This window comes from Oryx dammah, unplaced genomic scaffold (genome assembly GCF_014754425.2).
Source record: "Oryx dammah isolate SB20612 unplaced genomic scaffold, SCBI_Odam_1.1 HiC_scaffold_7, whole genome shotgun sequence".
In the NCBI taxonomy this organism is placed as follows: Eukaryota; Metazoa; Chordata; class Mammalia; order Artiodactyla; family Bovidae; genus Oryx; species Oryx dammah.
In genome coordinates this window covers 36,425,117-36,495,848 of record NW_024070191.1, presented here as the reverse complement: position 1 = coordinate 36,495,848, position 70,732 = coordinate 36,425,117, and the positions used below count along the sequence as shown (strand labels likewise).

At 46.7% G+C, this 70,732-nt stretch overlaps 2 protein-coding genes across 6 annotated transcripts in view; one reads left to right on the top strand and one right to left on the bottom strand.

Annotated features, from left to right (window-relative positions):
• Positions 1–21,878: 21,878 nt before the first annotated feature.
• Positions 21,879–52,874, top strand: INTS10 (integrator complex subunit 10). 3 transcript variants are annotated; one of them, XM_040243268.1, is made up of 18 exons: positions 21,879–22,091; positions 22,799–22,866; positions 25,439–25,542; positions 26,291–26,430; positions 28,344–28,425; positions 28,888–29,028; positions 29,603–29,774; positions 30,250–30,419; positions 31,179–31,312; positions 37,318–37,471; positions 38,762–38,844; positions 39,855–40,007; positions 41,330–41,438; positions 44,895–44,974; positions 46,475–46,637; positions 47,772–47,865; positions 50,510–50,587; positions 52,577–52,874. In XM_040243268.1, the coding sequence occupies exons 1-18, from the start codon at positions 21,963–21,965 to the stop codon at positions 52,731–52,733; spliced, it is 2,211 nt and encodes a 736-aa protein (XP_040099202.1). In that variant the 5' UTR covers positions 21,879–21,962; the 3' UTR covers positions 52,734–52,874. The 3 variants fall into 3 exon arrangements, with proteins under 3 accessions (XP_040099202.1, XP_040099203.1, XP_040099204.1); XM_040243269.1 differs by lacking the exon at positions 50,510–50,587 and having other exon boundaries at positions 21,883–22,091; XM_040243270.1 differs by lacking the exon at positions 22,799–22,866 and having other exon boundaries at positions 22,020–22,091.
• A 5,398-nt stretch (positions 52,875–58,272) lies between these two features.
• The window catches only part of HGSNAT (heparan-alpha-glucosaminide N-acetyltransferase), a 29,818-nt gene continuing 17,358 nt past the window's right edge, over positions 58,273–70,732 (bottom strand). For 2 of the 3 annotated variants that reach the window (XM_040243271.1, XM_040243273.1), the window contains 8 exons: positions 69,908–70,023; positions 64,472–64,593; positions 63,943–64,069; positions 62,876–62,962; positions 61,222–61,299; positions 60,238–60,308; positions 60,028–60,140; positions 58,273–59,367 (listed from right to left, as the gene is read on the bottom strand). In XM_040243271.1, the coding sequence (XP_040099205.1) occupies positions 59,186–59,367; positions 60,028–60,140; positions 60,238–60,308; positions 61,222–61,299; positions 62,876–62,962; positions 63,943–64,069; positions 64,472–64,593; positions 69,908–70,023 (896 nt within the window). In that variant the 3' untranslated portion in view covers positions 58,273–59,185. The remainder of the gene's footprint in view (positions 59,368–60,027; positions 60,141–60,237; positions 60,309–61,221; positions 61,300–62,875; positions 62,963–63,942; positions 64,070–64,471; positions 64,594–69,907; positions 70,024–70,732) is intronic. The other variant, XM_040243272.1, reaches the window with a different exon arrangement.

Sequence of the window (70,732 nt, the reverse complement as noted above, 5' to 3'; positions counted from 1 at the left end):
TCAATAGGACACAGAAAATACGGAAGAGGCAGCCCTGTGAAGTTAGAAAAACTTGACGGAATCACTTCTCCTTCAAAAAGTTCAGGAAAACTATTGCACAAGAAAATGAGCAGCTGACAATGATTAAGGTTAAATCCCATGTAAAATCTCAAAGCAAAATAAGGGACAGAATAACACCAATGAAAGCATTCCAGAAAGACTTTCCCACAAAACAAACCAAGACTCTTGCCTGTTGCTTCATAATAAATGAAAAATGTAAAAATTCTTTGGAAATCTAGGCAATTGAGCCGCCTACTAAATAACGAGGGTAAGAAAGTTACATTTTTGTCACGACACTTCTTTTTTATCATTGCACTTTTTGAAAGCAACACTTCATGCTAGAAGTAAATCTAAGATCCTCAAGGAAGGAAAATGTGAACCCAAAAATTTAAATCTGATAAACTTTCAAGCACAAAAAGTTAGAAAGATTATTCTCAAAACATACAAGAACTTGGGGAATGTTTTTCTCGTGAGTTTTTCCAGAAATATCTACTAGAAAATAAGCTTCAAATAAATACTTGAGAGTCTTAGACATAACTGAAGCAATTTGCACACGTATGCCTGAAACGTGGTGGGACGGGGGGAAGGTGGGAGGGACCTTCATGAGAGAGGGGACATATGTATGCCTGTGGCTAGTTCATGTTTATGTGTGGCAGAAACCAACACAATATTGTAAAGTAATTATCCTTCCATTAAAATAAATAAATTAATTAGAAAAATAAATAAAAATAATTAGTCATGAGCATTAAATGCATGGCTACTTTTAAACTAAGTCAGTTATGGAACAAGAATGATGCCCCTTTTCCCTAGGCAACATAATTCTCCTTTAAAAAAAGGGGGAAATGAGAGAGTCATTTCCTAGGCAGGTTGATAAGAAGTCTAGGGGTCCCCAAGAAGAGAGGGGTCTGGAATTCTCAAGGAGGAAGAAAGGACAAACTTTTTTTCTTCTCTACATTCCTTAGGATTATATAACAAGAATGTATTCTGCCTGAGGACAGTCTCTGGATTAAACCTTCTGGCTAATTCTGTTATTTTAAAATGTAAATTATGGGAGTAGGTCTGGTGAGGTCTTTACAACCTCCAGACATTCTTTGGATTCATTGGAGAGTATATAACTTCATTGCTAACACTAACAAGCGGGTACTCTTTCTGCCCCCTTCTGATGCCTATGTCAGAAACTTTCTCTATCTCCTTTATACTTTAATAAAACTTTATTACACACAAAAAAAATTAAAAATAAAATAAACTAAGTCTAAATGGGGGTAAAAATCCAAAGTTTAGTGTTTGAAGGCTATACTAACAAGGTAAAAATTGGGATACTCAATGCAGAAGAAAGAAAATATAGCCATATAGATGAGATCAAGTAAAAATTTTAATTTTGTAAATAGTTTCAAGTGGAACACAGTTTACAAACAGATAAATAGGTGTAATTCCTAGATCTGTCCATTGAAAAGGTTTATAAACAATAACCATCCCAGGGGCAGTGGGAATCCATCAAATGCAGATTGTGACCTCAAAGCACCATTTCCTACTAAATCACAACATGAGGCAAAACAAATAAAACCCCAAGGCCTCCTGAAGTAAGGGATGACGATATAGAAGATAAAGCTGGAACATCTTGACCCGCCAGGTAAAAAGGAAGCTGTCACAGCGTTAAAAAGATTGGACCTTGTTTCCAGTCCCAGGTGGTAACACAGGAGGCCCCTGAGCACACGCGCTCCTGTGTACAGCGGTTTCCTCCGAAAGAAATCAGGACGCTGAGTGAGCCAATGATATACACGGAGTGAATGAGGATGAACTCACATCCAAACGGGTTGGAGAGGGTAAGATGCAATCCCACCTTAGACCCTGTCTCCGGCATAGCAGCCTGCAATCAGGAGAAACCTCACAGCTCTCTTCATCTCTTAAAATTATGTATGCATTTATTTATTTATCGGGGTGGCCTTCTGAAGGGCCTTCTCAGCAGAAGCTTCTCCCTAGCTGTCCGTTCACACGTGGTAGGGTATTTACGTCAATCCTAACCTCCCAGTTCATCTTACCTTCCCCTTCCCGCTCAGCCGTGTGCACACGTCTCCACGTCTATGTCTCTTTCCCTGCCCTGCAAATAGGCTCATCTGCACCATCTTTCTAGATTCTGCAAAAATGCATTCATATATGAGATTTCTTTTCCTCTTTCTGACTTGCTTCACTCTGTATGACGGACTCCCAGTCCATCCACATCACTACAAAAGACCCAGTTTCGTTCCTCTCCATGGCTGAGTAATACTCCACTGTGTATACGGACCACATCTTCTTTATCCATTCATCTGTTGATGGATATTTAGGTGGCTTTCACGTCCTCGCTATTGCAAATAGTGCTGCAATGAACACTGGGGAATGTGTGTCTTTTTGAATTATGGATTTCTCAGGGTATATGCCCAGGAGCGGGATTGTTGGGTTACATGGTAGCTCTGTTTCTAGTTTTTTAAGGAACCCCCATACTGTTCTCCACAGTGGTTCACAACTCTCTTTAAAGAACCCATTTCAAAAGGGTTTGTGAGGGTTCCCAGCTTCCCCCCCAGGACTCAGAGCAGAGACAGCACACAGCAGTGCCCAGGCCACTCTGTCTGTTTTGAAAGCTGCAGCCTGTCTCAGGCCTCTAATTTAACACAAGAGAGGGGCTAGCTGCCGCCACCACCCCCAAGAGACCCGGGAGGCTGGCGGGTCTCACCTTTGTGCCTCCCTGTGCCCAGATCTACGTCATGAGCATCTTACTGGAAGAAGCCTGGGCACACGCCTGGTGCCCCAGCTGGTGTGCCGCCGCCCAGGGGGCACGCTCCTTCATTGTCTGTCTCTCTTCGCCAGCAGGACTTGTACGCTCAGATCCCACAGGACCGGGTGAGACAGAGAAAGAATCCTTACAAGAAGATCCCCTCAAGGCTCAGTGCAGAGATGCCGATCAGAAACGCCCAACCCCCAGGCTTTCTCTGAAAAAGGCCTGTATGCTTATCCTAAAAGCTGCGGTCTGAGAGTCAGACTTCTGATCCAGCACACATCTAGAGACCAAGGACGACACTCCGCGGAGACCGGGGAGCCCAGCAGGAACAGTTACCACACCATCTCTGCCCCATTGCTGGTCAGCAGTGCCCGTGACACAGCAGAGAAGAGCTGGTGCGCACACCTGGCACCCTGGGTTTTGCGGTGCCATCGAGAGGGCACCTTCCCTGATAGCCTGGCTCTGATGGCTAGGGAGGCTTGTGTCCCTGGGTTCAATGGGACTGCAGCAAAGAAACAGTCCTTCACTGGCTATGCTCTCAGAAGTCAGTGCAGAAGGAGCACAGAAAATTATTCCCCGTCTTTTTCCCGTAAGATGTCTATTTCCATACATTTACAGGCTGCTGCCTGAAGGTCTAGCGGGGGGGTGGGTTCCTTAAAAAATTTTTTTAATGTATTTATTTATTTATTTATTTTTGGCTATGCTGGGTCTTCATTGTTACGGGAGCTTTTCTCTCGTTGTGGTGTGGGGGGCTTCTCACTGGGATGGCTCCTCTCATTGGGGAACACAGGCTCTAGGTCCCGTGAGCTCCGTAGTTGTGACTTCCGGGCTCTAGAGCACGGGTTGTTCTGTAGTTGCAGTGCATGGGCTTAGCTGCTCCAAGGCACGTGGGATCTTCCCGACCCAGGGATCAAATCCACGTCTCCTGCATTGACGGGCAGATTCTTCACCACTGAGGCCCCACGGAGGCCTGATCCAGCTTTCGCGCAGCCTGAATCCAGACGTTGACTGAGATCCTTTCCTTTGGGACACTGACAGGTCTTGGCACACCCTCAGCCACTAAGAACAAAGTAGTCTGCTTAGACAACCACAAAGATTTGCAAGACAACCAAGAATGAGAACGGGGTTGAGGAATAAGTTTCATTTCCTACCGGAGGCCACTCCTCCAAAACTGGGAGCGTTGGCTGTTTCATCTAATGCGTAGAAACCAACAAAGGGAGTCAAGAGAAACTTTTTAGAAATAGAAAACTATGTTCCAAATGAAACAACAGGATGCAACCCCAGAAACAGGTCTTAATGAGACTAAAATAATGTATTTACCCCATGCTGCTGCTGCTGCTAAGTCACTTCAGTCGTGTCCGACTCTGTGCGACCCCAGAGACAGCAGCCCACCAGGCTCCCCTGTCCCTGGGATTCTCCAGGCAAGAACACTGGAGTGGGTTGCCATTTCCTTCTCCAATGCACGAAAGTGAAAAGTGAAAGTGAAGTTGCTCAGTCGTGTCCGACTCTTGGTGACCCCATGGACTGCAGCCTACCAGGCTCCTCCGTCCATGGGATTTTCCAGGCAAGAGTACTGGAGTGAGGTACCATTGCCTTCTCCGTTTACCCCAAAAGGAGTTCAAAATAATGGTCCTAAAGATGCTAACCAAGATCAAGAAAACAATTCATGAAGAAAGTGAGAATTTCAATAAAGAGAAAATAAAGTGAAAGTGAAAGTCGCTCAGTCGTGTCCAACTCTTTGTGCAACCCGTGGACTATATAGTCCTTGGAATTCTCCAGGCCAGAATACTGGAATGGGTAGCCGTTCCCCTTCTCCAAGGGACCTTCCCAACCCAGAGATGGAACCCAAGAAAACAGAGTACCAAACAGAAATCACAGAGTTGAAGAATACAATAGCTGAACTGAAAGATTCAACAGCAAACTAGGCATAGCAAAGAAAGGCTCAGCGAACTTGAAGACAGCGGTGGAAGTCAGTCAACAAAAAGAGCAAAGAGAAACAAGAATGGAAAAGTGTGAGGAGAGCTTAGGGAACCTATGGGACACGGTCAAGAGGACCAAGAATGGCACTACTGAGAAGAGAGAGAAAGAGGTAGAAAGCTATTCAAAGAAATAATGGCTAAGAACTTCCCTAACCTGGGGAAATAGATATCTAGATCCGGGAAACCTAGAGAGTTCTAAATAAGATGATTCCAAAGGGCCCCATTCTAAGACACAATATAATTTAATTGCCAAAAGTTAAAGACATAGAATTTTAAAAGTAGCAAGAGAAAAACAACTTGCCACATACAAGGAAAACTCTGTAGACTGCGACCAGATTTTTCAGAGGAACTGTGCAGGCTATAATGAAATAATATATTGAAATGCTAAAAGAGAAAAAAAAAAAAAAAACCTGCCACCAAGAGTACTCTGCTTGGAAAAGTTGTTTTTCAGAATTGAAGTAGAGATAAAGAGTTTTCCAAACAAGCAAAATCTGAGAGTTCATCACCACTAGATGTGTTCTTGCCTGGAGAATCCGAGGGATGGGGGAGCCTGGTGGGCTGCTGTCTATGGGGTCGCACAGAGTCGGACACGACTGAAGTGACTTAGCAGCAGCAGCAGCAGACCAACCTTACATGAGATGTTAAAGTGACTTCTTCAAGGTGAAGCAAAGGACACCAATTAGTCACAGGAAAACATATGAGAGCATACATTTTGCTGGTAAAAGTAAATATATATTAAGTGCAGAATACTCATATAATGGAATGTGTAAATCACTTTTTTTTTTTTGGGTCTACAAACTTTATTGGGAGTGGGAGGTAAATCACTTTTAAATTTAGTCTAAAGGTTAAAAGGCAAAATTAGCAAAAATAACTATAACTACACTGATTTTCCTGGTGACTCAGATGGTAAGGAATCTGTGAATCTGCCCACAATACAGGAGACTCGAGTTTAGTCCCTGGGTTGGGAAGATCCCTGGAGAAGGGAATGGCAACCCACTCCAATATTCTTGCCTGGACAATCCCATGGACAGAGGAGCCCAGTAGACTACAGTCCATGGGGTTGCAAAGAGCTGGACACGACTGAACGACTAACACACACTTTCACACACTGTGATTTGTAAATGGATGAGCAAGATAAAAAGATATAAACTTTGGCATCAAAAACATAAAATGTTTTAACAAAAAGAGTACAAATGTAGAGATTTCGTATACATCCAAAGTTAAGCCGTTATCAGTTTAAAATAGACTGTGATAAATAAGATGTTTTGTGTAAGCCTCATGCTAACCACAAAGCAAAACCTTAAGTAGATTTAAAAAAAAAATAAAGAGAATAAGTATACCACTACATAAAAATCACCAAACACAAAGAGAGCAAGAGAGGAAAAAAGAAACAAAGCATGACAAAGCACCAGAAAACAATTTTTAAATGGCAATAGAAAGTGCATACCTGCCAATATTTACTTTAAATTTAAATAGACCAAATTCTCCACAAAAGACACTGAGTGGCTAAATGGATAAACAAAATAAGACCCAACTATATGCTCTCACAAGAGACTCACTTCAGCTTTAAGCATACACAAAGACTGAAAGTATAGGGACAAAAAATAATATTCCATGCAAAAGGAAACCACTAAAAGCTGAATAGCTATACTTGTATCAGACAAAATAGATTTTAAACCAAAGACTGTATATAATAAGAGATACAGAAGGTTATTGGGTATTAATAAAGGGATCACGCCAACAAGATATTGTAATATTTATAAAACGTGTGCACCCAACCTAGGAATACAAATAAAGAGCAAATATTAACCATACTTTTGTTTTAAACATTTTTATTGTTCACTATAATGTAAGAAAGCTCCCTGATGGCTCAGGCAGTACAGAATCCACCTGTAATGCAGGAGACTCGGTTCAATCCCTAGGTGGAGAAGATCCCCTGGAAGAGAAAATAGCGACCCGCTCCTGTGTTCTTGCTTAGAGAATCCCCATCGACAGAGAAGCCTGGCAGGCTACAGTCCGTGCGGATGTTTACAGTCCATGACTGCAAACAGTCAGACATGACTGAGCATGCACGCATACACATAACAAACAGGTACATCTGACTTGTCACAAAATGAGTCTCTTGTAACCACCACCTGGGTCCAGAAATGTTCAGTTCAGTTCAGTCGCTCAGTCGTGTCCGACCCCTTGCGACCCCATGAATCGCAGCACGCCAGGCCTCCCTGTCCATCACCATCTCCCGGAGTTCACTCAGACTCACCTCCATCGAGTCCGTGATGCCATCCAGCCATCTCATCCTCTGTCATCCCCTTCTCCTCCTGCCCCCAATCCCTCCCAGCATCAGAGTCTTCCAATGAGTCAACTCTTCGCATGAGGTGGCCAAAGTACTGGAGTTTCAGCTTTAGCATCATTCCTTCCAAAGAAATCCCAGGGCTGATCTCCTTTAGAATGGACTGGTTGGATCTCCTTGCAGTCCAAGGGACCCTCAAGAGTCTTCTCCAACACCACAGTTCAAAAGCATCAATTCTTCAGTGCTCAGCTTTCTTCACAGTCCAACTCTCACATCCATACATGTCCACTGGAAAAACCATAACCTTGACTAGACGGACCTTTGTTGGCAAAGTAATGTCTCTGCTTTTCAATATGCTATCTAGGTTGGTCATAACTTTTCTTCCAAGGAGTAAGCGTCTTTTAATTTCATGGCTGCAATCACCATCTGCAGTGATTTTGGAGCCCAAAAAAATGAAGTCTGACACTGTTTCCACTGTTTCCCCATCTATTTCCCATGAAGTGATGGGACCAGATGCCATGATCTTCGTTTTCTGAATGTTGAGCTTTAAGCCCACTTTTTCACTCTCCTCTTTCACTTTCATCAAGAGGCTTTTTAGTTCCTCTTCACTTTCTGCCATAAGGGTGGTGTCATCTGCATATTTGAAGTTATTGATATTTCTCCTGGCAATCTCAATTCCAGCTTGTGCTTCTTCCAGCCCAATATTTCTCATGATGTACTCTGCATAGAAGTTAAATAAGCAGGGTGACAATATATAGCCTTGACATACTCCTTTTCCTATTTGGAACCAGTCTGTTGTTCCGTGTCCAGTTCTAACTGTTGCTTCCTGACCTGCATATAGGTTTCTCAAGAGGCAGGTTAGGTGGTCTGATATTCCCATCTCCTTGAGAATTTTCCACAGTTTATTGTGATCCACACAGTCAAAGGCTTTGGCACAGTCAATAAAGCAGAACTAGATGTTTTTCTGGAACTCTCTTGCTTTTTCCATGACCCAGCGGATGTTGGCAATCTGATCTCTGGTTCCTCTGCCTTCTCTAAAATCAGCTTGAATATCTGGAAGTTCACAGTTCATGAATTGCTGAAGCCCGGCTTAGAGAATTTTGAGCATTACTTTACTAGCGTGTGAGATGAGTGCAACTGTGCGATAGTCTGAGCATTCTTTGGCATTACCTTTCTTTGGGACTGGAATGAAAATTGATCTTTTCCAGTCCTGTGGCCACTGCTGAGTTTTCCAAATATGCTGGCATATTGAGTGCAGCACTTTCACAGCATCATCTTTCAGGATTTGAAATAGCTCAACTGGAATTCCATCACCTCCACTAGGTTTGTTCGTAGTGATGATTTCTTTTTTTTAATTTTACTTTACAATACTGTATTGGTTTTGCCATACATCAGCATGAATCCGCCATGGGTGTACATGAGTTCCCAATCCCGAACCCCCCTCCCACCTCCCTCCCCATGCCATCTCTCTGGGTCATCCCAGTGTACCAGCCCCAAGCATCCTGTATCCTGCATTGAACCTAGACTGGTGATTCGTTTCTTACATGATATTCTACATGTTTCAATGCCATTCTCCCAAATCATCCCACCCTCTCCCTCTCCCACAGAGTCCAAAAGTCTGTTCTATGCATCTGTGTCTCTTTTGCTATCTCGCATACAGGGTCATCATTACCATCTTTCTAAATTCCATATATATGTGTTAGTATACTGTATTGGTGTTTTTCTTTCTGGTTTACTTCCCTCTGTATAATCAGCTCTAGTTTCATCCATCTCATTAGAACTGATTCAAATGTATTCTTTTTCATAGCTGAGTAATCCTCCATTGTATATATGTACCACAGGTTTCTTATCCATTCATCTGCTGATGGGCATCTAGGTTGCTTCCATGTCCTGGCTATTGTAAATAGTGCTGCGATGAACATTGGGGTACACGTGTCTCTTTCAATTCTGGTTTCCTCGGTGTGTATGCCCAGCAGTGGGATTGCTGGGTCATAAGGCAGTTCTATTTCCAGTTTCTTAAGGAATCTCCACACTGTTTCCATAGTGGCTGTACTAGTTTGCATTCCCACCAACAGTCTAAGAGGGTTCTCTTTTCTCCACACCCTCTCCAGCATTTATTGCTTATAGACTTTTGGACTGGAGCCATTCTGACTGGTGTGAAATGGTACCTCATTATGGTCTTGATTTGCATTTTTCTGATAATGAGTGATGTTGAGCATCTTTTCACGTGTTTGTTAGCCATCCGTATGTCTTCTTTGGAGAAATGTCTATTTAGTTCTTTGGCCCATTTTTTGACTGGGTCATTTATTTTTCTGGAATTGAACTGCAGGAGTTGCTTGTATATTTTTGAGATTAGTTGTTTGTCAGTTTCTTCATTTGCTATTATTTTCTCCCATTCCGGAGGCTATCTTTTCACCTTGCTTATAGTTTCCTTTGTTGTGCAGAAGCTTTTAATTTTAATTAGATCCCATTTGTTTATTTTTGCTTTTATTTCCAGTATTCTGTGAGGTGGGTCACAGAGGATCCTGCTGTGATGTATGTCAGAGAGTGTTTTGCCTATGTTCTCCTCTAGGAGTTTTATAGTTTCTGGTCTTACGTTTAGATCTTTAATCTATTTTGAGTTTATTTTTGTGTATGGTGTTAGAAAGTGTTCTAGTTCATAGTGATGATTTCTAAGGCCCACTTGACTTCACATTCCAGGATGTCTGGCTCTAGGTGAGTGATCACACCATCGTGATTATCTTGTTCATGGAGATCTTTTTTGTACAGTTCTTCTGCATATTCTTGCCACCTCTTCTTAATATCTTCTGCTTCTGTTAGGTCCATACCATTTGTGTCCTTTATCGAGCCTGTCTTTGCATGAAATGTTCCCTTGGTATCTCTAATTTTCTTGAAGAGATCTCTAGTCCTTCCCATTCGGTTGTTTTCCTCTATTTCTTTGCATTGATCACTGAGGAAGGCTTTCTTATCTCTCCTTGCTATTCATTGGAGCTCTGCATTCAGATGCTTACAGCTTTCCTTTTCTCCTTTGCTTTCCGCTTCTCTTCTTTTCACAGCTATTTGTAAGCCCTCCCCAGACAGCCATTTTGCTTTTTGCATTTCTTTTCCATGGGGATGGTCTTGATCCCTGTCTCCTGTGCAATGTCACAAACCTCCGTCCATAGTTCTTTAGGCACTCTATCTATCAGATCTAGTCCCTTAAATGTATTTCTCACTTCCACTGTATAATCATAACCAGAAATGTTGAGTTGGCCTAAAATTTCTTTTGTGCTTTTCTGTAACATCTTGCAGAAAAATCTGAACAAACTTTTTAGCCAACCCAACATATAGAAAGGTTCAAGCATCCCAGAGTCCTCCCGCAACCTCCCAGCTTTCACCCCTCCCTTCTTCCTGAATGAACACGAGTGTAATTACTCCTTTATTTTCCTTTGTAGATTTACCGCTTGTATATATATCTATAAACATTTTGTTTTACTTTTATCTGTTTTCAAACTTTACGTAAATGGAATTGCACTTTACATCTGGCCTCTTCCACTTCCCACATTGCATGAAATATCCGTGTTTCATTGCTGTGTATCGGATGGAGAAAGCCTTTCTAAGTTTCTGCGTGAATAGACCATGACATTTTTATTCATTCTGCTCTTGAAGGACATTTGGGCCTATTTTGGATAATACTCCTATGAACATGCTTCTACAAGCCTTTTATTCCATAGGAGAACACATTCTGTTGAGCAAATATTTAGGAGTGGGATTGCTAAGTCAATGATACGTGAATCTTTGGTTTTAGTTCAGTTCAGCTCAGTTGTGTCTGACTCTGCGACCCCATGGGCTACAGTACGCCAGGCTTCCCTGTCCATCACCAACTCCTGGAGTTTACTCAAACTCATGTCCATTGAGTCGATGATGCCATCCAACCATCTCATCTTCTGTCATCCCCTTCTCCTCCCACCTTCAATCTTTCCCAGCATCAGGGTCTTTTCCAATGAGTCAGTTTTTCGCACCAGGTGGCCAAAGTATTAGAGTTTCAGCTTCAGCATCAGTCCTTCCAGTGAATATTCAGGACTGATTTCCTTTAAGATGGATTGATTGGATCTTTTTGCAGCCCAAAGGACTCACAAGAATCTTCTCCAATACCACAGTTCCAAAGCATCAATTCTTTGGAGCTGAGCTTTGTTTATAGTCCAGCTGTCACATCCGTATGTGACTACTGAAAAAACCATAGCTTTGACTAGACGGACCTTTAATGGCAAAGCAACATCTCTGCTTTTTAATATGCTGTCTAGGATGGTCATAGTTTTTCTTCCAAGGAGCAAGCATCTTTTAATTTCATGGCTTCAGTCACCATATGCAGTGATTTTAGAACCCCCCAGAATAAAGTCTGTCACTGTTTCCATTGTTTCCCCATCTATTTGCCATGAAATTTTAGTAGATAATGTCAGTTTTCCTAATTTCCTCCAACCAGTTGACACATCAGTGGAGCAAAAGTTTCCATTGTTTCACATACTTAATAACTCTGGATATCTCCAGTCTTTCTTCACTTTCATAGTTATATGGTTACAGAGTAGTATCACATGATTGTACTTTGCATTTTTCTTATTTCTCATGGGTTTATTGGCCATTCACACATAGTCTTGTATGATGGGTCTGTTCTAACCACTTGACCATTTTTTTCTATTGGATTATTTATCTTTTTCTTTAAAATAATAAAACACAAGTGGAAAAAGTTAATGACTGCATAGATCCTGGTAATATCAGTTATTTCTGAGTGTTGGAATTACAAGGGGTTTACGTTTTCTTCCTTGTGCTTTTCTGCCCTTTTATGATTTCCTATAACAATTACATATTATTTTCAGAACACTTAGTGTTTCACAATTCTAATGAATAAAAACAATGGCTTTTACAAAAGATATTATCTAGGGAATACATTTTGAAAGTTAACTGTTAAATTTATGGGATATTTGGATGAGTAATGGTATTGATTCTTAACCATTCCAAGGTGTTCTACAGCTAAACTTGAATAATTGCATTCTCTTCCAATTTGCCACGGTTTCATTTATTTTCTTTAGTGCCTAAAACCAAATTTAATATATCAAGCTATCCATCTATATACACATCAATGAACTATTAATACTCCAAATAGGATTCAGCAGGAAAAAAAGTTACAAGAGAGGTTTAAGCGAAAATCAGGAAGTCACAGTCCTCTGTCAAGAATTTCTGCTTTCACTCCCATCAGAACTCCTATTAATGTGGCAACTTCCAAAATAAAATTATTTGCATCCCAGAATCACACATGAAAAGGCCTTAGATGTCTCATGCTCTGAAAAATTAATTATAAATTATTAATTGAATAACAACTGTTCCTAGTACTGTGTAGCATTAAAAAGAATTAAAGCATAATGCCTGACCTCAAAAACCCTGCCATCTAATGGGAGAAATAAATCAAACCCTTATGAAAATAACGAAATGCATGATGATGTATAAATGATTAGTGAGTCAAGGAAAACACTTAAAAGTAGGAGGCAGCCTTAAGAGAATGCCTAATATGAGACTATGGGTTAGAACCATTTCATCACTGGGACTCTGCCTGAGGCCTGCAAAAGATGTTGTTCTTTAGTAACTAAGTCATGTCTGACTCTTTTGTGACCCCGTGGACTGTAGCCCACCAGGCTCCTCCGTCTGTGGAATTTCCCAGGCAAGAATATTGGAATGGGTTGCCATTTCCTTCTCCAGGGGATTTTCCTGACCCAGGGAATGAACCCATGTCTCCTGCATTGGCGGGTGGATTCTTTACCACTGAGCCACCCGGGAAGCCCATAAAAGATGTTAACGCACAGCAGTATGAGATTTTTTAATCTAAATTTATGCTACCTTCTTACTGTTTTCATAATGGACAACAAGATGGTTTTAGGATAGTCCCTAAGCCCAGGATCCCAGTCCTTTCTCTGCTGCTTTGCTATGCTCTACATCTTACTCGTACACACATATGTGCTTTCTTTTGACCACAGTGCCAAGCATGTCTTTGCATAATCTGGAGTATATCGTGAAGAAGACCTTAAAATCTGTGTATAAATTAATTTCTAGCTATCATTCTCAATAATTTTAAATTCCACTTGGCAACCTGAAGTTAGTTTTATATATATATATTTTTTTTCTTTTTCTTTTTTTTTGGCTGCGCCAGGCCTTCATTGCAGCATGCAAACTCTTATTTGCGGCATATGGGATCTAGTTCCCTGACCAGGGTTGGAACCCGGGTTCCCTTCATTGGAAGCATGAAGTCTTAGCCACTGGACCACCAGGGAAGTCCCTGAAGTCAGTTCTTCTAACTGTTAAGTGAGAGAGTTGACACTGGGAATTTAAAATGCACTGTACAGAATGTAAGACGAAATAAGCCTGGGAGGGCAGGGAAGATGGCAGTGTAGGAAGTACTAGGAATCTGTCTCCCCACCTGCGCAACGTGGGACTGGCCAAGTCTGTCTTCTGTAGTTATTTTAGAATTTCAGAGTCTATTCAAAGGCTTGCAGCTTCCTGGGGGAAGATGAGCCTGGTGCATTGTGCTCGATTTTGGTCAGTTTCAGCCTCATGTGACAGGCGATCGGCATCCTCCCGCGCCCCAGCCCACGGCCGCCACCTGGACCAGCGCTCTTAGCGGGGCTTTCTGGAGCCAGAGTGACGATGAGGACTTAGTTCTCCAAGTAGCGGGTCTGGGTTCTGATCACCGACAGCCGCCTCACAGGCAGGCAGGCAGCTGCATTTTCCACCATCATTGTTTCATGCTCCTCTACCTGAAGCACCTTCCAGGGGATTTAAAGAGACAATGGCTATTTTATGCCCTTTATTTTTCCATTTTTCCCCTTTTGGGTTATTTAAGGATTAGTTACACATACGAGGAAATTTAGAAAGTCACCACTCATGCCCAGTGTGCAGGCTTTCCTTAGATCTGAGAAAACTTTAAGTTTATATGCTTCAAGCTGATCCCTAACACAGAGACACCTACACACAAAATTTTTTTCAAAAAAAGAACACGAAATTCTAAAATTTGCATGGAACCACAAAGGACTTTGAATAGCCCAAGTAATTCTGAGAAAGAGGAACAAAGCTGGAGGCATCACACTTTCTGATTTCAAACTATATTACAAAGCACTAGTAATCAAAACACTATGATGTTGGCATAGAAACAGACATATATAGATCAATGGAACAGGGTAGTTAGCTCAGAAATAAACCCATGCATATATGTTCAGTTAATTTACAACAAGTTTACTGTTAGGGAAGGACAGTCTCTCTTCCGTAAACGATGCTGGGGAAACGAGCCATGTGCAAAGAAGAAAACTGAACCACGATCTTACATCAAACAGTGACACAAAACTTACTCGTAATAGATGAAAGGCTTGACCATGAGATTAAAGACTTGAAACCATAAAAATCCTAGAAGAAAACATAAGCAGTAAGCTCCTTGATCTTGGTCTTGGTGATGACTTTTTGGATTTGACACTGAAGCAAAGGCAACAAAAGTGGGACTATATCAAACTAAAAAGCTTCTACACAGCAAGAAAAAGAGAAGAAATCACCAATGCAATGAAAAGGCAGCATACTGAGAGGAAGAAAATATTTACAAACACATACCTGATGAAGGGTTAATATTCAAAATAAAGAAACTCAAGCAACTCAATAGGATTAAAAATGGGCAGAGGAAGTGTATAGACATTTCTCCAAAGAAGACACGCAGATGACCAGTAGGTACATGAAAAGTTGCTTGACATCACTAACCATCAGCAAAATACAAATCAATACCACAATAAGTCGTCATTGCACATCTGTTAAGACTGGCTATTCTCAAAAAGACAAGGGCTAACGAGTGTTGGTGGGGATGAGCGAACCACTGTGCATTGTTGGTGGGAATGTAGATTGGTACAGCCGCAATGGAAAACAGCATGGAGTTTCCTCAAAAATTTAAAAATAGAATTACCATATGATCCAGCAATCCCACTTCTGGATATTTATCCTAAGGAAAAAAAAACGCTAACTCAAAAAGATATCAACAACTCCAGCTTCATTACAGCATTATTTACAAAGGCTAAAACATGAAAACAATATCAGTGTCTGTCAAAGTATGAATGTATAAGGAAAATGATCCTATATATACAAGGGGAAGATTGGACACAGCAGAAGAGAAAGGATTAGTAAACTTGAATATAGCTCAAAATAAATCATTTAAACTGAAACACAAAGAGTAAAATATTAGGAGAGAAACAAACAACAACGCCTCAATGGGCCTGTGGGTCTAATGCATGTGTGGTCAGGATTCTAGAAAAAGGGAGACAGAAAATGAAGTTGGAATAATATTTGAAGAAATTTTAATCAAAATTCCAAATTTGATCAAAAAAGAAACCCACAGACAGGAAAATCAGGGAATCCCAACCAGAAAAGAAAATACACCTACAAAGAAAATCACACCTACACACATCATAGTCAAACTGCTGAAAACCAAAGACAAAGATAAAATCTTACAGGTGTTGGGTCTTGAGAGATACAGATTCCTATTAGCATTGTATCCATCAATGGGAGAGTTAAAAAAAGCAAAATGTGGTGAGGGAATATTCAGTTCAGTTCAGTTCAGTCGCTCAGTCGTGTCTGACACTTTGTGACCCCATGAATTACAACATGCCAGGCCTCCCTGTCCATCACCAACTCCGGGAATTCACTCAAACTCATGTCCATTGAGTCAGTGATGCCATCCAGCCATCTCATCCTCTGTTGTCCCCTTCTCCTCCTGCCCTCAATCCCTCCCAGCATCAGAGTCTTTTCCAATGAGTCAACTCTTCACATGAGGTAGCCAAAGTACTGGAGTTTCAGCTTCAGCATCATTCCTTCCAAAGAAATGCCAGGGCTGATCTCCTTTAGAATGGACTGGTTGGATCTCCTTGCAGTCCAAGAGACTCTCAAGAGTCTTCTCCAACACCACAGTTCAAAAGCATCAATTCTTCGGCGCTCAGCTTTCTTCACAGTCCAACTCTCACATCCATACATGACCACTGGAGAAACCATATCCTTGACTAAATGGACCTTTGTTGGCAAAGTAATGTCTCTGCTTTTGAATATGCTATCTAGGTTGGTCATAACTTTTCTTCCAAGGAGTAAGCGTCTTTTAATTTTATGGCTGCAAACACCATCTGCAGTGATTTTGGAGCCCCCCAAAATAAAGTCTGACACTGTTTCCACTGTTTCCCCATCTATTTGCCATGATGTGATGGGACCAGATGCCATGATCTTCGTTTTCTGAATGTTGAGCTTTAAGCCAACTTTTTCACTCTCCTCTGTCACTTTCATCAAGAGGCTTTTTAGTTCCTCTTCACTTTCTGCCATAAGGAGGGAATATTACTCAGCCTTAAAAAGCAAGGGAAATCATAACACATGATACAACATGGATACATTTTTAGGACATTAATCTAATTGAAATGAGCCAATCACAAAAAGATAAATATGGTGTGATTTCACTTAAGGGAGGAACCTAGAATAGTGAAACTCATAAAAACAGCAAGTGGAAGGTTGGCTGCAGGAGCTGGGAGAATGGGAAAAGGGAATTGTTTGATGGACATAGACTTTGTTTGCAAGATGAGAAACTTGTGGAGCCTGTCTATATAATGTGGGAAATACTTAACACCAATGAACTCTGCACTTAAAAATTGCTAAAATGGGGACTTCCCTGGTGGTCCAATGGTTAGGAGTCTGCCTTCCAAAGCAGGGGATGTGGATCTGATCCCTGGTTAGGCTTCCCTAGTGACTCAGACAGTAAAGAATCTGCCTGCAATGCAGGAGACCCGGGTTCGATCCCTGGGTTGAGAAGACCCCCTGGAGGAGGGTAAGGCAACCCACTCTTGTATTCTTGCCTGGAGAATCCCATGGACAGAGGAGCCTGGAGGGGATCAGTCCAGGGGATCAGAAAGAGTCAGACATGATGGAGCACTCCTAGATTTACTGGACATGTTCAGTCTAGAATTCTTGGTAAATGCATCCACACTGATAAATTTGTTCCATCTAGTTTTGTAATTTATCCTGTTTGGTCAATGCCCTTGTTATCCATTCCAAGCATCTTGTGTACGTGAGTTCGGAGAATCCTGCAATTCTTTTGGGATATACTTTTTCTCTTCCTGGAGTAGGTTTTGTGATTCACTCTAGGCCATGTAGAAATTTATTTAAAAAAAATGTTTTATTTGGAAATAGTTTCTAACTTACAGAAAAACTACAAGAATAAAAATAAAAATTATCTCAATACCTGTTAGGAGTAGAATTCTGTCCCCCCCAAAACAGACATAGAATGCCTGAACAACTATGGATGGAGGTTCATGACATCGTACAGGAGACGCGGATCAAGACCATCCCCAAGACAAAGAAATGCAAAAAGGCAAAATGGTTGTCTAAGGAGGCCTTAAAAATAACTATGAATAGAAGAGAAGCTAAAGGCAAAGGAGAAAAGGAAAGATATACCCATTTGAATGCAGAGTTCCAAAGAATAGCAAGGTGAGATTAAGAAAGACTTCCTCAGCAATCAATGCAAAGAAATAGAGGAAAACAATAGAATGGGAAAGTCTAGAGATCTCTGCCAGAAAATTAGAGATACCAAGGGAACATTTCATGCACATGGGCTCAATAAAGGACAGAAATGATATGGACCTAACAGAAGCAGAAGATATTAAGAAGAGGTGGCAAGAATACACAGAAGAACTGTACAAAAAAGATCTTCACGACACAGATAATCACAATGGTGTGATCACTCACCTAGAGCCAGACATCCTGGAATGTGAAGTCAAGTGGGCCTTAGGAAGCATCACAACGAACAAAGCTAGTGGAAGTGATGGAATTCCAGTTGAGCTATTTCAAATCGTAAAAGATGATGCTGTGAAAGTGCTGCACTCAATACGCCAGGAAAGTTGGAAAACTTAGCAGTGGCCACAGGACTGGAAAAGGTCAGTTTTCATTCCAATCCCAAAGAAAGGCAATGCCAAAGAATGCTCAAACTATCGCACAACTGCACTCACCTCACACGCTAGAGAAGTAATGATCAAAATCCTCCAAGCCAGGCTTCAACAGTATGTCAACCGTGAACTTCCAGATGGTTAAGCTGGATTTAGAAAAGGCAGCGGAACCAGAGATCAGATTGCCAACATTCATTGGATCTTCGAAAAAGCGAGAGAGTTCCAGAAAAATATCTACTTCTGCTTTATTGACTGTGCCAAAGCCTTTGACTGTGCGGATCACAAGAAACTGTGGAATATTCTGAAAGAGAAGGGACTACCAGACCACCTGACCTGCCTCTTGAGAAATCTGTATGGAGATCAGGAAGCAACAGTTAGGACTGGACATGGAACAACAGACTGGTTCCAAATAGGGAAAGGAGTACGTCAAGGCTGTATACTGTCACCCTGCTTATTTAACTTACACACAGAGTACATCATGAGAAATACTGGGCTGGATGAAGCACAAGCTGGAATCAAGATTGCTGGGAGAAATATCAATAACCTCAGATACGCAGATGACACCACCCTCATGGCAGAAAGTGAAGAAGAACCAAGGAGCCTCTTGATGAAAGTAAAAGAGAAGAGTGAAAAAGTGGGCTTAAAGCTCAACATTCAGAAAACTAAGATCATGGCATCCAGTCCCATCATTTCATGGAAAATAGATGGGGAAACAGTGGAAACAGTGACAGACTTTATTTTGGGGGGCTCCAAAATCACTGCAGACGGTGACTGCAGCCAAGGAACTAAAAGACGCTTCCTCCTTGGAAGAAAAGTTACGACCAACCTAGACAGCATATTAAAAAGCAAAGACATTACTTTACCAACAAAGGTCTGTCTAGTCAAAGCTATGGCTTTTCTAGTAGACATGTATGGATGTGGGAGCTGGACTATAAAGAAAGCTGAATGCTAAAGAATTGATGCTTTTGAACTGTGGTGTTGGAGAAGACTCTTGAGAGTCCGTTGGACTGTAAAGAGATCCAACCAGTCCATCCGAAAGGAAATCAGTCCTGAATATTCATTGGAAGTACTGATGCTGAAGCTGAAAATCCAATACTTGGCACCTGACGTGAAGAACTAACTGATAGGAAAAGACTCTGATGCTGGGAAAGATTGAAGGTGGGAGGAGAAAGGGATGACAGAGGATGAGATGGTTGGATGGCATCACCGACTCAATGGATATGAGTTTGAGTGAACTCCGGGAGTTAGTGATGGACACGGAGGCCTGGCATGCTGCAATCCATGGGGTCGCAAAGAGTCCTACATGACTGAGCAATAGAACTGAACTGAACTGAAGACAAATACTGGATTGGCCAAGAAATTTGTTTAGGTTTTCCTGTTACATCTTTTGGGAAAACCTGAACAAACTGATTGGTTAACCCAGTATTTAGTTGGAAACCTTTCAAAATTAGTTAGTTGGCTAGAAAATAGCCAGAAATCTTATGTTAAACTGGCAAAAAGTCAGAGGCATTCTAAATTAATTGGCATCTAAATTACAGCCCAAGTTCCCTTATTTAGCCCCTAGCTTTCACTAGAGAACTGAAGACTCAAGAACAGGTAAACAGTTTTGTTTTGGTTTCTGTTTTGTAATCCTAGACCCAAAATATAGTGTTTAATGATTAATCAGTCATTTTTGCCATATGCTTCCTTTGTGGTTCAGCTGGTAAAGAATCTGCCTGCAATGCAGGAGACCTGGATCGTGGGTTGGGAAGATCCTGTGGAGAACGGAACGGCTACCCACTCCAGTATTCCGGCCTGAGCAGCTTTCACTTCACTTTGCCATTTGAAAACCTTATACAATTTATACATGCAAATCAATGAAATAATGAAAAAATGTTCAAACCCTCAATTTTTTTTTGATCTTTATACAATAAAAATTATCAGTTCAGTACCTTCTTCTTTTCTACAAAGCCACAGAATTCTATCACCAAGCAATCCATCCTGGCCTACAGAATAAATAGAAAAGCAGGCTGTTCCTTTGTATAATCACAGGACATGAAACAGCTTTAAGAACCATAATGCTTTCTAAAGCACTAGTACAGTTCACGTATGGATGAGCTGAGGGGAAAGCAGTGGCTCTTACCTAAAGATATCACTGAGGATGCTAATGAAACAAAATCAAGTTTTTAAAATTTGGGGTTGGACTTCCTTGGTGGCCCACTAATTGGAAAAAAAAAAAAAAAAGTACACTTGCCAATGCAGGGCACACAGGGTCAATCCCTCGTCCAGAAAGATTCCACATGCCAGGAAGTAACTAAGTCTATGCACTGTAACTACTGAGTCTGCAAGCCTAGAGCCAGTGCTCCACAAGGAGAGAGTAGCCCCCACTCTTGGCAACTAGAGAAAGCCCAGAGCAGCAACGAAGACCCAGCGCAACCAAAAATAAATAAGTTTTAAAAATTAGGGGTAAGTGGGGAGATATTAAAGTTGCCGTTTGTAGAATGGTACCGATGAGCAACGTAGCAAAACAAAAGAATCCCAACCTTGACAGATTTGGTGAGGTTGGTGCTTTACATGGTGTTGCAAGGCCTGTTCCTCTTGGTGCTTTCCTCTAAAACTAGCTTGGTAATTAACCATCAACTTTACAATTGTTTTTCAATTATTATAATTAGGAAGTATCTATATTGGGCTTCACACATAACCATAGTATTGCCTGAGAAAAATACACAACCTGAAGTTTCTAGTTACGTTTTATTCAGGGACCTTATTGAGGAACCACAGCCCAGGAGACAGCCTCTAGCTCTGCAGAATTGCTCCAAAGAGCTAAAAGAAGAGTCAGGATATATAGGAGTTTTTAAAACACATTGTTAGACGCAAGACTCTGCGCTTATTGATATTACTCTTTAGATACACATCTTTAGTTGGGCCAGTATGCTTTTTTTCTCCATCCTAAATGCCCCTCCTGGGGCACTAATGTAGGTCGGGCTGGGGGTGCTGGCAGACAGCACGCACTGTTTATTGGAATGGCAGGTGACAGCCTCTGTCCACAATAGTGATGTATATATTAGTATTTATTTAACATATCTATAACTTTTCCATGTATGAAGTGTAATTTTTTTTTCAAACAGGTCAGTTTTGAATTCCTAACCTTGGTTTTAAATCCAAGATATCAGTGGTACTAGAACTTGCTTAAACTTTTGTATATAGACTCTGGATTGAAAACCAAAGGAAGGTTCAAATTTTGGCACATTCTTCCTTTTCGGCAAATAAATACTGCTTCCTCCGGTCCCTAAGTGCGGCTTCCCTTCCCGAGAGCAGGGGAGACTGTTTAGTTTCATCTGGCGAAAATGACATCGCTCCCGGCTGGAAAAGATAATTAAAACAGCTACTTTCTGCAGGTCACAGGTCCCTAACACTGTAAACCCGGGGCGCCAACAGGTATAAACGACTCATTAGCTCCCAGCCCGCAGCCAAGCACTGGCAAAGCGTTCACGCTGCAATAGCCCAAGAAACGCTCGCGGGAGAAACCAGGGAATAAACGCGCGGCGGCAGTGACACGTGGCCGAGCGCGGGGACAGAACCCGCGCGGGCCTTTCGGAGCGTCCACTCCGCCCGTGACCCCCAGCCGAGGGGCTACTGGCACCGCCCTGGGCCCACCCCCGCCTTTCTGGAGTCTCGGGGCCGCTCGGGCGGCGCGCGCGCAAGCTCCTCGGGGGCACGGGGGTCGCGCTCCGAGCCCGCCGACAGGCTCTCGCTGCTCCGCGGCCTCGGAGATCGGGACGCTCCCGGGGAGCTGCCCGGCCGAGGCCCCCACAGGCGCAGGCGCGGAGGCCGCCCGCAAACCCGGAAGCGCTCGGCGCGCCCCGCGCCTGCGTAGTAGCGGCCCCGGCGGCGGCCAGGCCCGCGGCGTCCCCCCGCCCTGAGGTCCGGCGGGCTCGGGCCGCGTCATGTCCGCCCAGGGCGACTGCGAGTTTCTGGTGCAGCGAGCCCGCGAGCTGGTGCCGCAGGACCTGTGGGCCGCCAAGGCTTGGCTCATCACGGCGCGCAGCCTCTACCCGGCGGACTTCAACATCCAGGTGAGGCCAGGCGGGCGCGCGAGGGGAGCGGCTCCCACTGCCCTGCGCCCCCCAGCCTCCCCACCCTCCCCGAAAAGCGAGCCTGGGGACTCCGGTCCGGCCGGGCCGGGGCCACGGGAGCGTCAGCCGCCTGCGGCCGGGCCCGCGCCGGGTGCCGCGGGGAAGGGCCGCCCGCGGGGGCGGGGGCGGAGGCGGGATGGGGGCGACCTGGGTGCCTGCGCGGGGTGCTGACCACAGGAGCCCACCTGGGTGGTGGCTGCGTAAAGCGGGGAATGCCGCGGGTCTGCGGTCACCGCCGCCGTGCGTCAAGGTATCAGAGTAGCGTGAGCCGCGGAAACCTACACACCGTTCCCGGCAACCCGATGATGAAGGCGGCGGCCTGTTGGGCGCCGGCGACCTCGGAGCCCGTGCCTGCACTAACCTGGGCCCGGGCTGTGAGCGACCGAGCCCCGAGGCTTCACTGACCGGGTGCTGCCCGACCCTAGGACCTCCAGGGGCGGGGCGGGGCGGGGCGGGCCCTGAGGCTCCCTGTCGCCAGGTGGTGCCCGACCCTAGGACCTCCAGGGGCGGGGCGGAATGGGGGTGGGGGCCTCTGATGGTCTGTGGCAGCAGATGGTGCCAGGTCCTAGGCCCTCCAGGGGTGGGGACGGTGGAGGAGCAGGCCGGGACGGGGGAGAGGGCCTGACCCCGCCTCGGCTGTGTTGCAGTATGAGATGTACACCATCGAGCGGAATGCGGAGCGGACAGCCACCGCCGGCAGGCTGCTCTACGACATGTGAGTGGGGAGCTGCCCCGACCTCTTGGGGTGGGGAGTTGAATTCTGTCTGTCGAAGAGGGATTTGGGAGGAGGTCTGAAGTTCTGCGGGTCGGGTACCTAAAGCGTACTTTTTCATGGGTCTAGGCCTTCCATTAACTGCAGAGAAGTCTAACTAGGTCTTGCTCTTGTTAAAACTCATCTATTCAGTCATTTATTTTGGAAATAATAGACGCTCTTCTCAGAAGTTTAGACAGTACTGAAACAGAGAGAATAGTGAGTGGAGTCCCTCCTGGCCTCAACCAGAGCACGCCCAGCACACATCAGTAGGTTCTGGGGGAGCGGTTGCAGCAGCGAGCGCTACTGCTCACCCACGGTGATGGACCCCTTTCCAGCTCAACATGTAAAGATCTGTTTAGTTCTTTTTCACGTCTGCATAGCATTTCACCCCTCTTTTATTGGGGGACATTTAGGGAGCTTCCAGCTGGTTGAGATTATATTCAAGAGTGTCAGAAAGTAATTTTGTGCTCAAGTGTTGGTGTTTTTCTTTAGATTCTTCAACATAGGTTTGCATAGTCAAAGGGTGCACGGATTTTTAAATTTTGATGTACTATCATACTGCTTTCCAAAAAGTGCCATTCCTGTTTACATCTCCACGGCCAGTGTGTAAGAGTGTTGCTTTCCCATACCGTTGCCAGCACTTGGGTATTATCAGTCTTTCCATCACCTGTTAATTTTCGCCAGTGCCACAGGAGAAACGGCTTCCCCAGTGGCTCAGCAGTAAAGAATCCGCCCACAGTGCTGGAGATGTGGGTTCGATTCCTGGGTTAGGAAGATCCCTGGAGGAGGGTATGGCAACTCACTCCAGTATTCTTGCCTGGAGAATCCAGTGGACAGGGGCGCCTGGCAGGCTACAGTCTATAGTTTCGCAGAAGAGCTGGACTCGACTGAAGCGGCCAAGCATGCACGCACAGGAGAAAACAGTATCTTGCTGTTTTAAAAACGTGTGTTCAGTGTATTACTAGTGAGACTGAGTATCTTTTCAAATGATCCTTGGGCTATTTGTATTTTTTTATGATGTGCCTTAGCCCATTTTTTCTTTCTGAATGTTGAGCTTTAAGCCCACTTTTTCACTCTCCTCTTTCACTTTCATCAAGAGGCTTTTTAGTTCCTCTTCACTTTCTGCCATAAGGGTGGTGTCCTCTGCATATCTGAGATTATTGATATTTCTCCTGGCAATCTTGATTCCAGCTTGTGCTTCTTCCAGCCTAGCGTTTCTCATGATGTACTCTGCATATAAGTTTTAAATAAGAAGGGTAACAGTATACAGCCTTGACATACTCCTTTTCCTATTTGGAACCAGTCTGTTGTTCCATGTGCAGTTCTAACTGTTGCTTCCTGACCTGCATATAGGTTTCTCTGCAGGTCAGGTGGTCTGGTATTCCCATCTCTTTCAGAATTTTCCACATTTTCTTGTGATCCACATAGTCAAAGGCTTTGGCATAGTCAATAAAGCAGAAATAGATGTTTTTCTGGAACTCTCTTGCTTTTTCCATGATCCAGTGGATGTTGGCAATTTGATCTCTGGTTCCTCTGCCTTTCCTAAAATCAGCTTGAACATTCAGAAAACGAAGATCATGGCATCTGGTCCCATCACTTCATGGGAAATAGATGGGGTAACAGTGGAAACAGTGTCAGACTTTATTTTTTTGGGCTCCAAAATCACTGCAGATGGTGGTTGAAGCCATGAAATTAAAAGACACTTACTCTTTGGAAGGAAAGTTATGACCAACCTAGACAGCATATTAAAAAGCAGAGACATTACTTTGCTAACAAAGGTCCGTCTAGTCAAAGCTATGGTTTTTCCAGTGGTCATGTATGGATGTAAGAGTTGGACTGTGAAGAAAGCTGAGTGCTGAAGAATTGATGCTTTTGAACTGTGGTGCTGGAGAAGACTCTTGCAAGTCCCTTGGACTGCAAGGAGATCCAACCAGTGCATCCTAAAGGAGACCAGTCCTGGTGTTCATTGGAAGGACTGATGCTGAGGCTGAAACTCGAATACTTTGGCCACCTCATGCAAAGAGTTGACTCATTGGAAAAGACCCTGATGCTCGGAGGGATTGGGGGCAGGAGGAGAAGGGGACGACAGAGGATGAGATGGCTGGATGGCATCACCGACTGGGTGCACATGAGTTTGGGGGAAATCCGGGAGTTGGTGATGGACAGGGAGGCCTGGCGTGCTGTAACTCAGGGGGTCGCAGAGAGGTGGACACGACTGAGCAACTGAACTGAACTGATTTTTTCTTTTGGGAGGTTTCTTTTTTTTTTTTTTTTCCCTTGTTTGCTTTTCAGGAGTGCTTTACATATTATGGTCATTTGTCTTTTCACTTATTAGAAAAGCTTAAGTCTATTGTAAGGACCCTCATTTTTCTTAGTTTTTATTTTTATATCTTTATTTTGATTTGGTTTATCTGTGTATTCACTTGGGATAAAGAAAAATGTGTTTTTCTGTGATGCTACTGTTTTTACTTTCTTTTCTGGATGCTATATAGACTCTGACATTTTAATTTAATATGTTCATTTTTAAAAATAGGTTTGTGAATTTCCCAGATCAGCCGGTGGTATGGAGAGAGATCAGCATTATTACCTCAGCATTAAGAAATGATTCACAGGATAAACAAACCCAATTCTTAAGAAGTAAGAACAAAGTAATAACGTAATAGTGTATAAACTACTACTTCCAGAATGTCAAATTCTTTGTAGTAATTTCACACAAAAAAAGCCACATCTGTGGTATTGGTACTCATGTATGTGTTTTGTTCTTGGCCTGTACAAATGTCACTTGGTCCCTTGAGCATTTGCTTAGAACCCTTTAAATTTTCTGAAAGGATGTGGATATTAGCCTGGGGAACTGAATATATTTTAACAGGTTCTGCAGTAATCAGAAAGCATCTGTAGATTATACAGACCTCCACAGAACAGGAAAGAAACTTAATTTATGACCTTTCTCATTAACCTTCATTCTGTGTTGGGTGCCATAGCCAATCCAATATTTCAGATTCTGGACAAAAAAGGAAGTAGATGGTTCACACCATTTCAGCTTACGTGCATGCTTTTTATCTCAGCCAGCAGCAAGCACTGTTGTGACCCTTCCCAGACATCATTCTTCTCTTCTAGATCCAGTGAGGCCTCCAGATATTTTGTGGTCATTCTGCAAACATCTTATGCCCAATACTCTGACCTGGAAGCCTTCCAGGTTGTGGGTGAAATCCAGCAGTAGCAGTTCTTTTACGTAGTGAATACCAAGTATACTTCACTTACATACTAAGTGAAGCGGCTCTTCACTCAGTATGTCCCCTTCTGTGCGTGGTGACGCCTTCTTTCCCCTTTTGCGTCTGCATTTTCTTTCTGAAAGACTTCACAAAGTGAAATGTGTTGTATACAGGTTTATTTGAAACTCTTCCTGGGCGAATCCAGTGTGAAATGTTACTGAAGGTTACGGAACAATGCTTCAACACTTTGGAACGTTCAGAAATGCTGCTTCTACTTCTGAGACGCTTCCCTGAAACCGTGGTGCAACATGGGGTAAGATAAAATTGATCAGTGGAGTCACAAGTATGTTGAAGAGCTAGAGTGTGTATATTATTCTAAAGCAGATTATTCTCTTTCTGAGGAGCACCAGAAAAGATTGAACTCAAATCAAAGGAATCCTTGTTGGTAAAGCTAGAAGGCTGTCACTGTTGCCAGCCTCTGAAATCCCAGTAGAAATTGTCTGACCAGCGGGAGGGAATAAGCACCAAGCTCTGACGGTGCTTTTGCTGTTGTTGCCGTTGTTCAGTCGCTCAGTCGTGTCCGACTCTTTGTGACCCCACGGGCTGCAGCACGCCAGGCTTCCCTCTCCTCCACTATCTCCCAGGGCTTGCTCAAACTCATTCGTGTTCACTGAGTCGGTGATGCCATCCAACCGTCTCATCCTCTGTCGTCCCCTTCTCCTCCTGCCTTCAGTCTTTCCCAGCATCAGGGTCTTTTCCAATGAGTCCGCTCTCACATCAGGAGGCCAAAGTGCTAATTATTTTCAATTTGTATAGTAGAGTTTTTAAAAATAATCTATTTCATAGTTTTCAACTCTGTGCTTGAATTTAAGGGAGCGCCATGGTTGGTAGTATGAATGGGTGCATTCTTCACGTGCTTTTCCCGTGTGGTCACTTTTCTCTGCTCTGCCCTTTCCTCATACGTCTGATCGTTGCTGAGTGTTGTTGGCAGACACTAGTCAGTGTGCCGTGGCTCCTAGAGGTGGACAGCATCCTGCTTTGCAGCTGTGTTCGTCACTTCCCATCGCCTGTAATGGAGAGCTGGGCTTCAGATGATTAACTCTTAATTCAAACCCTTTGGCTTATTCTTTCTGGCTCCACTTTCCTGGCTGCTGCCCCGGTTAACCTTCTCTGTATCTCTGTGTGTTAGTTTCAAGGGGCTGCTGTAACAAAGTACCAGAACCTGGGTGCCTTAAAACAACAGAAATTTATTCTCTCACAGCCCAAAAGCAACACATGGCCGGGGCTATGCTCCCCGTGAAGGCTCGGAGAGAACTCGTGCCCACCTCTTTCTGGCTCCCGGGGCACCAGCAATCCTTGTCATTCCTTGGCTTGCGGCTTCATCATTCGGTTCCCCCCCTCCATTGTCACCTGGCCGTCTTTGCGTGTTTCCCTGTGTCTGTGCATGACCTTATCAAAACACCAGTCATTGGATTACGACCCACCCTGATCCCGAATGACTTCATCTTAACTGATTACATGTATGAAGACCTTTTTTATAAGCTAAACACGTGAGGTCACATCCTGACGTTCTGAGTGGACATAAATTTTTGGGGGGACAGTGTTCAACGTAGAGTCCTCCCTGACTTTAACTTCCGGCCTCGTGTAATCATTCACAGGGTTAACCCCTCCTCTCACCCCGCGTCATCAGGTTTCAGGGAAGACAGTGCGGAGGTCTTGGTGGGTTTGTGCAAGCCAGCTCTCCACTGGGCTAGGGCGTCAGAATGGGACAGTGGCCTGCAGACCCAAACCACTCTGTCCTACCTAGTCCAGGGTGGCTACTCCTGGCAACTCTGCAAATGCGAAGTTTTGTCTACATAATACATCTTGATGTAGGGAATAAAGTCAGCTTCTGAATTTCTTAGAAAAATCTCTACATCTCTTTTATCATTCTGTCTAGCTCCAGAGCTTCCATTAAGTTTTTTAGACATTTGATTGGCGTTTTAACTTTACTGATTCAGAGGAGAATAAGACGACAGTGGTCTGCGGTCAGATGAATGTGGGATTCCCTTCCGGCCAGGGTTGCTGATGGATTCTTTTGTTTTCTAGCCTTTAAAGTGAGAATTCTTGTTTCTCGGGGAAGTTTGGATGTACAAACTATATAGTAAATCAGTAAATCAGATGCACTGTTTTCTTCGGACATCTGAAACTTAACACATTTAAATGATGAGGTGTGTTTTGAAACAGGTTGGCCTTGGGGAGGCACTCTTAGAGGCTGAGACTATTGAGGAACAAGAATCTCCTGTCAACTGCTTTAGAAAATTATTCGGTAAGAAAAATCGCATCTCGTTATTAATTCCTTATGGTCAGTAGAATGTGGTGGGGGAGTCATTTCAGAAATAAGGTCATTTGTAGAAAGCAAAGGAATTCTTCATATTATGGGATTTAAATCCCTGTTTATTTTTTCGGTTCAGAAAGCATTTTAAACAACTTCTAAATTTTTGTTACGTAATAGTTAATACCTCTGAAAGACTACATGTAACCATGTATTTGGGTGTGAAGCCCAATAATAAACACCTGTCACTCGTGATGTGGAGCCTTCGTCTCCTTGCTGACTCCGTCCACTAGCGTCCCTCTACGCTGCAGTTTTTAAATAACTGTGCCATAAGGGTGTTGTTTTCTTCCTATTTACTCTTGTCCAAGAGAACTAAAAACTAAACTTGGTTTTTGCCAGAACCCAAGAGTAGCCAAACAGCTTAATGAGTTTTTCCTGGTTTTTCCTTCTCAACAGTGTGTGATGTCCTTCCGCTAATAATTAACAACCACGACGTTCGGTTGCCTGCCAATTTGCTCTATAAGTACTTGAACAAAGCAGCTGAATTTTACATAAATTATGTCACTAGAACAACTCAAATAGAGAATCAGCATCAAGGTAAGTGGGAATAGCTTGCAATTTATTTTTTGTACGTTTTCATTTTGTAAAATTTCCAGCTCAGAAATCCCTGTGTTTTGATGATTCTCTTCTAGATATGTACCAATTTGTTAGTCTTGCTAAAAGAGGGTTCCTAGGAAAAAAAACACTACACTTAAGAGATAAGACTTTTCTGGAACCAGTTTTACCCCTCGATTGAAACAGTGAAGCTGCTGAACTGTAAGGTTAGCTTCGTACATGGACCACAGCTCACAGGTCCCTTCCTGCTCCGCCAAGGGTGGACACAAGCCTGTTGAGGTTCTGTGTTCTTGCCCCTTGCATGGGAAGTCAGACCTTTTTTTTCTCTGTTAAGTACCAACCACATAAACAGTAAGTAGTGGGGCATCCATGGCGGTCCAGTGGTTAAGACGGCACTTCTGGTGCAGGTGTGCAGGTTCGATCCCTGATCAGGGAACTGAGATCCCACATGCTGTGGGGCGTGGCCAAAAATAAATAATAAAAGCTTTTTTTTTTTTTTTAAGTAAGTAGTCATGTTAATTAATTGTAAACTACTTTTTTTCTTTTCACATCTCAGGTGCTCAGGAAACATCTGATTTAATGTCACCGAGCAAACGTAGCTCTCAGAAGTACATAATAGAAGGGCTGACGGAAAAATCGTCCCAGATTGTGGACCCTTGGGAGAGATTGTTTAAGATTTTGAATGTTGTTGGAATGAGGTGTGACTGGCAGATGGATAAAGGAAGACGGTAAAAACGTGTTCATTTCCAAGGCTATACAACAAATCGTTTGATAGCATAATCTCTAAAAAAGCAAAATACTTTTTCCTAGAAGCATATAGTATATGGGTACACCTCTGTCTGGGGCAGTTCTGTAACTCTCAGTATTTATGCAGGAGTGTAGTTTTTCACTTGATTAAAAGATTCCCAGCGGAAGCATGATCTCTTAAGATGCTGTTGAGTTTGAGCTCTCCTCGGTGCTTAGGGGAAAGAGAACTTACTTGGCACATTCGTGTCAGGAGCTCTTGTCCTGATGCTGCTCTGATTCAGAAGGGGAATTTGCCCCCATCTGCAGACAGTGGAGAGTAATTTTACCTGCCCAGAGCCACATCTGGTAGTTGTAATGGTTTGGTAGTTGTAACGGTTCTATGGGCGCTTTTCTCTCGTAGATGTTTTGCTGACAAGCTGAGTAATTAAATAATTTTTGTTGTCCTTCATCTTTCAGAAGCTATGGTGATATTTTGCATAGAATGAAGGATCTCTGCAGATACATGAACAACTTTGATAATGAAGCTCATGCAAAATACAAAAACCAAGTGGTTTATTCCACTATGCTGGTCTTCTTTAAGAATGCATTCCAGTATGTCAACAGCATACAGCCGTCTCTCTTCCAAGGTTGGTTTAAGAATTTTAGAGTGTCCTGGACCACTGGCCTCATTGAGGGTGGTGAGGACAATGAAAATATTCACCTTAACACTGTTCTTGGATCCAAATAACTGCCAATGCTTTTATGAGTTGTTGGTTTTTATGTATGTTTTTACTAAAAACTTCTGTATTAAAGGATGCGTGGTATTTGAAACTAAATACAGATATTGAATGCCTCTTTTTAAAAAGCAGCAGATGTAGCAGAGTATTGACTTAGATTTCATGGTAAATTCTCAACAGACAAAGATTTTTTAAAATAACATGTATGCATATAAATTCTAGAGAATGTGAAAAACAGAAATATCACAGGATGAAATACAACGGTTCCAGTCTAACGTAACTCTCATTTTTGCATATTGCCTCAGGTATTTCGTACATTTAGATTATCTCATATATTAGATTATCGTATATTTAAATAATGTATGTGTATCTTTGTAGTTTTTCTCTTTTGTTGATAATTCTGTGCTTGTGATCATTGTAAAAAATTTGGTAGATAACGTAAGAACAAACACAAAGAAGGAACTTGCCTTTGTCCACCAAGAGAGGCGTTTATTAACAGTTGGGTGTATATCTGCACAGTTTTTATTTCTGTATATGTATGCTTATTTGTTTAGCCGATTGGGACGATAGTGACCATATTTTCACACAGTGCTTGAGTAGGTCTCCACTGCTATTAAGTACTCTTTTCCTCCCGCATTTTAAGTGTCGTTCTTTCCGCTCCATCCGCAGGTCCCAACGCCCCGAGCCAGGTCCCGCTGGTTCTCCTGGAGGACGTATCGAATGTGTACGGTGATGTCGAGATCGATCGCAGTAAACACATACATAAGAAGAGGAAACTAGCCGAGGGAAGAGAAAAACCCACGGTAATTCTTTGAGATATAATTATTAGCGGATGACATGTTTACGGTTTGCTAGAAAGGGGTCACCTGGGTGACTGCCCGCTCCCTGCTCCCACTCCGGCGCCCACAGCCTCTTCTTTTTTTGTAATGTGAACCAGATGTCTCTTTGGTCACTGACGGCTTCCCGCCACTCTCAGAATAAAATCCCAACCCTCTTCTTTGGCTCCAGAGCAGGCACGAGCAGGCCCCTCTGCTGCGGACCCTCCGGCAGCTTGCGGCCCCTTCCCGGCCTCCGCCCAGCTCACGGCCACCCCTCTGGGTCCCGCCACTCAGCGCTCGGCCCGGGTGTTCTTCCCCCCTGAGGCTGCCTCCGAATGACCCTCTGTTTTCTCTCTCTCTTCCTATATTTGAACAGACCTTAGCGAGGTCTGTTCTTAAATCTTTCCTGGTTGGTTGCCTTGCCGTCTGTGTCCCTTCACTGGGGCACAAGGTCTTTGGGGCCGTCGGCAGCATCTCTCTCGCCCACCCCGTGTCCTGGGCATCCATCCGATGGCGCCTGCGCCCCTGCGGGCCTTTGGTGCCGGGGGGCTCTGCTGCGCCCTCCCCAGGGTGGGTTCAGGCATGGGACAGCTGTTGGGTGTCCTGGCCCTCAGCTGTCGTGTGCGAACCAGCAGGCTCTGCTCTCACGCTGCGGCCCCCAGTCCGCCCCACCTGATGCGGGTCCAGCCAGCTGTGTCTGTCCTGTTGTGGCAGGGGACACACAGATTATATGTTCATCTGTTAAGGGCCCCGGAGGCCCGTGAGCTCAGCTCACAGGGCTGTTTTGCTCATAGTGTTTGGTTTTTAGTAACCAGCATCTAAAACTTGGGCGCTTTCTCATCACAATCCAGATGGACGTCCCTTTACTGATCGATGTCTTATAATGCTGGTCCCTGGGGGAGGCCACCCCGGTCACGTGACTGGCCAGGCGCCTGGAGGTGGTGGCGGGGGAGGGTCCTCCCTGAGGGCGGTGTGTTCCCGCCGGTACTTTCCCCGTGGTCAGGACTCCAGCTTCAGAGTCTCCTCTCAGAATGTGCTTTTGTGTTCCTGTAAATTCTGCAGACCGTCTGGAACTCCATACCGACCCCCTGCATCTGAGGTCCCTTCCGTAAACTCCTGATCTCATTTTGAGGCAGGAATGTGTTCCATAAGCTGCCACAGCAATGAACACACCGCTTGTGTTTCTGTATCTCACTGGATTGCCCACCTGTGAATGGGAGAGGACCCTGGAGAGCCAGGATGCCTGAGAGATAGGTTTTGGTTTTGAAAGAGATTGAGGAGCGTGTCATCACTGAGGGGGATAAGGAGATGAAGCGAAATAGTGTGAGGCGAGGAGGGCCCTCGGATGTCACGGAATGCGGAGAAAGGTGGGGAATGCGAGGGGAGTGCCTTTTTCTTCCTGAGATTCGTTTAAGGAGTAGAACTTTTTTTTTTTAACTATAGTTGATTTACAATGTTATGTTAGTTTCAGTGGTACAGCTTTAGATTCTTTTCCATCCCGTTTTTATAAGGTACTGAATATAGTTTCCTGTGCAATATAGTGGGTCCTTGTTGGTTTTCTATTCTGTACATAGCAGTATGCGTGGGCCAACCCCATGCTCCTGATTCTTCTCTCCTACCCGTTCTCCCCCGCTTCCCCCTTGGGAACCGTAAGTTTCTCTGTCTGTGGGTCTGTCTTGTAAATAACTTTGTGTCATTTTTTAGACTCCACATACTAGTGATACCTTACAGTATTTGTCTTTCTCTGACTTGACTTCACTTGGCGTGATAATCTGTAGGTCCATCCGTGCTGGTGTGGCATTATTTCATTCTTGTGTGCATGTGTACCGCGTCTTTTTCTTGATCTGCTCACCTGTGGACAGACACTTAGGTTGCTCCCATGTCTTGGCTGTTGTGAACAGTGTTGCAGTGAGCGTCGGGGTGCATGCATCTTTTCAGATGGATTTTTCTCCAGACACATGCCCAGGAGGGGGACTGCTGGATCACACGGCAGTTCTGTTTTTAAGTCTCTTAAAGGAGCCTCCATACTGATCGCCATAGAGGGTGCACCAATTTGCGTTCCCACCAGCCGTGTAGGAGGGTTCCCTTCTCTGCACACCCTCTCCAGCACTGATTGTTGCAGACTTTCGGATGATGGCCGTTCTGCCTGATGTGGGGTGATACCTCATCGTCGTTTTGGTTTGCATCTCTCTAATAATTAGCATAGTTGAGCATCTTTTCACGAGCCTGTGGGCCATCTGTGTGTCTTCTTTGGAAAAATATCTTTTTAGGTCTTCTGCCCGTTTTTTGATTGGGTTGTCTGTTTCTTGGATATGAATTACATGAGCTGTCTGTATATTTTGGAGATTAATCCCTTATCGGCCCCACTGTATACAGATACTTTCTCCCAGTCCATTGGTTGTCTGTCTGTTCTGTTTGTGGTTTCGTTTGCTCTGCAAAAGTTTATAAGTTTGATTTGGTGTCATCTGTTTATTTTTGCTTTTATTTCTTTTGCCTTGGGTGACTGGTCTAAGAAAATATTAACTGTGATTAATGTCCGAGAATGTTTTGCTTATATTCTCTTACAGGCGTTTTACGGCGTCATGTGTTAATATAAGTCTTCCGGCCATTTAGACTTTATTTTTGTGTATGGTTCAAGGGAGAGTTCTAACTTCATTGATTTACACGTACCTGTCAAGCTTTCCCAACACCACTTGCTGGGAGATTGCCTCTTCCGCACTGTATATTCCTCCCGCCTTTGTTGAAGGTAACTGGCCGCAGGCGTGTGGGTTTATCTCTGGGCTCTCTGCTCGCTTTCACGGACCTGCGTGTCTGCTGCTGTGCCAGTACCGGGCTATTTTGTGCTACAGCTTTGTACTATTGTCTAAAGCCGGGGAGGGTATGCCTTCAGCTTTATTCTTTTTCCTCAAAATTGCTTTAGCAATTCTGGGTCTTTTGTGGTTCCGTATAAATTTTAGGATTATTTGTTTTAGCTTTGTGAAAAATATCATAGGTAATTTGATAGAGATCACATTAAATCTGTAGATAGCTTTGGGTAGTATGGCAATTTTAACAATATTAATTCTTCCATTCCAAGAACATGGACGATATCTTTCCATTTCTTTGAATCATCTTCAGTTTTCCTTTATCAGAGTTCCCAACATACAGGTATTTCACCTCCTTTGTTAGGTTTATTCCTACATTGCTGGGGTTTTTGTTCATTTGTTTTTGATATGATTTTTTTAACTTCCTTTTCTGATATTCCATTGTTAGTGTAAGGAAATGGAACAGATTTCTGTCTATTTATGTTGTATCCTGCTACCTTGCTGAATTTGTTAAGTAATAGTTTTTGTGTGGAGTCCTTAGGATTTTCTGTATAGAGTATCATGTTATCTGCATACAATGACAGTTCTACCTCTTCCATTCCAATTTGGATGCCTTTTATTTCTCTTTCTTGTCTGATTTTTATAGTTAGGATTTCCAGTGTTGAATAGGTGTGGTGAGAATGTTGCAAATTGTCTTGTTCCAAATTTAAGTGGGAAAGCTCTCAGTTTTTCGCCATTGAGTATTATGTTGGCTGGGGGTTTGTTGTAAATGACTTTTATTACATTTGAGATATGTTCCATCTGAGTGAACTCCGGGAGTTGGTGATGGACAGGGAGGCCTGGTGTGCTGCGATTCATGGGGTCGCAAAGAGTAGGACACAACTGAGCGACTGAACTGAACTGACTGATACCCACTTTGGTGAGAGTTTTCATCAAGAATGGACATTGAGTTTTATCTCATGCTTTTTCTGCATCTGTGGAGATGATCATGTGGCTTTTGTCTTTTCTTTTGTTAATGTGTATATTACATTGATTGATTTGCATGTGTTGAATCATCCTGTGACCCTGGGATGCATCCGGCTTGGTCATGGTGTATGATCCTTAATATGTGTTTTTGCATTTGGTTTGCTAGTATTTTGTTGAGGATTTTTGCATCTGTATTCATCAAAGATACTGACTTGTAATTGTCTTTCTTTGTAGTGTCTTTGTCTGGTTTGGTTTCAGGGTGATGGTGGCTTCCTAGAATGACTTTGGGAGTGTTCCCTCCTCTTCACTGTTTTGGATGAGTTTGAGAAGGATCACTATAAGTTCTTTTTTGTATGCTTGGTAGAATTCCAGAGTGAAGTCATATGGTCCTGGACTTTTGTCTGCAGGGAGTTTTTTTTTTTTTTATTACAGATTCTATTTCACTTCTAGTGATCAGTCTGTTCAAATTGTGTTTCTTCTTGATTCAGTTTTGACAGGCTGTATGTTTCTGGGAACGTACCCATTTCTGCTACGTTGTGCAATTTGTTGATGTGTATTCACGCCAACAAAATGTCTTCATAGTATGTTCTTAGGATTTTTTTGTCTTTCTGCTATACTGGTTGATATTTCTCCTCCTTCATTTCTTGTTTATTTGGGTCCTCTTTTTTTCTATTTAGTGAGCCTGACTGAGCTTTGTTCTTTTTTTTAAATGAGGATTGGATATATTTAGCTGAAATATATGTACTTTTAAAAACTGAAGTATAGTTGATTTACAATGTTGGATTCATTTCTTCTGTACAGCAAATTGACTCAGTTACACATATTTTCTTTCAGATTCTTTTCCATTATGGTTTATCACAGGATATTGAATAGAGTTCCCTGTGCTACACAGTAGGGCCTTGTTGTTTATCTGTCTCCTGTATGTAATATGCATCTGTTAATCCCAAGCTCCAATCCTGCCCTTCCTCAGCCTCTCCCCCCAACAACCACAAGTCTGTTTTTGTTTCATAGATATGTTTATTTCTCCATATTTTTTAATGATCTTAGTGGGGTAAAAATCTACAGGGAGAATTTAATTTGGGTCATTAAATTAATAAAAATGACTTTGGTGGAATAAAAGATTCAAGACATTTCCAGGAAAATTAAGTGGAGCTGTTTTACCTTTACTTGTTTTCAGCAAAAAGTCTGACCATACTCAGTGGCATTTACAATCGTTGCCTTTCCCTGAGGCCCTCTTTTTTCTTCATTATATTATTTGAGATGAAAAGCAAATTACAAATCTTTATTATTAAATAAAATGAGTAAGAGCAGACAAAAGGACTCCTAGCCAGACACCTTGCACTGGGTGGCTGCTGGCGAATGGTATGTGTTGGTATATGCAGTGAACAGAAGTTCACTTTTAATAATTCAGTTTCTCTCAGTTATTTCTTAGAGGACTCAGGCTTAAATTTTAATTCCACTACACAACAAACTTTTTTGAAAGCAAATTAAATAATGTCACATATTGGAAAAAAGTAAGCTATAAAATAGGTACTATTTAAGCTGTATCCCTAAACATAAAAACGTAGGTTTTGGCTTTTATGGCATTAATATGTTTTTAAGTTATTAGAAGTTTTAACTCTGTAGCTTTACTCTGAAGCTGCCATAACCTTAGTATTTTATCCTTAGTATTTAGCCTTAGAATTTTATCATCAGAAAGCCATAATTTTAAAAATAAAAGTTGAATGCATGAAAGGATGAAAATTTTATATTATCTTTTAATATTGTTATATTGTGTTTTAAAATTGTTAAATTCAAAATAGTATACTCATGATCACCTCCTTTGATATAAAATTCTTACAGTAATCAGAGCTGACATCAGTAATAAACATAATAATGTTCAAATAGTGACTATTTCCAACCTACTCCAGTACTCTTGCCTGGAAAATCCCATGGACGGAGGAGCCTGGTAGGCTGCAGTCCATGGGGTCGGGAAGAGTCGGACACGACTGAGTGACTTCACTTTCACTTTTCACTTTCCTGCATTGGAGAAGGAAATGGCAACCCACTCCAGTGTTCTTGCCTGGAGAATCCCAGGGACAGGGGAGCCTGGTGGGCTGCCGTCTATGGGGTCGCACAGAATCGGACACGACTGACGCGACTTAGCAGTTAACAGCAGCAACAGCAGCAGCAGTGACTATTTCTGTAACTTTAATTGTGTTCTTCACATCCTCTAAGCAGAGTTCGGACGATGAAGACTGTTCAGCAAAAGGAAGGAACCGTCACATTGTCATCAACAAGGCAGAACTTGCTAACTCAATCGAGGTGTTGGAGAGCTTCAAGCTGGCCAGAGAGAGCTGGGAGCTGCTCTATTCCCTGGATTTCCTGGATAAGGGTAAGGCATACTTGTCCTGTTGGGATATTTCAGTTTTTATATGGAATCATCAAACCAAAAAAGACTCATTATTCTACTAGAAATGTCCAGTCACTAATGGCTAAGTAAATTGATTATGGTAGTTCATACGTTTTAGGATTATTTTAATCAGAGTTGCGGTGGAGTGGGAGGGAGAGTTTTTGGTCTCTTAAAACTTCTATTGCTGGCCTTTTTCTTTGCTCGCTGGGTTTGTTCTGGGCTTTCAGTTGTTCTGTCCCCCTGCATTGTATCTTCCTCCAGCCACACGTACTAAGGTTACAGGAGGTAGTGCTGTTCTGTCCACATTAATTCCATCGCCTGAAAGTGAAAAGCTCAAATTCCAAACACTGCAGGAAGCCTGTTTTGAGTATAGATGTACATAAGAGGGAGTTTCTCTGTGTAATATTTACACTAGTGAGTATTTCGCGTTCCTTAGACATGACTGGCCCTTGGCTGACCAGCATATTTTCTGTGCTTCGGGACCAAGGCCCTGACCTTCCTTTTGGCCAGTGCACGTTGGCCCCTGGCCTGCTCTGTCACGCGCCGCTACCAATGCTTTGTCTGGCGTGTCACCGTGTTTTCTAGTAAACGTCGCGCCACCCGATTTGTTCTTGTCACGTCTAGAGTTGTGAACAGGTCTGTGACTTTTGGAGGGGATTTTGTTCTCTGGTTATAGGTCGGCTTTTTAAAAAATGAATAAAACTCTTAGTGTCACGTGTTGATTCTTTTAACTAGGTGAAAGCAAAGTAGCTTAAAAGATAAACGAAGTAATGTGTGAAAAGTACATTGAACAGCTCTTAGCACATGCTGTGTGCTTAGTGAGCATCAGTGCCTAATGACATTGCTCACATATTCCTGGTAAGTATTCTTTCTCAGGTGGTAAAGCATCCGCCTGCCAGTGCAGGAGATGCCGGAGACCCAGGTGCGATCCCTGGGTCGGGAAGACCCTCTGGAGAAGGGAGTGGCTACCCACTCCAGTGTTCTCGCCTGGAGAATCCCATGGACAGAGGAGCCTGGCGGGCCGCGGTGCACGGGGTCACAGAGTCGGACATGACTACACGACTGGCACTGTCACTTTGATTCTGCCCCAACTTTACCCTCTGATTAAAAGTTCAGACCAAAATAAATTTTTAAAAATTTAAAAAAGTTCAGACCAGTGTTTAAGGAATCAAAGTCTAAAGTTACATCCATGACTGTTGTTCTCTTGATGGGTATATCAGATGCTTCTGTGTTACACATCTTTGATAAATTTGTCTTTGAATTCTTGGTCAGAATTTACGAGGATTTGTTTGTCGTGGAAGACGGATACTTGGCTGTGGCTGAGAATCTTCCTCAACGATATGATCATCTATCAGGTAATATGGGTTTATAAGCACCTGTGTGCAGACAGGACCGTGGTCTCCTGAGCACACCTTCAGCCTGAAGGTGTATGTTCCCTCCGCTCCGAAGACAAGTGCCCTGTCTCCACTGGCGGGGGACCGCGCTCCACCGTCATCTCAGAGCAGCTCCCAGCAACAGGCCTGCACCTCCTGTGTTACGTGTGGAGTGTCTAGTCACACCTGTCTGTAGACGCCAGTTTGCTTGTCAATGAAAGACGAGCCCTGCTCAGCCCCCGCTGCTCTGGCGGAGCCCTGCCTCCCAGCTCCGCCATCCTTGAGCGGGACCTACTCAGAAGGGACAGAGGACCCAGTCCCGAGACACAGAGGCTCCAGGCCTCCGTGGGGAAAATGGGCTGGTTGCTGCTTCCAGCCTTCATGGAGGAGAAATAGTCAAATATTTAGAAAGAAAGAAAGAAAGTGAAGTCGCTTAGTCATGTCCAACTCTCTGTGACCCCTTGGACTGTAGCCTACCAGGCTCCTCTATCCATGGGATTTTCTAGGCTAGGGTACTGGAGTGGGTTGCCATTTCCTTCTCTAATTTATAAAGAAATGGCATATCAAAAATGTACTTTAATCAGAGAGCTTGTGTTATTTTATTTCCTCTTAAGAATTAAGACCAGAAAGAAAAATCTTTGTTTATAAGGTACCTCTGTACAGACCCTCCACTGGCTTTAACCAAGTGGGTTTGATACTGTTGCTAAGCCTTCTTCCCCTTCTCACTTGGTTCAGCAGAAGTACCTGATTTGGAGTTGCTTGATAGTGGCTCTGGGAGGTTTTATTATTATTATTCATTTATCTGTTCTTATTCATTTATTTATTTTACTTTGTATTGATCTTAAAAGGGTGCATGAAGATCATTTGTGAAGATGCATATCATAAAAGAGTATTTTCTCAGCACAGTTTATGAAAGCACATAGAATCTAAGAGGAAAAAGGAAGTTTTTTTTCTGATGGCTGTGTTTCTCCTTGCTGTTGTGACTTTCTCAGGGTCAATATAAGAAGGCCATCACCAGCTTGCACCACTTGGCAGCTCTCCAGGGATCACTTCCTCAGCCACAGATCTCGGGGCAGGGCACCTTGGAGCATCAGAGGGCACTCATCCAGCTGGCCACCTGCCACTTCGCTCTGGGGGAGTACAGAGTGAGTCCTGGGTGCTCGGCGGGTGTGGGGACCCTCCTGGGTGCCCTTGGCGACCCTGGGCCTTCCTCTCTTTGCGGGAGTGGCCTTTTAATTCCATGCATATTTACTTGAAACTTGCTCTTTCTGCCTAGATTTTATTACCTGATCTGCTGGTGAAAAAGAATAGTGATTCTATTTTATTTAATTTCCTACTTTGCATCTCGTGCCTGAAGTCAGGAGATGGGTATTGAGGAATGGCAGCATTTGATTCTGAGTTCACTCTTGGCCCCACTGCTTAACTGGCTCTCTGTCTGCCTCGGGAGTTTTAAGTTTTTAACTGCCCAGCTGCCCACCTCTCGAAGCTGGAGCCTCGTGACCCTGTGGCCATGGGTGGTTCTGGACGTGCTGGAATGCCAGCCCCTCAGCCCAGGCGGTTAGCTAGGGCTTGAGCAGCTGAGCCCCGGGGTCATCTGCTTCCAGCTCTGAGCAGCCTTACAAGTATTTTCTGGACGTGCCAAGATACGAAAAAGGCTGGGAAGCAGGGATTTAAGATTGCACTTCCTCATCTGTAAAATGAAGGTAATAGGAGGGTTGTGCCTGACACACAGGAAATGCTCCCTCCGCGACCCTGTCACTCCTGGAGTTTGACGGGGGGACCGAGGGTGACGCCCCGCTCTCTGTGGGTCGAGACCACCTGCTCAGTGGGGCACGGGGGCCGCCTCTCCTCCACTAGTGCGTCATCTGTCCAGTTTCACACCTGTTCTCTAAACCACACCCTAAGGTGACTCTCCAAGGCCAGTGCATAGCCCTCCCCACATCTTTCTCTCCTCTAAAAACCCTCCCTTCTCTTTTCTACATATCAAACCTCCCGGCTTAAAGGCTTACATCAGGATAACCGTCCAGCCTAAAACTTCTCCTGCTAGTTTATCACCCTGTGTGTGTTTCTACTTCATTTTAAATTATGCTCCTTTACCGTCTGTCCCATTTTGTTCATTTCTCTACGCAGTGAGTTAGAATGTCTTTAAGACGGGGGTGTACTTCTTTTGGACTCCACGGTGCTGTCAGACACTTTAGTAGTTGGATTAATACTCAATTAAAGTTTTGTTCTTCTGTTGTTTAACAGCAGAGAGCGGGTCCATGTTCCTGAAAGGTCTAGTGCATGGGTTTAATCTTAGTTTTCCGCGTTCACTATTGGGCAGACAGCAGTGACCACGTGAGGTCCTGGACCACCGGCGCTCCCCACCCTCTGCCCAGGTGGCCCGCTGTGTGCTGCAGAGACTAGTTACAGAGGCACGCTTTCCGTCAGAAACTCAGTCAGTTCCTTCTGGTCTTATCTTCTCCAGATGACGTGTGAGAAGGTCCTCGATTTGATGTGCTACATGGTCCTTCCCATCCAGGATGGAGGCAAGTCCCAGGAGGAGCCCTCCAAAATAAAGCCCAAGTTTAGAAAAGGTACAGTGGCAAAGCCTAGTTTTATTTTCTAGAAATAGCTTTAGGGCCCACCACTGGGAGTTTTTGTTTTATAGTTCCTACAGTTCCTGACAAGGTGACACTGTGAGGTCTGCAGAGCTTGGCAAGTTGTGTAAGGAGCAGAGTGCTCACCAGGCTGCTCTGGGCTCTGGGTTCACAAGCAGCTGTGCGTCTGTCTTCCTTCTGACATTCTCTTCCTTCCCTGCATGTGCTGTCTTCAAAGAGTATCAGAGAACTCCTTTTCCAATCTTTACCAGTTCCAGGAAGCTTTGTCATGATTAGTGGAGAAGCATCACTCCAAGTTGTTCATTTGTTGAAAAATTACATAAGTTGGGCTGTGATGCTTCACAGGAAAGGAAGAGGGCCCCGCTGTCCGGATCTCAGTTCCATCTTAGAGGTGGAAAAACATACGCTGTCAAACCCAAGCCCAGTAGAGAACAGAGAGTGATAAAGACAAGACCAGAAATCAATGAAATAGAGAAAAACGGAAGGAAACCAATAAAGCCAAAAGTTCATGAAATTGATGAAGACCTAACAAGACTGACCAGAATGACAGTGATTGCAAATGACCACCATCAGGGATGGAAGAGGGAACATCGCCTCAGATCCTGCTGAAATCAGGACAGTAAGCGCACAGGTTGTAAATAACGTGATGCCAGTAAACTCAGCAATTTAGATGAAATGGAAAAAGTCCTTCAAAAACACAGCTTACCAAAATGGACACAAGATGAAATGGAAAATCAGAACATTTTATATCTATCAAATTTGTCATCAAAAACTTTCCCACAAAGAAAATTCCAGGTCCAGTTGGCTTCACTGTGAATCCTGTCAAGCATTTAGGAAGAAACAACTTCAATCCTGTATGTAGTTTTTGAGAAAACAGAGGAAGAGAGAACACTTAGCCTTCAGTTTTTAAGACCAGCATTCACCCTGACAACACAGCCAGACAGCATCGCAAGAGAAGAGCATTAAAGGCCAGGCTCTGCCACGACCACAGACGCCAAAATCCTTAGCAGAATATGAGCAAACGCAGCAGCATATAAGAAAGACAAGACACAGCAGCTGAGTGAGTGCAGAGGTGGTGTAACCCAGGAGAGCCAATCAGCACCATTCACCGCATTTGCAGATTAAAGGAGAAAAGATTGTCTTAATAGACGCAGACAGAATTTAATTATGTCTGCATTTATCATTCACAGTTAAAAACAAACAACTCAGTAAACTAGAAAAAGGAGGAAAACTTCCCCAACATCATTCTTAGCTATGAAATACGGAGTGCTTTCCCCAAGACCAGCAGCAATGCTGGTGTCTGCCCCCAGTACCTCAGTGCAGCATCCTGGGGATTCTTGCCAACACAATTGGCAAGGAAAAAGAAGGTCACAAAGGAACCGTCTTTATCCACAGCTACATATTTGGCCATGTAGCAAAGCCTAAGGACTCTAGATCAAATAACATCAAAACCCATAAAATACTTAGAGATAAATTCAACGAAATATTGCCCAAAACTACTTGGAAGGATTCTCCACCTACCATTAGTACAGGAAATTCAAGTTAAAACAATAAGCTGTCATTTTACATCTGGATGCGGAGAGTAAAGGGTGGCTGTATTGACCATCAGGACATGAAGATCCACATTACCTGTGTGCTTCTGGAAGGTGCATAGATTCATGCAGTTGGTTTGTAGACCAGCTTAGCAGACTAGGTCACACATGTCACTGCCTGGTTATGTTTGAGACCAGCTTAGCAGACCAGGTCACATCTCACTGCCTGGCTATGTTTGAGACCAGCTTAGCAGACCAGGTCACATCTCACTGCCTGGTTATGTGCCCCTTCTGGATGCAGACCTATCAGTGATTTCCAAACGTGGGCCCTCACCTCTTGGGTCCTGGATTTTCAACTAGAAATTTTCTTTTTTAGTGGGATAGGCTGTATATATATTATTAAAATGAATGTATCTCCAGTAAAATGGATAAATTTTATTTCACGAACCTTTTGCTTTAGGTATACAGTTGACCCTTGAACAATGCAGGAGTTAACCTAAGGGCTCTGACCCCCTCTCTCCTCCTGCTGCCCCCAGTAGTCAAAAATCCAGGTACTTTTCTCTCTCTGCCTCAGCACCCGGAATTGACGAATGACTTACCCCAAGGCAGGAAGCTGCAACAGTTTGGACACAATCAGGGCTCAAACCCTAGTTCGATTGCACACGCTGTTGCACACGCTGTGATCTGTAATCCTGCAGTTAGTTCATCTAGGCATCTGTAAAGTGAAAGTGCTGGTACTGTGTTTACTGAAAAATCCACATACAAGTGGTCCCATGCAGTGCAAACCTGTGCGGGTCCAGAGCCAGCGGTGTGAACATGTGTAAGTGCGTGTGCATAGGATCCACACGAAGGCAGTGTCTCTGTTTTTTGCTGCTTCTTGCCCTTGAAGTAGAGAAGGATTTAGGATATAAGGAGCACACACCATAAAGGAAAGGACTAAAACCTTGGTGTGAAAAACAGCCACTGCTCTCTACAGGTATGTAGAAATATATATATATATAAAAGAATGTTTATTTCAGTGCTGTTTGTAATGGTGAAAAATGGGAAATCCCAGTGTTAAACGGAAGAGAACAGATAAATCAGTGGTGGTCTGTGTTACCAACAGAACATTGTGTAACATGGAAAACCAGCAAGCTGGAGTCACAGGTGTCATACCGCAGACGGTCAGCGGAGGGATGTGCAGGCAGGGATGTGCAGACTGGAAACATGAGGAACGTTCCTCTGAGGTGTACGGATACAGATTCCTGCCTGACAAGCGCACAGCGTACGTAGGAATGCTGAGCCCCTCATTCAGAAGAGCGCTTACCCCCAGGGCTTCCCTCATAGCTCAGTTGGTAAAGGATCCGCCTGCAATGCTGGAGACCCTGGTTCAATTCCTGGGTTGGGAAGATCCCCTGGAGAAGGGACAGGCTACCCACTCAAGTACTCTGGTCTGGAGAATTCCATGGACTGCATAGTCCATGGGGTTGCAAAGAGTCCGACATGACTGAGCAACTTTCACTTTCACTTTCTTTCCAGGGAGGGAGGCAGGGATCAGAAGAGGCTCACAGAAGGTGGACTGGATTTGTGATGCTGTGTATGAAAATCTAAAAACTAAACCCAGTGTCAGCGTTTTATAAAACTTGAGTGATAAAGCACACTGGTGTTTGTGATATTGTCTTGTCATTTTCTGTATATTTCAAAGGTTTCATAATAAAAGGTATTTAAGCAATTTTAGAAATTTAGATTGAGACATGAAATCCAGAGATGATTCAAAAACCAATTTCACCTTCACTAAATGTAATTGTGGTTTAACTGTGTTTGAGACCATGTGACTGCTGCTTACCGTTTTTGTTTTAAGGAAAGCACCTTAATCATTTGCCCCTCTGAGCTCTCTTTGCCTGTTGTGGACTTCTCTTAGGTTCAGATCTGAAGCTTCTGCCATGTACCAGCAAGGCCATCATGCCCTACTGCCTGCACTTAATGTTGGCTTGTTTTAAGGTAAGCTTCACGTTGATCAGCATGTTACTGTACTGTTCACTCACTCAGGCTGACTCTTTGCAACCCCATGGACTGCAGGAGCTAGGCCCCTCTGTCCTCCACTATCTCCCGAAGTTTGCTCAGACTTAGGCGTTGAGTCATTGATGCCATCCACCCATCTCATTCTCTCTGCCCCTTCTCCTTTTGCCAGCATCAGGGTCTTTTCCAGTCATTTGGGTCTTTGCATCAGGTGGCCAAAGTATTGGAGCTTCAGCATCAGCCCCTTCCAGTGAATATTCACAGCTGATTTATAGGATTGATTGCTGTGATCTCCTTGCAGTTCAGGGGACTCTCAAGAGTCTTCACCAGCACCACAGTGCTAAAGCATCAGTTCTTCAACACTCAACTTTCTTTATGGTCCAACTCTCATGTCCATACATGACTGCTAGCAAAACCACGGCTTTGACTCTGCAGACCTTAGATGGCAAAGTGATGTCTCTGCTTTTTAATACACTATCTAGGTTTGTCATAGCTTTTCTTCTAAGGAGCAAGCATCTTTTAATTTCATGGCTGCAGTCACCATCCGCAGTGATTTTGGAGCCCAAGAAAATAAAGTCTGTCAGTGCTTCCACTGTTTCATGATTAGCATGAAGGGAATTTAATTCAGAGGACTGTTCTCATGATCTGGAGTGGCTCAAGTTGAGAACCTGGAGCACACGTTAGTTTAGTCTGTTGACAGCATGCTGGTATAGCGAGAGGAGCAGTGGGAGGAATAAACAAATGTATTAAATGTCAGCCGCACTGGGCAGAGAAGAGTAGGAAATAACCTCCATCCTTGAGACACGGTATTACCTATTACTCCAGGTACCAGTGAGGCAGACACGCAGGTGGCCTTGCCTGTCGTGATGTCCAGTGTTTTATGAGTTAGCCTGCAAGTCAGGATGTACTAGCTGCAGCAGAAGGCAGCAGAGGTGCTCTTGGGCTCGGAGAGGGCTGTGAGTTCATCATCCTAGAGCGAGGCCCCCAGAGCTGCGGCGTCTCAGGATGGTTGACAGGGCTGGGGCGGCCAGGGTCGGACGGGCAGGCCTCAGGGCGCCAATCCCCAGCCCTCGCTCTTGGTCTGTACCGGGAGGCAGAAGCAGCTTGGAGTGACTTTAGGCAGGACTGCTGATCCTGACCAGGAAGCCCTGTGACAATTTCTCACTTCACGTTCCTGCCTCCTCCCCGCCTGCACCGTCCTCGTCCTCGGGTGTCCTCAGACCTTCTCTCCAAGGGCGCCTCTGGCCCGCCCTCCACCCCCCACCCAGCCCCTTAAGAGAAGCCCCTGAGCCTTCCCTCTGGTGCTCAGCTTCCTCCCGCCTCACCCCACGTTCAGAGCCTCCATCCCCACCTCCGTGACCCACTCCCACCAGGACGCCTGCCCGGGCACCTGGGGGCCGGGTCCCCTGGCTGGGCCCCTCCCCGCCGGTCTCGGTCACCCTGTGACTGCACGCCCCCCCGCCCCCCGCCCTGTGTCCGCAGCTGAGAGCCTTCACGGACAGCAGGGACGACATGGCACTGGGCCACGTCATCGTCCTGCTGCAGCACGAGTGGCCGCGGGGGGAGACGCTCTTCCTGAAAGCCGTCAGCAAGATCTGCCAGCAAGGGAACTTCCAGTACGAGAACTTCTTCAATTACGTCACAAGTATCCTTTCCCCTGTCTGAGTAGAAGAATCTCTTTTTTTTTTTAAAGGATAAATGCATGGAACAAAAATGAGCGAACCCTTTGGGGGAGAAATAGTGGTGTCAGTGATGTGAGGGAGAAAGGAGGAGCGGTGATCTGAGATGGGATCGTGGCTGTCAGTCTTGTGAAAGGAGAGACCTCAGAGAGGAGTCGGGAATGTCAGCAGCCCTGGTCCCTTTTCCACTTCTTCGGAAGGTACCCGGGATGCCTGAGGGCCCCCAGTGGCGGATGGGCTGCGGGATGTGGTCGTTCATTGGCCTCCGTCCAGGGGGGCCCCCGGGGTCCGTGGTCACAGGTGTGCTGAGCAACCCCCAGAGACGCTGCCCCACCGGCACCTGCTTTCATGACGGGGAGTGTTGGCCTTGGTCCTGATGATCAGGGAGAAGCCACCTTAGAATCCAAGGTCTGGTGTTCACACTTGCTTCTCTTACCTGCTAGTTTTCATTTGCAAGGAGTCTGACATCCCTGTCCAGGTGCCTAGAGCAGTGTTTCTTAACCTTTGGGTAGAAAAGAAAGCAATGGCACCCCACTCCAGTACTCTTGCTTGGAAACTCCCATGGACGGGGGAGCCTGGTAGGCTGCAGTCCATGGAGTCGCGAAGAGTCAGACACGACTGAGCGACTTCCCTTTCACTTTTCACTTTCATGCACTGGAGAAGGAAATGGCACCCCACTCCAGCGTTCTTGCCTGGAGAATCCCAGGGACAGAGGAGCCCAGTAGGCTGCCGTCTATGGGGTCGCACAGAGTCGGACGTGACTGAAGCGACGCAGCAGCAGTGACAGCAGCAGAGGTAGAGGGGTGGAGATAACACCCCTACCACCGCTCCCCCCTTTATTTTTTCTTTCATTTCTTACTAAGAAAGCAAAAGGTGTTGCTTTTATGACTGTACAGACTGTTTAACCATCTATATGAAAACCGTAATTCTCTTTGGGAGGGAGTTTGGTTGGCGTAGGAATTGTTGGTTTGGACTCAGGCAGGCCTGGGTTGCTGGTGGGGTGGCCATGGGCCAGTTACCCAGGAGCTGCGGGCCCGTGCCAGCCTCCGAGAGAGCAGGGCTCCTGGCTCTCACCCATGGTTCCCTGACTCTGGCCTCAGATATCGACATGCTGGAGGAGTTCGCCTACCTGAGAACTCAGGAAGGTGGGAAGATCCATCTGGAACTGCTGCCCAATCAAGGAATGCTGATCAAGTAAGCACCCCTGTCTCCCGCCCTGTGTGCGTGTTGGAAATGTTTGTAAATTTCTGTAGCTTTCAGACATGTAGTAGGAAGGAATCCAAACAGTGTTTTTAAGAAGGTTTGACGCCAGGGATCCTTTTGAACTTGGCATTCCCTTAACTACATTTCTGATGGAAGCGTGTTTAAATTGGGGTAGTTCTGTCACTTTTGATACTTTTTTCACCAGATGAAAGTCTCATTCATGGAATCTTTTTCCTTCTAAAACGTACAGACTGATTCTATAATTTCTGATTAGAACACTTTTCATTAAGAAAAGCCATGCTTCGTCACAGTTGTGCTGGATTAGGAAAAACCTGCAGACTTGATTTACACACTGCACTCGGGTTTCAGTGGTGATTCAGGCCCTCCCCAGCAAGCCGCCCGCTCACATCAGGTGCCCCCCCCCACCTCTGCAGCGAGGCTGGGGCTTGGTCTGGACAAGGCCCCCTACACCTGGATGAAGTCAGTGACCATTTATGATTTTTAAATAGCTCATGACCCCCGCTTCTGCCCTCCAGTCCTCATCGCGGTGTGGACAGTGCATCCTCTTCGCTGTAGATGGCCACGCATGGTGTGACGTGTGGTCCCCCTCCGCATCCTGCACGGTCCGCGTGTGCAACTCAGGGTCTCCGTCTCTGCAGGAGACCGAGACCCGAGGGAGAGCCAAGTGCTGTTGAGGCTTGGACCAGCTCCTTTTCCTCCCTCATGAAAGGGACAAGTTTCCAGTTGAAAGCGGGAATTTGCATCTTGTTCCATCCATGGAGGGTGTTAGAAATGCCAGGAGAGGGAAGTGAGAGGCGTTCCTTCTGGATTCCCTAAACCTCAGGGTTGGGCGCAGCCCACATGGCATCTTGTCAGGAGTGGGAAGATACGGCGAGGGGGTGTGCTTGTCCTTCATCTTGCAGATGTCGCTAAATATTCTGAAGATTTAGCATGCAGACACAAGGCCTGTACACATTAGCTGCCTTAGGCAAGTGCGCCAGATGGCTCACTTAGCTTCCGTTAGCTTCCCTTGAACCTGGGGAAGATAACTGCCTGGTTCAAAATATTCTTAACGGTGTTTAAGAACAAAGATGGCTTTTTGACATGGGAACCTAGGTAACCCGTTTTGTGTTGTGACTACCCAGTTTTGAGGCTGGATTCACAAACATAACTTTGAATAACTTTTCCTTTAATTCCCATTAACCCACACCATACAAACTGTCATAATATAGAGACAGCCTCAGCTGGATCAACTCCATTTAGTTAAGGTTAAACCTAAGTTTAACAATCCTCCCACCAGTAAGCTGATGCTCAGCTGTGGAAGGTGTCAGACGGGGTTGTCAGACAATCAAGACTGACCCTTCCTTCTTCAGCCAGTTCTCTTGAGCTGCTCAAGACATGGGGATGTGCAGACCAGCCCTCGGACAAGAGTGAAGGCCGGGGCCGTTGGACAGCCAGCATGACTGACTGTGGGGTGTTCAGGGCGAGGCAGAGACACAGCAGGCATTTCTAGGCTTTTGAGGATGAACTGTGCCCCGCCCACGGTTAGTATAACCCTTAAGTCTCTTCTAACGCCCTACGCCCTGTAGAAGACCACTCAGCTTCCTAGGAAACCTGCTCCTCTGTCAGGCTGGAAGCAGGCATGGGGGCTTCTGCTTAGTGAGCTGACTGTGTGAGTCTCAGAATTCACTTGAAACCTGCCTGACAAATTTCTGATGAGAAACCGCTGCAGAGAAGCGGGCCGCCTGAGCCAGCTGAGGTGCAGTTAGAATCTCGAGTGAAACCATCCCATTCCTTTTCCTTTTGGTTCGCAAACAAATAATCCGCAGCCATTACAGGTCTTTCGGGGGTCCCCGCAGCTGAGTGCAGAGATGCGGGGAGCAGAGGCCAGCCCCTCCTTGCCCCAGGCCTGGGCGAGGCCGCAGGTCCATCCTGGCGTGGGGCAAGTGCCAGGGCCTGACAGCAGGAGGGACCAGCTTGGGTCTGCGCTCTGCGGGTCGCCCTCTCGTATCTGAAGGAGAGAAGTGCTTCCCCATGGACGCTGGCTGTGCCCTGGAGGCACTCGGCTGAGCGACCCAGATGCTCCTTCCCCACGGGTGCCCTGAGCTGGGCGCAGGCCAGTGCCCTGGCCAACATGTGACTGTCCCAGCACCCCACGAAGCCAGGGCCCAGACTCGCGTTGTCCCCCACCCCGTTGCTTTTCTCGCTGCCTTGTGAGCTTTAAATTCAGACTTTACCAGAAACACGGCCAGTCCCGTCCGTCTTTTCAGAAGGGCCTCTTACACGTGGGGCTTCAGTCCCATCAGCAATGGTTCAGAAACGTTGCCAGGTTGCTCTGTGGGACTGGCGTGGTCACAACAGGCGTGGGGGCCTGCCCCTCTGTGGCTCTCCCGGGGCACCGCACCAGCCTCTTCCCCAGCGCCCCTTCTACACCAGATCTCAGCGGGCTGAGCCTGGGCCTGGGCACACGTGTAGCGGGGGGGCCCGTCCTCCCGAAGCTGCCGTGCGGGGCCCGGAGCTGCCAGCCGTGTGCAGCCAGCCCCCCGTCTCATACATTTTCTCTGGAGTGTTGTTTTTTAAGTGCAGGCTGAGTCGGTGTGGGTGTTTGAATGCCGCTGTTTGCTGTTTTTTAAAGGCCTTCTAGCCCTCCCATGGGGTTACTGCAGCAGGAATTCTTCCCTGTGCTTCAGCCCAGCATACAGACTGCCGACAGGTACCACACGGACACGCCTGCTCATAGTGTGCTGTTTGTTGACATGTCTTACCGCCCATGGATTTCAGCTCTTCGTTCCTCGGTGCCCTTTCTTCATGCTTTATTTAATTTTTTAATTTGTTCTGCATTCCTTGGCAAGCCATCTGGTTGTAATATTGTTAACATTTCTTATTTTTTTCCATAAGTTGCCAGTGTTTTTGTGTTCAATTTAAAAATCATTATGGATCTGGAAATAAGTGAACATTATATGAAAGTGTGTCAGATTAAGCACACATCAGATCAGGCACTGAACTACGATTCTCTTTTCATAAAACATAAGGCATTTGGTGATAAATGTTTAAGGATAGCGAAACTCAGAAGTAAATTTTTATTCTGGGATTTCTAAATTCATGCCCAGGGTTGAGGGTTTGGCCTCAGTGAGCTGGCTTTAGCAGAGGTATTTTCCTGACACTGACCTCACCTTTCTGAATTGAAAATAACTGGTAGGCAGGACACAACGTTTATTAGCTGGTTTATCCTGGTCTTAAACCACAAAAACTAATTCATTCTCTTTTTCATCCAAACTTACCAGAGCAATAGAAACTCTGATAGAAATATAATTACGTTGTACTGCTCTTCATGTATGGAAACAGTCTGGCCTTGGGCCCATGCCCAGCGGCACACGGCGTTTTGTGATTACCAGCATGAAGGGGAGCCTTTGGTTGGAGGCACCCATGCCCTTCACTCAGGGTCTGCAAACACCAGTGTCTTTCACTGGGTCAGAGGGCGGGCTCTCATTTGGGGCTGCAGGCTGCGTCCCTCAAGAGCCATATCTCAGGGCAGCACAGAGGGGCTGCTTGTACCCCCAGTAGGGCTCACTGACCCTGTGTCCTCCCTGCCAAGGCCAGCAGCCGGACCTGGCTACAAGTGTCCACAGAGCCCTGAGTTTTGTCCGGGCTGTGCTGCTGAGCGCTGTGCAGCTCTGTGCACTGCCCGTGGGCGTGTGGGGCAGCCTGTAGTACAGTGCTCTGCTAACCAAGCCTGGGTTTTCTATTTCCCCTTCTGTTACACTGCAGCTTTTCACTTCTATTGTTCTTACTTTATATGATTCAGGTTTTAAAAACAGAAACATTTTAAGAGTGGTGTCAAACCTTTTAATTTTGGCCAGTACCCTCAAAGTCTAGTTTTGAATCCCTGTGCCTGTCTGAGGGGAGTTAGGCAGAGGGCTGGGGATGGGGGCGCCTTGTGTTGGTCTGAATCCACCCCATCACCCAGCAGGTGGTTACAGCTCCTTTCCTCTGACTTGAACCCACTGGACTTTGCTAGGTGTTTCTTTTCCTTCCTTCATGTTGGTGTCCGGGGTCCCTCTGTGACCCCTTTCTCTGAGGCACACCCTCCAGGGCACCCTGAGCGACCTGCCTGTGCTTCCCCGAGCGAGGGCTCCCGGCCCCCCCCGACCTTGAGGAGGCTCTCCTTCAGGGACTCTGCTCCCCTGTGTCCGTGTCAGACCCGCATCTCAGGACCCCAGCTGTGCCCGCTTCCTGCACGTAGGCCTGGCATCGTGGGGAACAGAGTCGTGTTGGTGACCCAGGCTGTGCAGGGACCCCAGCCGGGGGTTACAGCCGCAGCCCCGCCTGGGCGACCTGCCCCCCGAGGCCGGCCTGGCTGGGCCTGAGAGCCATGTGGCCTGAGCAGTGGGCCCCGCGTCACCGAACCGTGTGCGGGTCGGGAGCCCAGTGTCAGAGCTGCGGGAGCCAGAGGCAGGCAGGCGGCGTCTCGCTGGACCTGCTCAGGCACATAGAACAGCCTTGCTCCGAGTGGGGAAGGTGACGCTCCGGTTCTGAGTCTTTCCAAGACGGACCGGGCGGGGGGTGCTGTTTGGTCAGGGCGTTTTTCTTTCCAAAGCTTTCTGCTAGGTTTGAGGCAGGCTGTTCTCCTGCCCCGGGACCTTGGACCTGTGCGGCCGTGCTAACCAACCGTCCGTTTGTCTCCCTGTCGCCGCCCCGCCAGGCACCACACGGTCACCCGGGGCATCACCAAGGGCGTGAAGGAGGACTTCCGCCTGGCCATGGAGCGCCAGGTGTCCCGCTGCGGGGAGAGCCTGATGCTGGTGCTGCACAGGTTCTGCGTCAACGAGAAGATCCTGCTGCTCCAGACCCTGGCCTGAGGGCCCTCCTGGAAGGGAGCCTCCAGGTTCTGACTCCTCGGTCACTTAGAAGTAGTTCCCAAGAGTCTGAGAAGCTATTTCTATTTTTGTCACTTTTTGGGGTAATTTTTGTAAAACAAAAGAACTTGTTTTGTAAATAAATTGGGGTGTTTTTTGTTTTTACTTTTTAATTCTTACAAGTGTACGAACAAGAGTGTCCTTTATTTAGAAAGACATTTCATTCCACGACCTCAAGATTTTCTTTTGCACAGTTAGGCTTTGGTGACTATTAGGTATCAACACCTAGACCTTTTCCTTCAGCAAGTTTTAATACCGAAAACTTCATGCCAGAATGAACGAGTGAACTTGCACTGAAGGTGCTGTGGGGGCCAGGGTGGGGTCCTGCCCAGAGGCCCAGGAAGGGTGTGGAGAACGCCTCCCGGCCCTGCAGCCCCCAGGCCGCTGACGCCCGGAGCCAGAGGGCCTACCCACCAGCCCAGCTCCAACTGGCCTCTCCTTTCCAAGTACCAGGGACGAGTTCCTGCCTCTGCCTCAGGTGTGAGCAACTGAACTGACTGACTGACTAGAGCATGGCTTCATTTCTTTGCATAAGAAGTTTACATAAAGGGGCTTCCCTGGTGGTCTAGGGGTTAAGAATTCACCTTGCAATGCTAGGGGACACAGGTTCAGTCCCTGGTTGGGGAATTAAGATCCCTCATGCCACAGGACAACTAAGCCTACTCACTGCATGAGCCCAACTAAGACCTAACACAGCCAAACAAACAAATGTTTTTTAAAATTTTTTTTAAAATGACCATACTGCTCAAGACAATCTACAGATTCAATGCAATCCCTATCAAATTACCAATGGCACTTTTCCACAAAACTAGAACAAAAGCTTTAAAAACCTGTATGGAAACACACAAGACCCCACCCAAATAAGCCAAAGCCATCATAAGAAACAAAAACAGAGCCAGAGGAATCTAGTTCCCTGACTTGAGACTATACTACAAAGCTACAGTCATCAAAACAGTATGGTACTGGCAAGGAAACAGACACATAAGATCAATGAATGGTACAGGATACAAAGCCCAGAAATAAGCCCATGCACCTATGGTTAATCTATGACCAAGGAGGCAAGAATATGAAATGGAAAAAAGGCAGTCTCTTTGATATGTGGTGCTGGGAAAACTGGACAACTACACGTAGAAGAACAAAGTCAGAACATTCTTAACATCATATACAAATATCAACTCAAAACAGATTAAAGACCTAAATGTAAGACCAGATACTATAAAACTCTCAGAGGGAAATATAGGCAGAACATTCTTTGACATAAATCATAGCAATATCTTTTGGATCTATATCCTAGAATAACAAAAACAAATGAGACCTAATTAAAACTTTTTGCACACAAAAGGAAACCATAGACAGGAGGAAAAGATATCCCAGAGAACACATTTGCAAATGATAACAACTGACAATCTTCAAAATATAGAGACACCTCACACAACTTAATATCAAATCACATAACCCAGTCAAAAACCAGGCAGACATTTCTCCAAAGATGACTGATGGCCAAGAAGCACATGGAAAAAATGCTCGATATCACATATTATTAGGGAAATGCAAATCAAAACTACAATGAGGTATCACCTCACAGTCAGAGTGGCCATCATCAAAAAGTCTACATATAAGTGATGGAGAGGGTGAGGAAAAGGGAACCCTCCTCCCTGTTGGTAGGAATGTAAATTAGTGCAGCCACTATGAAGAACAGTGTGGAGGCTCCTTAAAAAACTAAACATGGAGCTACCATATGACCCAGCAACCCCCAGGGAGCAACTGAGCCCGTGTGTCACCACCACTGAGCCCGTGCTCTAGAGCCTGGGAGTCTCAACAAGAGAAGCATCGCAGTGAGAAGCCCAAGCCCCGCAGCGAAGAGCAGCCCCTGCTCTCTGCAGCTAGAAAAAAGCCCAGCAGAAAAGGAAAATGAGCGCCAGCCCCTGGGTCGGGAAGTTCCCCTGGAGGAGGAAATGGCAACCCACTCCAACTTTCTTGCCTGGAGAATCCCATGGACAGCGGAGCCTGGCGGGATACAGTCCATGGGGTCACGAGAGTCAGGCATGACTGAAGGGACTTGGCACACACACACCACGTAACAAGCCAAGCAACATTCGGAGTTTCATCAGAAGAAAATTTCTTATGTATCAAAGTGGAAAGGTGTGACCACTGGCAAGATAAAATGCAACAATGAGCAGCCATGAAAGGTGGGAAAAACAGAACTGACCTCTGTAGAGAAAGTCCTGGAGATCAGGACAGAATCCCACTGGCCCTGAGATGGTAACAGACTCTGGGGGAAGCCATGTGCTCAGCCCCGTGAGACAGAGGCCAGCTGTCCTGACAGCTGTGCTCAGGCTGGATTCTGCCAAGGAGAGCCGGGAGGCTGGCTGCTTCTGCAAGTCTCCACATCTACAATTAAATCAGGCGTTACGGAGTCAGAGGCATCTTATGACACGATGCAAACATGTAGCATGTCTAATCAACTTTGAATTTGGAAATGCATTTAGCCTGGAGAAAACAATGTATGGGAATGCCCAAGAAAAACTGATTATCGGGAGAAAAATGTTGGCTTGCCTCATCCATGAAAAGAGGCTACACAAACACACAACTGAAGACCGGCACTGGCCGTGCGTTTTCCTGCCTAATTTTAAACTCTAAACAAAAGTTGTGTTTAAAACCTGCACTGCATTGTTTTAGGGTTGTGGCTCTACTGCTTAGGATTTTTTTTAAAGCTCTTCCCCTGGATTTTTACAATTGATGGAAACCTCTTCTGAAAGGCAGTTTGAGATGCTGAGAAAATTTCTCAAAGTCCATTTGCCACTCCTGTTTATTTGGGACGACATTAAAGGAAAAATAAAAGCTAGTATGTTGACTCTTATTTAAACTGATACTGGGTGACACAAACTCGATTACTGTGCATTCATGAAAGAGGCCTTTTATGGGCCAGAGTGAAGGGAGACAAAGTATAAAAACAGCAACTTACTAACTTCTGTTATAAAGAGGAATTAGGAATATACGTGGCGCAAATGAAGACACGATGTTAGGTTAGGATGGCCCCGCTACAGAACAGCACGTTTTGCTTTGTTACTCAAGGATTCCACCCGACTTCCCCCAAAGATGCCCTGTGATGGGTGTTTTCTGCAGCCAGCGCTGCCTGGGGGCGTCCCCACCCCTCCCCAGGGAGATGCCAGCTGTCCCCACTCAGCCCGGGCCCAGCCAGGCCAAGCTCCCTGTCATGCCTGGTCTTGCAGAATCTGGGGAGGGTTTTCTGGCCAATAACATTAGGCGCCACCGAGGGAACGCCTGCTCCCTTCCGCGTGGAGCTAAGTGTGTGCAGCTGAGTGCGTGCAGCCATTTTGATGGCGATGGGTCGGCATCTGGGGCCTCGGGGTTGAACTGGGGCCTGGCCGCCCCAGGACTACTTCCGGGTGATGCTCTCCTGCTAACCTAGCTGGAGCCGCAGTTCCTGTGCTTTCAAGCTCAAGACACCCTAACTGGCTTTCTCCCCAGTTGGGGGCACTGCCTCTGCAGGGGGCCCTGCTCAGCCACACCTGCTGAGATTCAGGGGGACACAGCCGTAACCACCCACGAAGGTGCCCTGCCAGAGGGGGGCCTCCTCAGAGAGGACCGCCCCTCACTCCTGTGCGCACACACACGTGCATGCCAGGTATACGCTAAATTTTATCAGCACTTAGATTAAGGACACACCCACCACCGCTGCTTTGCTTCCACAAATGTTGATTTGGCACCTGCTCCACACAGGCACGGGGTGCAGGGCACTGCGTCTGCACTTGAAGAACGTGCAGATGGGCAAGGCCTCACCCTCCACGAGCTCATGGTCTAGCGCGGGAAGCCGGTCCAGTACCCAGATGGCTGTCATGCAGGGCAGAAAGTGATAAATGCTGCGAGGTTGACCCCAGTCACATATTAGAGGACCAAGAGGAAAAAAATGTTACTTTGGGATAAGACTAAGAGATGAGAGAAGGTGCCCTAGAGGCAAGGGACGGATGTGACAGCCCAGGTGCGGACAGGAGAGAATGAAGAAGAAACAAGTGGGACAGGACAACTAGTCACAGTCAGAGGCCAGAGGCCCGGCACCCTGAGGAGGTGGGAAGTGGGGCTGGAACTAGGAAGCGGATCCAAGGGCTGGGAGGAAGCCAGGAAGAATCTCTGGGCTCAGCCAGGGACGGTTTTGCCCGCCCACAGCCCTGCTCCAGCTCCAGGGGAAGTTCTTGCAAGGAGGGCATTTGATCTGAGAGCTTCCCCCATGACTCAATCTACATGCCAATTCAGGAGACACAGGAGACGGGTTTGATCCCTGGGTCAGGAAGATCGCCCTGGAGGAGGGCTTGGCCACCCACTCCAGTATTCTTGCCTGGAGAATCCCATAGACAGAGGAGCCTGGCAGGCTACAGTCCATAGGATCACAAAGAGACACAACTGAGCAACTAAGCACAGCAACACTGCTTTATGAAGTATAATCCATTTCCCCCCCTCAACTGCAAAAAGGCTTTTATTGTTAGAAAATTAAAGCAATCACAGCTCTATGAACTAGCTGATCAGGCCTTGTGAAAAAATCAGTCAGTCAACTCTGCAAACAGGTCCTCTAAGTGCCTCAGTTTCTGAATTTCCACCACCTGGGGCTGACAGTTGGCTACACGCCAAAGGGTAACAGGAACCTGATTCTGATACTGCGGGAACAGATACGGTGAACAGGATTGAGGGGCAGCCCTGGGTTTACACGGAGCGGGTACACGATAATGGCAGTTTCCCACCTACACTGCTCACGTTCTCCTTCTGACAACCTGTCCACCTCCTCCCAGCACAGCCCACTCCATGATGCTGCCTGGGCCTCTCCAACAGTGAGATGCAGCACAGCCTGGGGCAGTGGACAGTGACTTTACAGGAGGGACCCAGGAAGGGAGGCCAGTTCAAAAACAATTCCAAGAGTCTGGGCAAGAGTAGCAGGCGGTGACCGTGCGAACAAAGACTTCAGGGTGGGAGCCGGAGACAGACCTGAGAAGACTCTGCAATGACTGAACGCGGGAAAGGGGCAGGCAGGAAGGAAGGCGGGTGAAGCCGAGAGACGGAGGGTCAGCTGTGTGCAGAGCTGGGGCAGCCTGAGCTGGAAAGTTCTGCGGAAGACGGGGGCGGGAGGTGCCCAGATGCTGGTGGTCATGCAGGTGGAGGCATCCGCAGGCAGCTACAAGTTGGGATATAAGTTGGCGCAGAGTTGGGGTAGTTGGAAAATATGCCATCCATGGGGCTACAGCTGACACCAGGAGGCGGGCTGAGGTGACCCCGCCTCATCACGCGAGGACGCTCGGCAGCACGACCTTTCTGCCACAGAGAAGCCCTGGACGCAGGACCCTGCGTCGTGGGAGTGCTGGTCCCCCGTGTTCTCCGCCTTCATGCCCAACAAACGATGCTTTAGTTTGGCGATTCCAAGCAGGCAAGCTGCCTCTGCTGTGGGGGGTCATTCTGAAAGGAGTCACTCCAGTGACAGCTTTTTAAACATCATTTATTTTGAAGCGTTTTCAGTAACAAAATGATCTCTTCTAAAGATTTCAGGAAAGCCACTGATGCCTCCAACCCCACTGGGTCCAGGGGCTGGAGAGGACCTGCCCGGTGAGGATGGCAGAGCACGCAGGCTCCTCTCTTCCTAGAGACAGAGGATGGCTCGGGGGACCCTCCCCTCCAGATACACAGACGGACGGGTGGGAGGCGGGGGGGCAGACAGACGGGAAGGTGATGAGCTCAGGGAGGTGCCTAAGTAGGTAACTGCTGGCGAGGGTGGCCAGGAGTCACACGTCCACAGTTTCACTTTTTTTCAAGTGGGGAAACGCAGAACATGGCTTCTGAGGGAAAGGCAATTTTTTGGACCCACCCATACCTTACGGATCTGAAAGGATATTACCTGGACTTTCTTGGAATATTAAACTACATAACCAAAATATAGTAGACTATGTTACTGTCCGTGACACCCAGTGAGCTTCACAGTCAGACACGGCAGCGATGGTGGCATCTTGGTCTCCATGGACAAGCGTGGGAAGACAAGGCTGCAGAAACACGGTCAGGGAGAGCAGACCCGAGGCGGCTTCATCTGGCACAGAAGCAAGGGCGGCTGGTCATCCCTCGGGAAAAGTTCAACCACACATCCTTAGAATGCAGTTCCAGAGGCAGCCGTTCACACGGCAGATGGAGAGAAAAGATAATGACGGTTCAGCTGTTTGAGTTCTGCGTACAGAAGCCGAGTTGGACAAGCTGTGTCCCAGTCAACCAGCCTGAGCATGTCAGCATCACCCCTGTAACTGGGAAACACACAGCCCATCTGTTTTGTAAGCAAGGACTCCTGTGATCAAGTGATCCCCGGGGCCCAGGTGTTCTGCCAGGAATGCATCTCAGCTTGGGCCTCAGATTTTCCAGAACACCTTCTTCTTATAGAGGACGTAGGCGATGAGAACCCACAGGGCGGTGGCGACCATGTTCTGCACGAGGTGCTCCTTGTGCGACTGCTGGTCCCCCAGCTTCCACTGGAAGGGGAAGTAGTTGGCGAAGACCTCGTGGCCCACGTACACGAGGATCGAGTTCATCCCTGGGGAGACACAGCTGGTCATCCACCTAACTCTGGACGCTTGACTTTGGTTCCGTGGGAAAAGAGAAAAAGCACCCACTTCTGCTATCAGCTATGGCCCCAAAATATAAGGGATGGGTATGTTAAGAGATTTGAGTGTAAATTACATCCAAAACTTAGAAAATACTCCTTTTGTTAAGTGTGACTCTGGAATACTAAACCTGAAAGTCAGAAACATTAACTTACCTTCTCTATCCAGAAAACCCGGGGACCAGAGAGAGTAGCTGTTATTGGGCTTGGGGCTGAAACAAGTCACTGAAATTGCCTGCCACTTCTCGTCTTGGGCAGAAGCGCGTCTAAACCGCCCCCAGCGCCCCCGGGCGGCACCTCCACATAGCATCACTCACACGTCATCTCTAGGGTACATGTGTGTGGTGGGGGTGTTCCATGTGAAGGCACAGCCCCTTTTCTGAAGTGCCCGCAACCAATGACCTGCCTGAGGACGCCAGCTGGGTACGTTTACGACCCCACAAATGAAACGGTAAAGTGGGGGGCTGCCTGGGAACAGAGCCAGCGATGCCTGCCTGGGGCCCCCGGGACACGCTCCACACCGGCCATTCGCGGCCTCCAGCCGGTCCTCTGGGTGCCCTCCTCTGCGCGGCCTGGGGCCGGGGGGCTCACCCGGGTAGAAGAACGGGGCTCCCGTCCACAGCCCCTTGACATCCACCACGGGGTAGAGGGCCAGCAGGATGAGAAAGGCCGAGGAGCTCAGCGTGGTGACGTAGGAGACGGACCTGGAGGACAGCAGGCGTCGCAGGGTCGGGAGAGCGCGGCAGACGCCCGCCACCCACTCCCCACCAGGTGTGACGGCGGCGGGGCTTCTGCACCTACCAGAGGTTCTTGTTTACTGGAATAAAGCCTTCATTTTCAGATGCTTTCGTCAGAGCCACAGAAACAAGCCCCTGGAGGCGGGGGTGGGGTGGGGAGAAAGATGTTAAAAGTTTTTTCTGTCATCTCCAGAAACAACGGTGGTTCCAAACTGAAAACCAGGACTGACTTCCTTGCTTAGGGAAAGCTGAAAAGGGTGGCCCCCATTTTACTCTTTCAACTAGAAAAACATGTTTAAGATGTATCAGTATGGGCTGCCCTGGTGGTCCAGTGGTTACAAATCGGCCTTGCAATGCAGGGGACACAGGTTCGATCCCTGGTCCGGGCAGAGTCCACGTGCCATGGAGCAACTAAGCCTGCGTACCACGACGGAGCCCGCGCACCACGACGGAGCCCGCGCACCACGACGGAGCCCGCGTACCACGACGGAGCCCGCGCACCCCAGGGCCGGTGCTCTGCAACAAGAGGACCCCCGCGACGAGACGCTAACTAGAGCTGCGCCACCTGCCACACCTAGAGAAACGCCTGAGCACAGCAATGAGAGCCCAGCACAGCCAGAACAAAAATAATTACATACATAGACAAGATACAGAGCTAAAAACACTCTCCACAAAGCGCCTTCTCAGCACTGCCCTGAGTTGAAGGTGAACGAGCTGATCAGCTGGAGTGAATCCTTGGAGGAAACACGACCGCAGGGTCAGAGGGGAGAGGAACGCCAGGCTTCTCTTCTGCCACATGCCGACCTGCTATCGGGGGCCAGGTCCTGCTGGCAAAGGCCCCCCAGAATCTACCCCTCTGCTCCGTTTCCTCATGGGTTCACTGACTTCCTTAAAGAGACTTCTAAGAAAACCAACCTGAGCATTTAGGCCTCAGGATGATGAAGAATGTTCTGGCCTGACGGCTGTGACCCCAGGGCTAAATGTTTTCTTTCTTTGAAACATGAATGTGTGAAGGGAAGGAACTTCAGTGAGGGAGGGGGTGACTTACAAGAAGACAACCCCAGGCAGCGAATCTGATCAGGATGCCTCTGGTCTGGTCCTTGTAATACAGGAGGATCTTCCCTGCCTGGGGAAGAAAATACAGCATGACCAAGAGAACCAGCTGGTTCTTGAATATCAAATTCTTATTTCATATGCACCCAGTGTTCCAGGACAGACTCGCCTGCAGGCACTGTGGTTACCAGGGAATGAATGCTCCCCTGCCCTTGGCTAGTGGGGGCCAGAGGCGCAGGGTCCACTGGGGAAGGGGCCGCGCAGAGGACGCACTGCCGGGCTGAGGCCCCGAGTGCGAGGCAGGAACAGTGTTGGGCAGCCTGGAACAGCAGGCACACAGCGTGTCACACAGTGAAAGCACACGGCCGCCCTGCTGGGCTGCAGGTGGTTCAGAAAGGCCAAGGGAGTCAGAGGTGGGAAGGAGGGAGCAGGCGGCATGAGCCTTCTCCCACAGGCGATGGGAGCCAAGGAAAGTCACTCCCCTCCGCCACGTCATCAGGGACCAGCTCAGGCTGGGCTGCTGGATGGCCCCGTCTGTCAGGGGTAGAGAAGAGGGACAGAGGCAGTGTGGACCCAGAGGCAGGGAACACTTTAAAAACAGAAAAATCTGCACTTTGCATAAACCACCCCCCAAATTAGGATTTTCTGAAAACACTGAAGAAAGTGTTAACAATAATTTATAAGAGCTAAAACTAAAATGTCCTGTTCTTGGAGCCTTATGTGAATTAACTTATTTGCATGCTATTAACTTATATAAATGCTACTGAAGCACATGGGGTACAGAAACACTCCCCAGATGGCCAGTGGGTGCACAGGGTCCAGGTACGGGTGGCGGTCAGCATTCCTTACCGGAGTTAGGGCAGGCACAGATTTACCTGGAGAGCATACGGGGGGATTAAATGCATTTACAAATAAAAGCAGCAATGTAAACTTTACAGTAGGCAGCATCTCTACCCAGGAAATTACTGAACCACCAAAATGTAAACACTGCAGAGCCACACTGTCCCATACGGGAGCCACCGGCCACCTGTGACTATTCAAGTGTAAATTTAAATGAAATAAAAAACCAGTCCCGCCACATCTGGAGGACTCTGCAGCCACACGCAGAACAGTTTCAGCGTCACAGAGGTCCCCCAGGAAGGGGTATGTGGTCTTTTCTCTCCCGGTCATCTCCTCTCAAATAATGGTTTCCGACACCAAATCAGGAGAATTTCAGGAAGGAAAGTCTGGGCTGCTCAGAATCTTAACTGTCTCTGAGAGAAACTGAGAGCCACGGGTACTGGCTCGGGCACAGGGTATGCATAATCTGAAACTGTGACATGCATATGAAAGAAAGGTGACAGGTGACATTCCAGACGCAGTCCAGCCCAGCAGGGACACCTCTCACCCTGGGGCTGCTGTTCCCACGGCCGAGACGAGCCACATGAGTAATAACTTCTGAGACTACCAGAATGACACCTAACTATATGAGCGTGCTAACTTTTAGCACCCTCTAGTTGTGACGATCTGTCAAACAGAAGCAGAATTTATTAGGCCTCAACTACACAGAAGATTGTGCGTCCAATGACTTCTTTTAGTCAAACGGACATGTGGATGAGTGATGAGTCACAAACTGTGAGAACACGCATTCTCATGAAATGAACAAATACCTGAACTCCCAAAAACGCCATCACGATGGAGTTGATGGTCCCCAGGATGCCCTCTGGGTCATAGGCCACCTCGGTGTGGTAAAGCACCTGAACAGGATGAGAAGGCAGGACTCACTAACTGACCAGAAAGCACACACAAACAACTCGCAGACGAAACACAAACTTCACGACACCCCAGCAGTCAATGTTTTTGGTTTCGCTGCAGAAATTCACTGCCAGCTTGTGGCCAGCATACTTCTGGCCAAGAAAGTGTGTGCTGTGACACTCTGGAAGGAAACGCAGAGGTGAGCCCCGGTGCAGGGCAGCCGCCTTGACCTCAGGTGGTCCAGCAGATGGTGCTGGGACCCATGCCCCTGACACAACGCGTCCCTAGCCAGCTTCAAACAGTATGGTATCTTTTACTTTTCAGGTTTATCCTTTGGGATCAAGCCTATTGTGACACTCACTTCTTCCTTTCCTCTTTCAAGGCAAATAACATTTAAAAATACATTTGTATTATTTCATTATAAAAGAAATGGTTATTGTAGAAAAGGCAGAAATTTGGAGCCAGTTATTGTCACGGATGTGGGGGCATCACCCAGCTTTCCCGCCCCAGCTGCTCCTGGGTTCGTCCCTGAAGGGAGCCAGCTCTCGGGAGTCACCCCCTTGCTGGGCCACCCACATCCCACCGGGGATGTCAAGGGCCTGGTCCCGTGCCCACCCCACTGAGAATGCCTCTGAGGGGCCGTCCCAGCCCCCAGGACACCAGCGGGGTCTGCGTGAGACAGTCCCCTTGCCCCGTCCTGCTTCCTCCAGTCCCACACGTGCTGATCCCAAAGCGCTGCCCACCAGACCGCCCCGTTGGAGCCGGCCACCCTGCCCTGGACCTGACACCCACAGGAAAGCACCTCGCGCACACCTGGTGCCGGGCAGCCTCACTTTAAAAGCCAAAGAAACACACCGCCCACGACCAACGTTACAGTGAGGTCTCTCAGGTCAGCCAACTTCAGACACAGCTTGGCTCCGCCCCCGTCCACTCCTCGGTTCCGCCCCTCAGGCTCCTTGCCGGCCGGGCGGCGCCCACTCACAGCGGAAGAAGGGTGCTGGTAGAGGTGCTGGTCGCCCAGGAGCAGGCGGTCCACGTAGCCCGCGGCGCCGCCCGTGCAGTTCCGGTACCTGCCCCCGTCTCCGATGCCGCCGGGCCCCAGGTAACCGCTGAGGAGGTGAGAACACGGGCTTCACCCGCCAGGCACGGGGGGAGGGCTGCGCATGGGCGATGTGCGTGCCCACCACACCCCCCAAGCGCCGCCAACTCGCACCCGCCCTGAGCGCTGTGCACACCCCCTGCAAAGCCCCCGACTCCCTGGCCGCCCCAGGGGTGAGACAGGGGCGGCAGCCCAAAGTCCATCCGCCTTCCCGCTGACCCTGGGAGACCTGCCAGAGACGGGCCTCTGGACACGCATTCCACCCCCTCCTCCCTCGCCCCAACACCAGGGAGTCTTCGAGGAGGACAGAGAGGAAGGAGGTCCCCACGTGGGCAGGATGACAGCTGGAACCCGGAGGCTCCGACTTGGCAGAAAGGGACGTGCAAACGGGGTTCCCCGCAGGGCTCCTCACGTGGGGCACCCAGGAACCGGTAAGAAGAAGGTCAAGGCCAGCCAGATGCCTTCCAGTATCAGCACGAAGAGCCACTGGGGCCAACTGGCCGTGATGTCCAGTAGAGAAAAGCAGCGTCTCTCCTGGGGGGAGGGGTCGCACATAAAGACCACGTGTGAGCTCAGTGCAGGCAGAATGGGAAATAACACGCAGCTGCCCGTGTATTCAGGAAGCTCCTGTGCGGCTCCTCTCGGCCTAGATGGTGGTGACACAGGACAGATGTGTGTTTATTTCAAACGCAGACACGCCACCTCTGTGACATGGGCTTCCCTGGTAGCTCAGCTGGCAAAGAATCTGCCTGCGATGCAGGATATCCAGGTTCGATTCCTGGGTGGGAAAGAGCCCCTGGAACAGGACACAGCAATCCACTCAAGTATTTTTGCCTGGAGAATCCCATGGACAGAAGAGCCTGGTGGGATACAGGCCATGGGGTCGCAAAGAGTCAGACACGACTGAGTGACTAAGCACAGCATATGATAGGTCACAGTAAAATGTTAGCTGAGAAGTTATCAGTGGAAAATTCTACTCTTATATCCAAGCGATTTAAAGAGAGATGTTCATACAGAAACAGGTACACGAATGGACACAGAATCATTACTCATAGCAGCCAAAAAGTGAAAACAGGTCAGCTATCCATCGACTGATGAATGAATACAAAATATGTTACATTCAGAAGATAGAATGTTATTCAGGAGTAAAAAGGAGTCAAGTACTCACGGCATAACATGGATCAACTTCAAAAAATATTCCGCTAAATGAAAGAAGCCAGACAAGAGATGCCACATACTGTGTGATTCCATGTCTGTGACATGGAATTCCATTCTGCCTGCACTGAGTTCACACATGGTCACACATGGTAATTCCATGTCTATGACATGTCCAGAACAGGCAGATCAACAGACAGCAGATTAGGGATTGTCTAAGGCCAGGGGACCTAGGGTTGGGGAGTGGCTGGGAGTGAGACAGGGTGTTTTCAGTGGGTAATGAAACTATTCCAGAATTAAGACAGTGGTGCTGACTGCACAGCTGTACCAAATGTCCCTCAATTTTACACCTCAAGGGTGTGAGTTTTATGGTAGTGAATTATGTCTCAATAAAGCTATTACTTTAAAAAGAAATACAACTGAATTTTAAAAAGGAAAATGCAATTTCAGCTTTGGAAGCTCTGCTGGTTGAAGGAAGAAGGGGTACAGCCCACCTGCTCCTGGTGTGCCCACAGCCCCTGGCTCCATCATGGGGGCCTGGACGAGCCTCGCAGACCCTCAAGTCCCCCACGGCTACCAAGGTCACATCCGGGCAAGCACGGCAGCCCCACTGTGCCTTCAGGAGCTTGCAGCAGAGGGCACGGGGCGTGGGCAGGGGGCTGCTGGGGGTGGGGGGCAGGGTAAAGGAGTGCCGGGTAAACGCACTCCAGCAACACACAACCGAGGAAGTCTTATGGGAAGAACCAAGAGGACCTGGGATTCAGGGATGAGCTTGCTAGTTACACAGGAAGGAGCAGGAACAAATACCGCTTACACTGCTAATATGCTTACTGTGAAGTAGGAGCCACATGGAAAGAGTTAAACATTTCCACCTAAAGCTTTGCCTCCACTGGGGGTGGGGGGGGGACAAAGAAAAAAAAGGTAAGAGAAGCCCAAGTAAGATGGTAAGTGTTGCAAGAGGGCATCAGAGGGCAGACACCCTGAAACCATACTCACAGAAAACTAGTCAATCTAGTCACACTAGGACCACAGCCTTGTCTAACTCAATGAAACCAAGCTATGCCTGCGGGGCAACCCAAGACGGGCGGGTCATGGTGGAGAGGTCTGACAGAATGTGGTCCACTGGAGAAGGGAATGGCAAGCCACTTCAGTATTCTTGCCTTGAGAACCCCATGAACAGTAGGAAAAGGCAAAATGATAGGATACCAAAAGAGGAACTCCCCAGGTCATTAGGTGCCCAATATGCTACTGGAGATAAGTGGAGAAATAACTCCAGAAAGAATGAAGGGATGGAGCCAAAGCAAAAACAAAACCCAGTTGTGCATGTGACTGGTGATAGAAGCAAGATCCGATGCTGTAAAGAGCAATATTGCATAGGAACCTGGAATGTCAGGTCCACGAAGCAAGGCAAATTGGAAGTGGTCAAACGAGATGGCAAGGGTGAACATCGACATTCTAGCAATCAGTGAACTAAAGTGGACTGGAATGGGTGAATTTAACTCAGATGACCATTATATGAACTACTGTGGACAGGAATCCCTCAGAAGAAATGGAGTAGCCATCATGGTCAACAAGAGTCCGAAATGCAGTACTTGGATGCAATCTCAAAAACGACAGAATGATCTCTGTTCGTCTCCAAGGCAAACCATTCAATATCACAGTAATCCAAGTCTATGCCCCAACCAGTAATGCTGAAGAAACTGAAGTTGAACGGTTTTATGAAGACCTACAAGATCTTTTAGAACTAACACCCAAAAAAGATGTCGTTTTCATTATAGGGGACTGGAATGCAAAAGTAGGGAGTCAAGATACACCTGGAGTAACAGGCAAATTTGGCCTTGGAATGCACAATGAAGCAGGGCAAAGACTAATAGAGTTTTGCCAAGAAAATGCACTGGTCATAGCAAACACCCTCTTCCAACAACACAAGAGAAGACTCTACACATGGACATCACCAGATGGTCAACACCGAAATCAGACTGATTATATTCTTTGCAGCCAAAGATGGAGAAGCTCTATACAGTCAACAAAAACAAGACCAGGAGCTGACTGTGGCTCAGATCATGAACTCCTTATTGCCAAATTCAGACTTAAATTGAAGAAAGTAGGGAAAACTGCTAGACCATTCAGGTATGACCTAAATCAAATCCCTTATGATTATACAGTGGAAGTGAGAAATAGATTTAAGGGTCTAGATCTGATAGATAGAGTGCCTGATGAACTATGGAATGAGGTTCATGACATTGTACAGGAGACAGGGATCAAGACCATCCCCATGGAAAAGAAATGCAAAAAAGCAAAATGGCTGTCTAGGGAGGCCTTACAAATAGCTGTGAAAAGAAGAGAGGTGAAAAGCAAAGGAGAAAAGGAAAGATATAAGCATCTGAATGCAGAGTTCCAAAGAATAGCAAGAAGAGATAAGAAAGCCTTCTTCAGTGATCAATGCGAAGAAATAAAGGAAACAACAGAATGGGAAAGACTAGAGATCTCTTCAAGAAAATTAGAGATACCAAGGGAACATTTCATGCAAAGATGGGCTCGATAAAGGACAGAAATGGTATGGACCTAACAGAAGCAGAAGATATTAAGAAGAGGTGGCAAGAATACACAGAAGAACTGTACAAAACAGATCTTCACGACCCAAATAATCATGATGATGTGATCACTAATCTAGAGCCAGACACCTTGGAATGTGAAGTCAGGTGGGCCTTAGAAAGCATCACTACGAACAAAGCTAGTGGAGGTGATGGAATTCCAGTGGAGCTATTTCAAATCCTGAAAGACGATGCTGTCAAAGTGCTGCACTCAATATGCCAGCAAATTTGGAAAACTCAGCAGTGGCCACAGGACTGGAAAAGGTCAGTTTTCATTCCAATCCAAAAGAAAGGCAATGCCAAAGAATGCTCAAACTACCGCACAATTGCACTCATCTCACATGCTAGTAAAGTAATGCTCAAAATTCTCCAAGCAAGACTTCAGCAATACGTGAACCGTGAACTCCCTGATGTTCAAGCTGGTTTTAGAAAAGGCAGAGGAACCAGAGATCAAATTACCAACATCTGCTGGATCATGGAAAAAGCAAGAGAGTTCCAGAAAAACATCTATTTCTGCTTTATTGACTATGCCAAAGCCTTTGACTGTGTGGATCACAATAAACTGTGGAAAATTGTGAAAGAGATGGGAATACCAGACTACCTAACCTGCCTCTTGAGAAATCTGTATGCAGGTCAGGAAGCAACAGTTAAAACTGGACATGGAACAACAGACTGGTTCCAAATAGGAAAAAGAGTACATCAAGGCTGTATACTGTCACCCTGTTTATTTAACTTCTATGCAGAGTATATCATGAGAAATGCTGGACTAGAAGAAACACAAGCTGGAATCAAGACTGCTGGGAGAAATATCAATAACCTCAGATATGCAGATGACACCACCATTATGGCAGAAAGTGAAGAGGAACTAAAAAGCCTCTTGATGAAAGTGAAAGAGGAGAGCGAAAAAGTGGGCTTAAAGCTCAACATTCAGAAAACGAAGATCATGGCATCTGGTCCCATCACTTCATAGGAAATAGATGGGGAAACAGTGTCAGACTTTATTTTTTTGGGCTCCAAAATCACTGCAGATGGTGACTGCAGCCATGAAATTAAAAGACGCCTACTCCTTGGAAGAAAAGTTATGACCAACCTAGATAGTATATTCAAAAGCAGAGACATTACTTTGCCGACTAAGGTCCGTCTAGTCAAGGCTAGGGTTTTTCCTGTGGTCATGTATGGATGTGAGAGTTAAGACTGTGACGAAGGCTGAGCGCCGAAGAATTGATGCTTTTGAACTGTGGTGTTGGAGAAGACTCTTGAGAGTCCCTTGGACTGCAAGGAGATCCAACCAGTCCATTCTGAAGGAAATCAACGCTGGGATTTCTTTGGAAGGAATGATGCTAAAGCTGAAGCTCCAGTACTTTGGCCACCTCATGCGAAGAGTTGACTCATTGGAAAAGACTCTGATGCTGGGAGGGATTGGGGGCAGGAGGAGAAGGGGACGACCCAAGATGAGATGGCTGGATGGCATCACAGACTCGATGGACGTGAGCCTGAGTGAACTCCGGGAGATGGTGATGGACCGGGAGGCCTGGCGTGCTGCGATTCATGGGGTCGCAAAGAGTCGGACACGACTGAGCGACTGAACTGAACGGAACTGAGTAAACTGAACTCGGCAATTTATAATAAGACAGAAAGTAATAATACAAGAGGTGAGACACATCCATCTTACAAAGAAGAAACACGAAGAAGCCCAGGGCAGACCTGGCACCTTCCAGGTTGCACCTGTGCAGCCTTTGGGCGGACAGTGAAACGTTCTGTGAGGTTTCCACTGGAGACTGAAACACTGGCAGCGACGCCCCCGAGAGGCTGGGCTAGTGCAGCACACGATGGTGCTTCTGTTTAACGCCATCAAAACGCAGGGATTAATGGCAACTGAACATTTATTTAGAGGGTAGCGCTCATGCTATGTGTTCTTGATCTCAATTAAAAAAAAGACAGATATAAAGACTAAATAAAAATAACTACTTGAAGAGAAAAAAGATGCTTTGCAACAGAGGTAGAGAGTCTCATTCTCTTTGGTAGGGCGCTGAGAACTAAAGAAGGTTCTGGCACTTATACAGGGACCCTCCCCCCTTTATAAAGACGACGTTGCTCACCGAGGTGCAGGTCTCGGGCACGGGCTTGGCGAAGAGCAGCTCCAACACGGCGACCACGAAGTAGGTGGCCCCCAGGCGCTGGAGCACGCCAGGGATGCGCGCCTTCTCCCAGGACACTGCGAGGCACCGGGCAGGGGCGTCAGCCAGCGCCGCTCGCTGACCCGACACGACACCACCTTCTCCCGCGGGGCAGACAGACCTCTCCCGCGCCTGAGGAAGTCTGTTTTTGCAGCTTGTGGAGATGGGAGCCCAGGTGGTCAGGCCACCGCCCCCCATCCCGCTCCACCCAGCAGGGAGGCTGGGCGCAGAGCAGCTGAGGGTCCCGCTCGGCGTGGGGACACGGAGGCCCCCTCCCGACCTGCTCCCGTCAGGGCTGAGGATCCAACTGCCAGCCTGGGGGTGCCTGCAGCCCCCGCACAGGCCGGGCTCTGCCTGCCCCGCAGGCTACAGGACAGTGGGGCTGCCCAAGGGTGACCCCAGGAGGCCCCCACCGCGTGCCCACCTCCCTCGGGCTCCCACCTCCTCCCGTCTCCGAAAGCCTCGGCGCCTCCTGCCCAGGGTTCCCCTGCAGGCTGCGGGGTGACTGCGAGCGAGAGTGAGCCCTCGGCAGCCTGCAGCCTCTGCCTTCCCGGCTCTGTTGCTGCCCCAGCGCGGGGCTCACGTCCCTTCCCCCGCCGAACTGCCTCTCTCACGCCTCTCCAACATGGCAGAGGTGTCACTGCCTCCTCACAGCGAGGCGCGGCCACACGCAGGGGGGCCCTGGAAGGGCAGCCTCACCGTGAGAGCGGGTGAGACCGAAGCGGCAGGAGGGGGGCAACGGGGACC

Excerpts from the sequence above, each read along its gene's own strand:
- INTS10 (XM_040243268.1), top strand. The coding sequence starts at position 21,963 with ATGTCCGCCCAGGGCGACTGCGAGTTTCTGGTGCAGCGAGCCCGCGAG. Across the intron at positions 22,092-22,798 it reads CGGCGGACTTCAACATCCAG|TATGAGATGTACACCATCGA; the intron begins GTGAGGCCAGGC and ends GCTGTGTTGCAG. Across the intron at positions 29,029-29,602 it reads AATAGAGAATCAGCATCAAG|GTGCTCAGGAAACATCTGAT; the intron begins GTAAGTGGGAAT and ends TTCACATCTCAG.